Source organism: Pygocentrus nattereri, chromosome 7 (assembly GCF_015220715.1).
Source record: "Pygocentrus nattereri isolate fPygNat1 chromosome 7, fPygNat1.pri, whole genome shotgun sequence".
Classification (NCBI taxonomy): Eukaryota; Metazoa; Chordata; class Actinopteri; order Characiformes; family Serrasalmidae; genus Pygocentrus; species Pygocentrus nattereri.
The window spans coordinates 39,683,546-39,754,255 of NC_051217.1; the positions used below are offsets into that span (position 1 = coordinate 39,683,546).

General features: G+C 40.8%; 7 protein-coding genes and 1 pseudogene across 7 annotated transcripts in view; all 8 read right to left on the reverse strand.

Annotated features, from left to right (window-relative positions):
- Nucleotides 1–2,115: 2,115 nt before the first annotated feature.
- On the reverse strand, nt 2,116–6,169 carry LOC108434014 (extracellular calcium-sensing receptor-like). The gene is made up of 6 exons (XM_017708929.1): nt 6,081–6,169; nt 5,824–5,961; nt 4,944–5,658; nt 4,179–4,403; nt 3,142–3,265; nt 2,116–3,029 (listed from the first exon to the last, which is right to left on the reverse strand). Exons 1-6 carry the CDS (start codon nt 6,167–6,169, stop codon nt 2,116–2,118), a joined length of 2,205 nt encoding a protein of 734 aa, XP_017564418.1.
- An 8,132-nt stretch (nt 6,170–14,301) lies between these two features.
- On the reverse strand, nt 14,302–17,834 carry LOC108434015 (extracellular calcium-sensing receptor-like). The gene is made up of 5 exons (XM_017708930.1): nt 17,534–17,834; nt 16,596–17,372; nt 15,693–15,917; nt 15,331–15,454; nt 14,302–15,215 (listed from the first exon to the last, which is right to left on the reverse strand). The coding sequence occupies exons 1-5, from the start codon at nt 17,831–17,833 to the stop codon at nt 14,302–14,304; spliced, it is 2,340 nt and encodes a 779-aa protein (XP_017564419.1). The 5' UTR covers nt 17,834.
- A 3,308-nt stretch (nt 17,835–21,142) lies between these two features.
- LOC108434016 (extracellular calcium-sensing receptor-like) lies at nt 21,143–27,778 on the reverse strand. The gene is made up of 6 exons (XM_017708931.2): nt 27,576–27,778; nt 27,112–27,412; nt 26,201–26,977; nt 24,466–24,690; nt 23,954–24,077; nt 21,143–23,842 (listed from the first exon to the last, which is right to left on the reverse strand). Exons 1-6 carry the CDS (start codon nt 27,773–27,775, stop codon nt 22,929–22,931), a joined length of 2,541 nt encoding a protein of 846 aa, XP_017564420.2. The 5' UTR covers nt 27,776–27,778; the 3' UTR covers nt 21,143–22,928.
- A 3,690-nt stretch (nt 27,779–31,468) lies between these two features.
- Nucleotides 31,469–33,304, reverse strand: LOC119263683 (extracellular calcium-sensing receptor-like; the record flags this gene model as incomplete). Its single annotated transcript, XM_037539888.1, has 3 exons — nt 33,206–33,304; nt 32,266–32,389; nt 31,469–32,154 (listed from the first exon to the last, which is right to left on the reverse strand). Coding segments are annotated over exons 1-3 (909 nt in total), but the record flags the coding sequence as incomplete, so codon positions are not given.
- An 809-nt stretch (nt 33,305–34,113) lies between these two features.
- LOC119263684 (vomeronasal type-2 receptor 1-like) lies at nt 34,114–35,316 on the reverse strand. The gene is made up of 2 exons (XM_037539889.1): nt 35,017–35,316; nt 34,114–34,896 (listed from the first exon to the last, which is right to left on the reverse strand). Exons 1-2 carry the CDS (start codon nt 35,314–35,316, stop codon nt 34,114–34,116), a joined length of 1,083 nt encoding a protein of 360 aa, XP_037395786.1.
- A 10,209-nt stretch (nt 35,317–45,525) lies between these two features.
- On the reverse strand, nt 45,526–50,041 carry LOC108434018 (annotated as a pseudogene).
- Nucleotides 50,042–55,524: 5,483 nt separating this feature from the next.
- Nucleotides 55,525–59,561, reverse strand: LOC108434019 (extracellular calcium-sensing receptor-like). The gene is made up of 6 exons (XM_017708933.1): nt 59,515–59,561; nt 58,987–59,275; nt 58,064–58,840; nt 57,187–57,411; nt 56,572–56,695; nt 55,525–56,438 (listed from the first exon to the last, which is right to left on the reverse strand). The coding sequence occupies exons 1-6, from the start codon at nt 59,544–59,546 to the stop codon at nt 55,525–55,527; spliced, it is 2,361 nt and encodes a 786-aa protein (XP_017564422.1). The 5' UTR covers nt 59,547–59,561.
- Nucleotides 59,562–67,347: 7,786 nt separating this feature from the next.
- The window catches only part of LOC108434077 (extracellular calcium-sensing receptor-like), a 24,924-nt gene continuing 21,561 nt past the window's right edge, over nt 67,348–70,710 (reverse strand). The window contains exons 9-11 of the mRNA XM_037539890.1: nt 70,228–70,452; nt 68,373–68,496; nt 67,348–68,261 (exon numbers count right to left, since the gene is read on the reverse strand). Coding sequence (XP_037395787.1) covers nt 67,348–68,261; nt 68,373–68,496; nt 70,228–70,452 — 1,263 coding nt within the window. The remainder of the gene's footprint in view (nt 68,262–68,372; nt 68,497–70,227; nt 70,453–70,710) is intronic.

Genomic DNA, 70,710 nt, shown 5'->3' on the forward strand with positions numbered 1-70,710 from the left:
TGAGAGAATTGTACTCAAAACACCAAATTTAACAGCCCTGCTCCCCATTCACACCTGTAACCTTGTAATTCGAATTAGTCACATGACACTAGGGAGGGATAATAGTAAGTAAGTAAGAAGTATGTAAGAATTTATTTCACTCTAAACACAACCTGAGTTGACCAACATGCTGTACATAAAATCAATCCCCAGGACACACTGGGTTAAAAACAATAAAACAAATAAAATACGTAACGAAAGTAACATGTAAAAGAAAAAGCTTAGAAGAAAGAGAGAAAGAAAACTAGCAGCACCTCACATCACTACAGTCTCCTGCTATTCAAATGCAAGTTTATAAAAGTATGTTTTTAGACCTGATTTAAACACAGAGATAGAATATCGGGCGGAAGACTGTTCCAAAGTCCCGGAGCATAAATCGCAAATGCACGATCACCTTTAAGTTTCAGTCGAGTCCTGGGAACAGTCAGCAAGTTCTGAGAAGATAATCTAAGAAAACGTTGACAGGTTGAGGGTGTTAGCAGGTCTGTAATATAAGAGGGGGCAAGCTTATTTAGTGCCTTAAAAACAAATAACAGCATTTTAAACTGTATTCTGTGCTGGGCAGGTAGCCAATGTAGAGAAGCGAGCACTGGAGTGATGTGGTCTCTTTTCTTAGTACTAGTCAGTTACCTGGCAGCAGAATTCTGGACTAGTTGCAGACGTTGCAATAGAGACTGATTAATCCCTATATATAATGAATTTCAATAATCAAGTCTGGAAGAAATTAAGGCATGAATAACTTTCTCCAGGTCAGAGAAACAGAGAAAAGGCTTAAGCTTTGCAATGCTTCTGAGCTGGAAGAAACTACTCCTTACCACAAAGTTGATTTGTTTATCAAATCTGAGATCTGAGTCAAAAACAACACCAAGATTTCTCACAGAGGACTTGACACATACCGACAGATGACCCAGGTTATTAGAGACATTGTTAATGAGATGGGGAGCACCAAAAACAATGACCTCTGTCTTGCTTACATTCATCTGAAGGAAATTGACAGCCATCCATCTCTTAATGTCCTCAAGACAATTTGTGAGGAACATTAATGAGCCATGGGCCATAATGACGAAATTGGGGACAATTTGTACATGTTCACTGTTGTGTTGCCAGGTATTTTGACATGAATGGCCGCATTAATTTGAGAGGACAGTAAATCTATAGTTTCATTTATATAGTGTTGTCCCATAAAAAGATATATTAAAATATTGGCAGAAATTTGAAAGGTGTACTAAATTTTGCGAGATAAACTATATGTACAAATCCACATTGTGAATTTAGTATTCCAATATATAAGGAAAAAGTAAAAGGCTCCCTTGTTAATTCAGGAAAACATTTGCACATTTTCTGTTCTTTAGAAATGTAATGATTTGCACACATTTTACAGTAAAATATTTTATATGTATATACAATTCAGAACATACAATATTGTTTAAAATGTTTATTACTGAAGTTACTTTGTACATATAAACCTAATCATACACCTATCAGGCATAATATTATGACCACCTCCAATGCTGCTGGACTGAGAATATTCCGTTAGTCAAAAATATCCAGCCAACAGTATCCTGTGAGCAGCATCCTGTGACCACTGATGCAGGACTAGATGATGACAAACACAAACTGTGAGCAGCAGATGAGCTATCATCTCTGACTACACATCTACAAGGTGGATTGTGACAGTGAGTGGACACAGTATTTAAAAGCTCCAGCAGAACTGCTGTGCCTGATCCATTCTTACCACCACAACACACACTAACAAACCATCACCACATTGGTGTTACTGCAGTGCTGAAAATGATCCATCACCCAAAGAATGCATGATCTGTGAGGAGCCATGGGGTCCTAATCACTGAAGAACAGGGTAATAGGGGGCTAAAAAATAATGCAGAGGAACATATGGACTACAGTCGGTAACTGTACAACTACAAAATGCATCTATATAGTAAGTGGAGCTGATCAAATGGACAATGAGTGCAGAAACAAGGAGGTGGTCATAATGTCATGCCTGATTGGTGTAAATGATCATGTTTCATATAAGGTGCTAAATCGCAGTGTGGCATTTAAATTTGTGCAAAAGTCTCAAAGAGACTTGGAGGTTGCTTTACCCATAAGGTGTTTCTTTGTATTTTGCTCTGGCCTAAACATGATTATGAAACATTTGGGAGCAAAAATAGAAATAAACAGACCAAAGCTTGAGGCCAGAATAGCAAATATCTCTACAGCTACAGTGAACTTTCCAGGAGAGCTGACATAAGCTGGGATAAAGGTAACCCAGACTGCACAGAATATGAGCATGCTGAATGTGATGAACTTGGCTTCATTAAAGTTATCAGGCAGCTTCCGTGCTAGAAAAGCCAAAATAAAACACAAAAGCGCCAGAAATCCTATATAACCCAGCACAGCCCAGAAACCTATAGCTGAACCTAATGCACATTCCAGTATTATCCTTTCCTTGTATTGCTTTAGATTTTTGAAGGGGAGAGGAGGAGATATTGCCAACCAAAGAGTACAAATAAGGACCTGTATGAGAGTGAAGGTGAGAACACTGAGTCTCTGCTGTGGAGGCCCAAACCATTTCATGGCATTACTGCCTGGAAGTGTAGCTCTGAAGGCCATTAACACCACTATTGTTTTCCCCAGAACACAGGAGATGCAGAGGACGAAGGTGATCCCAAACGCTGTGTGACGCAGCATACAGGACCACTCAGAGGGCTGACCAATGAAAGTAAGTGAGCATAGGAAACACAGAGTCAGTGAGAAAAGGAGCAGGAAGCTCAGCTCTGAGTTGTTGGCTCGGACAATTGGTGAAGCTCTGTGTTTGTAGAAGACAGCAGCCACAGATACAGCAACGATGGCCCCAGCAATAGAGAACACTGTCAGGATGATGCTCAGAGTGTCGTCCCAGGACAGAAACTCCACAGGCTTCGGGAGGCAGATGTCTTGCTGAGTGTTGGGCCAGAACTCAGGAGGGCAGGGCATACAGTTCAAAGAGTCTTAAATATTAGAAAGACATACATAGATCTCTGTTTGAGAAAGAACAGCTAGAGAAGTATAGAACTAAAAACTAAATTAGGGCTGTTCCCAGCACTGCATGTGATACACAACCTGTCTTGTTGCTGATCTCTCCTTCTGCGCATGGTATACAGTCAAAGCAGCAGACTGGCTTTCCTTTCTGCACAGCCTTCCTGGTTCCTGCAGGACAGCTCTCACTGCACACAGATCTTGGCACCTGAAATACATTAGACAAATGTTATTGGAATTGTAAGTTTTAAAAAAATATATTTAATTTACAATGATTTGCACATCAAAATGTTTTTACTTTTCAATACTGTCAAACTCAGTTGTATTTTAAAAATAGATTGAATGAGAAATATTATATTAAACGATTTAAGTTAAATGCACACATATTACTTGCATGTATTTATTTCTTTCAATGCTTGTTTAAATTATAACAATTAATAATAATAATAATAATAATAATAATAATAATAATAATAATAATAATAATAATAATAATAATAATAATAATAATAATAACATTTTACGTTTCTTGGTTTCTGTTTATCTTTTCTATAGAACAACTGAAACAGATTTTCAATTATTGTCATTAAATAATATTAAATTGAAATATGTTATCTATAAGCTGAAATTTGAATGAGTTTTTCTTGTTTCTATCACAGGTTATTTATTACAGTACTCTTGATGGTTTTTTGTATTGCAGTTCATCAGTTCAGCCTGTATAATTACAATAAAGGCAAACAACTGACTGCAGCATCTAGTAAAGAGACACAAACACAAGAAAGCAATGAAATCTTCTGTGATACGCACTATTATGTAATCTACTGTATGTTATGTAAGGAGCAGCCTGGAATTCCTTCATGCCAGTGTCTGTGTAGTGCTGAAATTGGTTGCCTGAGTAGTATGAACATATTTTTAAAATGTTCACAACAAAATATTTGTGGAATGGCTTAAGAAAGTTTAAGTTGCTTTGTGTTAATAACATTTAAAGTTGTCTCACCTTAAAATACTGTCCATTTTTCTTCATATTTAAAGTATTAGGCAATAGTTCATACATTGATTTCCTTACTTATTTCAAATTCTGTAACAGGTTTATATAGTTTTTCATAAAGTAAAGGAAGTACCTGTGTTTGTCCTCCCACCCAGATGATAACACCGTTCAGACTCAACTCTTGGCCTCTTGGTCTGGATGAGTCGTAGTGGCCCACAGTCACAAAATTCAAATAACCATCTTTATTAACCTGCCAGTTTATGAGCTCATAAGCAGCCACAGGATCGCCATTGGCATCAAAGGAGACCTGATAGCCATTCTTTGTAGTGAAGTTCACTCTCTTGAGCTGGTCAAGTATCTGCAGTCGAACACATAATAAGAAAAATTGTGAACAGATCTGAGTCTCATGTATTTTTCAGTGCATTACGAAAAAAAACTTTTTTTTTTTTTTTTTGCAGGATACTGAAATGAGCTATTCACTTTTTTTTTTTTTTTTTGGGGGGGGGGGGGGGGGGGGGGGGGTAGGCTAAGACCACTGAGGCGTCTTGCAATATTGAAAACCTCATAAATTAACTCAACATAAAAATAAAGTCAACAAAAGAATCGCATATTTTTCATTCTATTGCTGAAGAGCCTGTAACAATTTATTGTTGACTCATTGTTAATTTCAGTGATTTTAATATCTTTGCAAGAATGTAGAATTATTTCTTATAATAAATCTTCTCTCATGAAATCTGCTTTCACATTTATAAAAACACAAATCGTAATGGTAGAGTTGCAAAAATATCCTGCTTATAGTATGAATCAATATATAAATCAATTTTTACAATAACATCACTCTCATTTAAATTATAACATACGTTGATAGACTGTTTTAATTTTGTTATGGGTTTTTTACCTGCCATGGTGTGAATTTAGCGCTCTTGTCGCACTGCGTGTCATTACAGATAACACCGTGGATGGCATGCGCTATGGCATACGTAGCTTTATACACCAGGTTTGACTCGCGAGGCTGCGACGTGTCTGTATACGTGTTCTGCAGCGCGCGGATATCCTCGCTGCCGTTACATTTCCGCGCGCCCCCTGAGGAGCCTGTTAGGCTACAGCTGAACGAGCTCTCCCAAAACTCCGTTAGCAGAGGAGATTTCAGTGCTTGCGCTGGAGAGAGATCCAGAAGAAACTCACGAAGACCTGGAATCACTGAGCGGGGAACTCCAAATCCTATCGGCCCACCGCAGCCGATACAACGGTTAATGTCTGATTGTATGATCCACCCTTCGCTGCCGATCCACTGAAGCGGAGGAAGAGGTTTTCTAAGCAGTTCCTGCCACAGGAACAGCACGTCCCATGAGTGAAGAAACGCTACTACTACCCGGGCTGTTGATCTCCGGATGACGTTCGCCACTCTCTCCAGTTTACTGCGCGGTTGTGTTCTGTAGTAGGACTCGGAGTACTCCACACAGATTCCCTCCTCCTGCGCAGCCTTTAGAAACGCCGCCATTCCATAATTTCCATAGTCCGTATCGCTGCGCACTGCCCCAATCCATGTCCAGCCGAAATACTTGACTAATTTTGCTAGTGCGGCGGCTTGGTGATGGTCACTTGGTATGGTCCTGAAGAAAGCAGGATACTGACGCTTATCACTCAGACATGCGCAAGTTGCGAAGTGACTCACCTGTTATTCGATATAGAAAATAGACAGAAACGGTATTTTAAATGCTTGCTTGAACATAATTCATGAAGTATGACACAATTTTACATCATTTTTGATATTTTACTGAACATTTACACATTTCTGCACCATGTAGTGCAGCTTACAATCACCTGTGGAATTCCAAAGAGACCCAGCATTCTCGTCATACTCATTGATGGTGTAGAAGCAGATTCTCCCACGAGAGCAGGAACAGCTGCTGCTGCTGATTTTGAACAGGAGTCAGTATCATTGAAAAATGCATCCATGCCGTTTGCAAACTGAAATGCAACTTTGACTGCCATCGGAACTTCAGAGCACGAATCGTGTATCTGGAATCCTAACGTAATTCCCGGCAGGAGATCCGTTCTGTTGTTGATCTCGTGAATGGCGAACTCCATGGCACGAGCATTTCGCAGCTCCCTGAAGCTCATACTGTTGAGAAAAATAAAACATACCAATTACACAAACATACATTTTTTTTCTATTTCCACATCCAGGCCACATTGACGGAAAAAGGAGCGCATTTTTGCACAATTCTTAACATGTTATTATTATAATTTCTCTCTTGTCCTTTGCAGCTGTACACGTCAAGCTCACAGACAGACCTCCCAGAACACTGTAGCTGGAGTGGCCGTCTGGTGTACGTCTTGTTTTCTGAACTTGCTTGAGAATGAAATGAAAAAATTCCTCCGATTAAAAAATCTCCATCCATAGAAAGAGCAGATATTTTCGGATCATCCCACCGCCTGCAGCTGACCAGGTCAGTTTCACCATCTGCCGGACTGAAACCAGTTATACACCACATTGATACAAACATCATTAATATTGAAGTGACCTGCATGGTCTGCTCGGTAGCTCTCAGCCCTCTGAAGACCCCAGTGACTCTTTTTAAATAGCCACATTGTGAAAATCCCCTGTGAGTGTGAGCTCAGACTCAGGAGGCGTGTTTATGACTTGAATATTAACGACAATAAATGACGTCACTTTTGTGCTTGCTTGTCTCTAGTGTTTTAAACTGTGAGTGAAGAAACCATTTAAGGTCATAAGGTTGAGGTTGCACAAAACAGTGCGTGTCACAGGGAAGCTACAGTGAATTTTCCATGACAGCTGACACATGCTGAGATGAAGGTACCCCAGAGAGGTCTGCCAGTTGAAATGTTTAACACAAAACAGATTAATACAAATCCTTGAAACATATCCTATTCATGTCGTATATTCTGTGATAATGAGCAAAATGACATTCAAAAATACAGAATATGAAAGAAAAATCACATTTAATCACCAAAAATCAGAATAAACATATTTTGCAGAGTTCTTATGTATGAATGTTTGAGGTTCAGGCTTATTTTTGTTGTTCTGAACAACAATTCTAAAAATGAACATGTCTGTCTCCCTGCTGTGCAGTGAGAGTGCTCCACCACCTAAATAATATCTGGTCAGCTAATGCTCTATGGTCCATTGATGGTTTTTAACAGCGGACGATTTTGGCAAGGCTGTCTGATAAAAGCGCTAAATTGCCAAAAATATGTGGACATCCTTCTTTGGTTGAGCCAAAACTGTATGACCACTCCCAGATGAAGAAAGTAAATGTTGAACTCATAACAATGCAAGTATTGTCTGTGATTTACTGGACAGCATGAAGACAGTTTTTATAGTTGGCTAGAGGAGGAATGTGTCACATTGTGATAAGCACACAATGCATCACGCCCTGCTGCATATGGGCCTGCATAGCCACACATTGTCAGAGTGCTCATGCTGACACTATTGAAAGCACCTGCACTGGATATATGGGCATCAGAACTGGATTTTGGAGCAAAGAGGGTCTCTTGGTCTGATCAGCATGATTGTCTTTTACACTGTGTAAAGTGTTGAATATATGTGTGGCGTTTACTTGGGGAAATGATGGCACTAGGATGCACTGTGGGAAGCGGACAAGACAGTAGAAAGACTGTGATGCTGTGGGCAATGTTCTGCTAAATGCCTACATGTGGACATTACTTTAAAATGTAATGAAACTTCACCCCTTCATCCATCCATCCATTTTCTAAGCCGCTTCTCCGTCAGGGTCGCGGGGGGATGCTGGAGCCTATCCCATATTGATAGTATTTCCTGATCACACTGTCCTCTTTCAGAAGATTTGCTGAAGTGGTCCCTTTGTCTTAAAATCTCTGCTGGAACAAGTGTGGTCCACAATGGCTTTATCTCATGATCTCTGACACTTTGGTAGTAGATAGATTTCCACTATTTGCAAATATTGGGTAGTACAGTTTATGAAGTAGAAGTTGAATTTATTCATTTTTTGTTTATGTATTTATTTATTTATTTATTATTTATTTATTTATTTATAATTTATGGTGCACTGACGAACAGGTATATTACTTATGCTTCTTTGTATTTATGAACCTAACCATAAAACAATATGTTTCATTTAAGATGCTAAATCATAGCACGACATCTAAAATTAGTTGTAACGCAGAACAAGGAGGCAGACACATACGCTGAGATAAGCGACATTTATCAGCGGCAAATCCAGGGTCATAGTCAAAACGGTGCAGGTTCACATAGCCAACACGGATAGATAGTGGTTCAGACATGACACAAGCCAGAATAGGACTAAGAACAAACAGTTCAACAAAGCAAACATCAAACAAAGACCAAAACACAGGGCTTAAATAAACAGGGAAATTGAGGGGCAGGTGAAAACAATCAGGGCGAAGTTACAAAACCAATACAAATGCACAATACAAATGCACAGAGTGGGAGGAGCCAATCGTGACATTTGTGCGATAGTTTCAAAGAGACTTGGAGAATACTTCACCCATAAGATGTTTCTTTGTATTCAGCTCTGGACTAAATGTGATTATAAAACACTTGGTAGCAAAAATATAAATAGTTAGTCCAAAGCTTGAGGCCAGAATAGTAAATATCTCTACAGCTACAGTGAACTTTCCAGGAGAGCTGACATAAGCTGGGATAAAGGTAACACTGCTCAGAATATGAGCATGCAGAATGTGATGAACTTGGCCTCTTTAAACTTCTCAGGCAGTTTCTGTGCTAGAAAAGCCAAAATAAAACACGAAAGAGCCAGAAATCCTATACAACCCAGCACAGCCCAGAAACCTATAGCCGAACCAGGTGCCATGGAGTTCACCATTCACAAGTTCAACAACAGAACACATCTCCTGCTGGGAATCACATTAGGCTACCTGCTACACGACTTCTGCATTGCCGTGCCAATGGCAGTTGCATTTCGGGTAACTAATGGCAATTAACTTTCAATGACACTGATTCCTGTTCAAAATCTGCAGCCACTGCTGTTTTTTTTATTTTGAAACCAGCCCCTGCCAGTGTGTGGCTGTACAGTCCGTACCTCAGAGATTAAGCTGCCCCAAGCTGCAGTAACCCTGAGAATGACTCTATGCTTTTGCAGCATGGTATGCAATTTACACTGTGAGCCCTGGCCGTCTCCTAAGACAGACAGGTGCTATTGTTGTTTGAGTGTCACTGTTGTTGCTTTGGTGGTAAGTATCTCTGCGTATTCCGAAATACTTGGTGCCAGCAGCCATATTTTGTTCTGTATAAAGAAGTGAAAGTCACTGTGAAGTGGTTTTCTATGGCCACCTGTGAGTTTGACTGTAGCCAGACCCTTTTTCTATTTCTTTGATAAAAGAACACATTTCAAAGAAATTATGACCTTAACTTAAATTATCCAGTTGCTATACCCAGAAAAAAAACAAAAAAAAACAAAAACAAAAGCAAAAAAACATATATTTGCATTTGAATTTGAATTACACTGACCAGGCACAACATTATGACCACCTCCTTGTTTCTATGCTCATTCTCCATTTTATCAGCTCCAGTTACAATATAGGTGCACTTTGTAGTTCTACAAGTACAGATTGTAGTCTATCTGTTTCTCTCATACTTTTTAGTTGCCTGCAGTAACACTGATGTAGAGGTGGTGTTAGTGTGTACTGTGCTGGTGTGAGTAGATCAGACAGTTTGTATTTGTAGAACTACAAAATGCACATATAATAAGTGGAGCTGAAAAAATGGACAATGAGCGTAGAAACAAGGAGGGGGCATTAATGTTTGCCTGATCAGTGTCCATAATGTTGCACATTCACATGGTAATTGCAATTATAAATTGACCATTTCATTAGCATTTTCAAATGTGTATTTAGATTTGCTGCCATATTTCGCCTTGCACAAATCAGGGCTGTATCTGAATGATTCAGACATTAAAAATAAACAGATAAACACATCTCTTGCGTGACATCCACACCCACAAAGAGGTGCATTTGTCCAGTACCATAATACTACATAATCCATCCATCCATCCATCCATCATCTTCCGCTTCTCCGGGGTTCGGGTCGCGGGGGCAGCATCCTGAGCAATGAAGCCCAGACCTCCCTTTCCCCAGCCACTTCCACTAGCTCCCTGGGAGGGATTCCGAGGCGCTCCCAGGCCAGCTGGGCGATATAGTCACGCCAGCGTGTCCTGGGTCTTCCCCGGGGTCTCCTCCCCGGTGGACTTGCCTGTGACACCTCCCAAGGGAGGCGTCCAGGAGGCATCCTAACAAGATGCCCGAACCACCTCAACTGGCTCCTCTCGACGTGAAGAAGCAGCGGCTCTACTCTGAGTCCCTCCCGGATGACCGAACTTCTCACCCTATCTCTAAGGGAGAGTCCAGCCACCCTGCGGAGGAAACTCATTTCGGCCGATTGTATTCGCGATCTCGTTCTTTCGGTCATTACCCAAAGCTCATGACCATAGGTGAGGGTGGGAACGTAGATCGACCAGTAAATCGAGAGCCTTGCTTTATGGCTCAGCTCTTTCTTTACCACAACAGACTGGTAAAGAGCCCACATCACTGCTGACCCAGCACCAATCCGCCTGTCAATTTCCCGCTCCCTTGTACCATCACTCGAGAACAAGACCCCGAGATACTTAAACTCCTCCACTTGAGGCAAGAGCTCATCCCCGACCCAGAGAGGGCTCTCCACCCTTTCCTGTGTGAGAACCATGGCCTCAGATTTGGAGGTACTGATCCTCATCCGGGCCGCTTCACACTCGGCTGCAAACCGATACAGTGAAAGCTGAAGTTCACGGCCTGATGTCCCCAATAGGACCACCTCATCTGCAAACAGCAGAGATGTGACCCTGAGGTCACCAAACCGGACACCCTCCATCCCCTGACTGCGCCTAGAAATTCTATCCATAAAAATTATGAATAGATTCGGTGACAAAGGGCAGCCCTGACGGAGTCCAACACTCACTGGGAAAAAGTCTGACTTACTGCCGGCCATGCGAACCAAACTCCTGCTTTGTTTGTACAGGGCCTGAATGGCTTGTAGCAAAGAGCCATGTACCCCGTACTCCCAAAGCACCTCCCACAGAATACCCCGGGGAACACAGTCGAATGCCTTCTCCAAATCCACAAAGCACATGTGGACTGGTTGGACAAACTCCCAGTTGGACTCTCTTCTCCAGTACCCTTGCATAGACCTTACCAGGGAGGCTGAGGAGTGTGATTCCCCTGTAGTTGGAACACACCCTCTGGTCCTCCTTTTTAAAAAGAGGCACCACCACCCCAGTCTGCCAATCCAGTGGCACCACCCCCGATGTCCACGCAATGTTGAAAAGGCGTGTCAGCCAAGACAGCCCCACAACATCCAGAGCCTTGAGGAACTCGGGACGGATCTCATCCACCCCTGCAGCCCTGCCGCCAAGGAGCTTTTTAACTACCTTAGCGACTTCGGCCTCAGTAATGGACAAGCCTATTCCCGTGTCCCCAGACTCTGCCTCCTCACTGGAGAACATGTTGGTGGGATTGAGAAGGTCCTCAAAGTATTCCTTCCACCGCCCAATGACGTCTTCAGTCAAAGTCAGCAGCACACCATCTCCACTATATACAGTGCTAGTGGCACACTGCTTTCCCCTTCTGAGTCGCCTGACGGTTTGCCAGAATCTTTTCGGAACCGACTTAAAGTCACTTTCAAAGGCCTCACCGAACTCTTCCTACACCCGGGTTTTTGCCTTGGCAACGACTGAAGCCGCAGATCGCTTGGCCTGTCGATACCTGCCAGCTGCCTCTGGTGTCCTACAGGCCAACCATGTCCAGTAGGACTCCTTCTTCAGCTTGACGGCATCTCTCACCTGGGGTGTCCACCACCGGGTTTGAGGATGCCTGCCCCGACAGGCACCAACTACCTTGCGACCACAGCTACAGTCAGCCGCTTCAACAATGGAGGAGCGGAACATAGCCCATTCTGAGTCAATGTCCCCCACCTCCCCCGATATCTGGTTGAAGTTCTGACGGAGGTGTGAGTTGAAGATCAATCTGACAGGTTCTTCTGCCAGACGTTCCCAGCAAACCCTCACTATACGTTTGGGTTTGCCTGGTCTGACTGGCATCTTCCCCCACCACCTGATCCAACTCACCACCAGGTGGTGATCAGTTGACAGCTCAGCTCCTCTCTTTACCCGAGTGTCCAGTACACATGGCCGCAAGTCCGCTGACATGACAACAAAGTCAATCATTGAACTGCGGCCTAGGGTGTCCTGGTGCCATGTGCACTTATGGACATCCTTGTGTTCAAACATGGTGTTCGTTATGGACAAACTGTGGTTTGCACAGAAGTCCAAAAACTGAACACCACTCGGGTTCAGATCAGAGAGGCCATTCCTCCCAATCACACCCCTCCAGGTCTTACTGTCGTTGCCCACATGAGCGTTAAAGTCCCCCAGTAGGACAATCGAGTCTCCAGGAGGAGCACTTTCAATCACCCCTTCCAAGGACTCTATGAAGGCTGGGTATTCTGAACTGCTGTTTGGTGCATAAGCACAGACAACAGTCAGGAGCCGTTCCCCAACCTGAAGGCGTAGGCAAGCTACCCTCTCGTCCACCGGGGAAAACCCCAACATACAGGTGCCGAGTCGAGGGGCTATGAGAAAGCCCACACCTGCCCGCCGCCTCTCACCATGGGCAACTCCAGAAAAGAAAAAAGTCCAGCCCCTCTCAAGGAGATTGGACCCAGAGCCCAAGCTGTGTGTTGAGGTGAGCCCGACTATATCTAGCCGGTATCTCTCAACCTCGCGCACCAACTCAGGCTCCTTCCCCGCCAGTGAGGTAACGTTCCAAGTTCCAAAAGCCAGTTTCAGCAACCGAGGATCAGAACGCCAAGGCCCACGCCTTCGGACACTGCCCGATCAACAATGCACCGCACCCCTACTACTGCCCCTCCCATCAGTGTTGGGTCGATGGGAGGGGGGACTCATGTAGCTCCTTCGGGCTGGGCCCGGCCGGGCACCATGAGTGAATGCCCGGCCACCAGACGCTCGCTGGCGAGCCCCTCCCCCAGGCCTGGCTCCAGGGTGGGGCCCCGGTAACCCTGATCCGGGCAGGGTACACAAGTCCTGCTTTGTTTCTGACTACATAATGTTAACAGTAATTTCAATTTTTGGTTATATTTAGGTTATGGGTTGATGTTAAGGTTAGGTTTACAATAAATTATGATAAATTAAACAAAACATTTGCAGAATGCTAGTTAAGAGCAAGACAAACAATGATATAAAGTATTTACTTTGGGATATCGAGATAAAGTGTAACCATAACTATGGTTACGTTGGTGCTGAAGATAGGATCAATTCATTGTTAATGTCCATGGATTTAGAATGAGATGTTCATCAAGCACATGCGAATCCAGTTTTTGTCCCCAGTTTGGTCATGGCCAGTTCCCACTATTCATTATTGAAGGTCTTGCTTTATTTGTCATCCAATAGCATCCAATAGATCATGCATAGATATTTAATTCATCAACAGGCTATGTATTGAAAGTTGTTTATACTTGTTATTAGAATGAGGGTTAGATTTTTTGCACAAGATGGGGTTTCAGTTAAGGTAAGGTCAATATTTATAAATGGATCATTTGTAGAATGTAATTCATATGGAAGATATGCATTTATAAAGCATTTGCACTGGGCTTTCAAAATTGATGTTTCCCTGAGTACCCCCTTTATCGCACATGCCAGGTCTTATCACTGACATGTGCTCAAACTCACAAATTGTTCTGTGAATGTAAAGACTGCAGCACGATCCTGGATGTTATATCAGAATAAAGGGGGTATGCAATTCCTTATGAAGGCATTTGATTATGTATAAGATGTTTAAAAAGCACATGTGGACGTTTGTACTATTATATGCAGGTTTTCTCTTCTCTTTCAGACAAATTTAAAGCAGTCTATTCTAATTTTCATCTAATGAAAAATCATTCCTCACTTCAACACACTTCAGGAAATCACAAACTGCCAATTCTTTATCTCAGCAAACAAATGCTGCATAGAAAAAAACATTGCAATTAGTAATATGGGGGGAGAGAGAGCCATTGGAGGGAAATCGCACTGTACTGGGGACTGAGAGAGGGTCATCTCCCTCATTCAATCGTGTAAAAGGTAAAAATGTATTGGTGAGACTGTTGGATGAATTTGACCTTAACCATGAATAAGCACATTTTATATAGGCTGCCAAACCAAAGTGTTACTTCGATAGGTGTGAGAGTCTCAAAGAGAATTGGAGGGTCCTTTACCCATAATGTGTTTCTTGGTATTCTGTTCTGGCCTAAATATGATTATGAAACACTTGGGAGCAAAAATACAAGAAATCAAACCAAAGCTTGAGGCCAGAATAGCAAATATCTCTACAGCTACAGTGAACTTTCCAGGAGAGCTGACATAAGCTGGGATAAAGGTAACCCACACTGCACAGAATATGAGCATGCTGAATGTGATGAACTTGGCTTCATTAAAGTTATCAGGCAGCTTCCGAGCTAGAAAAGCTAAAATAAAACACAAAATTGCCAGAAATCCTATATAACCCAGCACAGCCCAAAAACCTACAGCTGAACCTAATCCACATTCCATTATTATCCGTTCTTTATACTGCTGTAGATTCTTGAAAGGCAGAGGAGGAGACATTGTCAACCAAAGAACACAAATAAGGACCTGTATGAGAGTGAAGGTGAGAACACTGAGTCTCTGCTGTGGCGGCCCAAACCATTTCATGGCATTACTGCCTGGAAGTGTAGCTCTGAAGGCCATTAACACCACTATTGTTTTCCCCAGAACACAGGAGATGCAGAGGACGAAGGTGATCCCAAACGCTGTGTGACGCAGCATACAGGACCACTCAGAGGGCCGACCAATGAAAGTAAGAGAGCATAGGAAACACAGAGTCAGTGAGAAGAGCAGCAGGAAGCTCAGCTCTGAGTTGTTTGCTCGGACAATGGGAGAAGTTCTGTGTTTGTAGAAAACAGCAGCCACACATAAAGCTATGAAGGCCCCAGTGATGGAGAACACGGTCAGGATGATGCTCAGAGTGTCGTCCCAGGACAGAAATTCTACAGGCTTGGGGAGGCAGCTGTCTCGCTGGGTGTTGTGCCAGAACTCAGAAGGGCAGCCCACACAGTTCAAAGAATCTAAAAGATTAGAAAAATATTTTTAGAGCTTAGTGTTTAAAAGAAAACCAAAACAGAAAATAACTAATTTATGACTTTTCCTGTGAAAGTAGACCATTGTATTTTGAAACAAAACCTGTCTTGTTACTGATCTCTCCTTCTGCACATGGTATACAGTCATAGCAGCAGACTGGCTTTCCTTTCTGCACAGCCTTCCTAGTTCCTGGAGGACAGCTCTCACTGCACACAGATCTTGGCACCTGAAAGACCATAAAAAATATAAATCATTCATGGTTTGTTAAAAAAATGCTGAGTATGAGTACTTTTTTTTCTTTTTCATTTTTTTTGTAAAAATTTGCCTTTTGAAACCTTTGTAAAATCAAGTTTAGACAGCAGTTAATGTAACTCAGTGTGACTAACATAATTATTTTTTTTAAATGATTGTGTGTTATTCTTTCTGTGTTTATGTAAACATGTACTGGACATCTTCTTATGTACCTCATCCTGTCCTCCCATCCAGCTGATAGCTCTGCTCATACTGAACTCCTGGCCTCTTGGTCTGGATGAGTCATAGTGGCCCACTGTCACAAAACCCAAACCTCCATATTTATTAAACTGCCAGTTTATGAGCTCATAGACAGCCACAGGATCTCCGCTGGGATCAAATGAGACCTGAAAACCATTCTTTGTAGTGAAATTCACTCTTTTGAGCTGGTCCAGTATCTGCAGAGGCACATATGATTGGAAAAACTGTGTTCAACTTTTTTGAATGCATATCTTAAAATGCTCATTTATTATTCATGAAAATTGACTTAGTAAATTAATTGTGAATGATTATATGGGTCATTCTGTTACTGTGGTTACAAATGTCCCATGACACTGAAACCTTAAAATGAGCACAAAATGTTAAAATAGATTAAAAAAAACAAAACAAAACAAAACAATAACAAAAAAACAGTGATGTCTATGCATTCTATTTTCTGTTCACACATTAACTAGCAGGAATATCTAATAATAGCATTTTATTTATTTATTTATTTATTTATTTATTTATTTATTTATATTTCAATGATTTGCAGATTTTTTGGATGAAACACTAACTCTGAGAAGTCTAAATGCAGTGTATGCTATTTTTATATTTCTGAGAAATTTGGCTAAAACACTGAACACCTTCAAGTGTCTCAAAATAACTGTCACTTATTGTGTTACTTATGGAACAAAACGCGATTTTAAAGTTGAAATAAAATAACGACCTTCCCCTCCGCAATGGAAATACACAATACCGTGCTTGACACAGACAGATAAATTGTATACATACATTATACGTTTACAATGAACTCATGCTTATTCCAAATGAAGACCAAGCTAGTTGATGTTTTTAAATATGCCAGTTTTTTTTACCTGCCATGACGTGAATTTAGCGCTCTTGTCACACTGCGTGTCATTACAGATAACACCGTGGATGGCATGCGCTATGGCATACGTAGCTTTATACACCATGTTAGTGATGCGCAGCTGCGACGTGTCTGTATACGGGTTCTGCAGCGCGCGGATATCCTCACTGCCGTCACATTTCCGCGCGCCCTCTGAGGAGCCTTTTAGGCTACAGCTGAACGAGCTCTCCCAAAACTCCGTTAGCAGAGGAGATTTCAGTGCTTGTGCTGGAGAGAGATCCAGAAGAAACTCACGAAGACCTGGAATCACCGAGCGGGGGATCCCAAATCCTATCGCCCCAGCGCACATGTTAAAGCGCAGAAACTCTGGATCTATGATCCACGCCTCGCTGCCAATCCACTGAAGTGGAGGCGGCGGCTGTCTCGCCAGTTCCTCCAACAGAAACCTCATATCTCCTGAGTTAACAAACGCTACTATTACCCGGGCTGTTGATCTCCGGATGACGTTCGCCACTCTCTCCAGTTTACTGCGCGGTTGTGTTCTGTAGTAGGACTCGGAGTACTCCACACAGATTCCCTCCTCCTGCGCAGCCTTTAGAAACGACGCCATTCCGTTATTTCCATAGTCTGTGTCGCTGCGCACTGCCCCAATCCATTTCCAGCCAAAATGCTTAACTATTTTTGCCAGTGCGGCCGCTTGGTGATGGTCACTAGGCACTGTCCTGAAGAAGGCGGGATACTGACGCTTATCGCTTAGACATGCGCAGGTTGCGTAGTGGCTCACCTGTTAATCAGTTCATAGAATAAGGAAAAAAAAAAACATTATTGTCCAGTCTTAATGAGGTAATTTATGGGACACACATGTCTAAATTATTCATTTATTACTAACAAATAAAAGCATTTTGGATTTTTAATATTGCATCATTTTGCTTAACCTATAATCACCTGTGGAATTCCAAAAAGACTCAGCATTCTGGCCATGCTGAGAGTGGGGGTGGAAGTTGAATCTCCCACGAGAGCAGGAACAGCTGCGCTTGCAGATTTTGAACAAGAATCAGTATCACTGAAAAATGGTTCCATGCCGTTTGCAAACTGAAAGGCTATTTTAACAGCCATCGACACTGCACCGCATGAGTCGTATATCTGGTATCCTAACGTGATTCCCGGCAGGAGATCTGTTCTGTTGTTGATCTCGTGGATGGCGAACTCCATGGCACGAGCGAAGCGCAGCTCCCTGGAATTCATACTATTGAGAAACACAGGACGTAAAAATGTTCACAAATTGATTTTCTTTCTAAGCGAATACTTTTACACGCACCTATTTGAAATCTACAAAAAAGTGAAACTTTGACTGTTATAATTTGTCATTAATGCTATTTACAATTGTTCACTCCACACTCACAGACAGACCTCCCAGAGCACTGTGGCTGGAGTGGCGGTCTTGTGTAAGTGCTCTGCTCTGATCTTGATGAGAAATGAATAGAAAAAATCCCTCCAATTATAATATCTCCATTAATTGAAAAAACAGGCATCTGAGGCTCAGCCCACAGTGTGCATCTGACAGATTTACAAGGTGCTGGACAGAGTCCAGTTATCCACAAGAGTGATACGATTTCCATTAAAACTGATGCGAGCTGCATGGTGTGCTCGGTAGTTCTCCGTCTCTGAAGGCCGGGTGGCTGCCTTTAAAGAGACAGTTTATTATGTGATGCCTTGTGGGTGTGAGCTCAGACTCAGGGGGCGTGGTTATGTATTGAATAGTAATTGCAATGATGAATATAACTTTTGAATTTGAATGTCACGGGTGTACTGAATAATGGGGTTTTGAATTACACGATCAGTAATCTTATACGAGTTAATCGTGTACAGTGAGAACATATTTGTGAATGTCCACTTACAGGACGAGCTGTAATACGTCCAGTTCCACTGTTTTACGACTTCTTGTGACCTAGAAATGTCACTAAAACTTATTCCATACTGTGCTTATAATTAGTACTCTGCTTATTCTTAGGACATCATTTCTTTTTTTTTCTTGCAACTTCCGTACAACTTAACATTGTTAACTATCTATAAATAACCGATCTGTTAGTTTTATTCATGAGTTGTTAAATAATACATTAATGTTTAATTGCCGTGTTTGTAATATAGTAATAATAGTTTACCATTTTTTTAAATCATAAAACTGCTATTTGCCAGAAAAATTAGGCTATATGCAGCTTTCCAGTTGCATGATGAGCATAAAAAAAAAACACATTTTCATGTCATACATTAAAGAAACACGAACCTATTATTAAATTCATCAAATATTACAAACTATTCAAAACAAAACCACTACTTTAAAAAGGCCACCTTTAATCCTTTAAAGCCTAGGGCAATTTGGGGTAATTGTTTGGTATTTGGGTCCATGACAATTAGGTTTTTAGGTATTTACAAGAGACACTCAGACAGGTCACATGTTATTATTTTTATGAGGCCCTGCGCTACACAGCTATGCCATTGTTTGATATGTAATTGCTAACAGAGCTTTTTTTGCTTATTTTTTGCTTATTAGATCCTTAAAATAAGTAGCACTCTTGATACGGTTTCAGAAATAGTTAGTCTGGAGTGTCTGTTATCTGAAACTTCGAGAATTTTGGTGATTCATCCTATTGGTCAATACTGAGTAAAGATAAACTATTACTATAACAGACCCATGTTTTTCACTAATTTTCTGTCATTTGGGATTCATGCTGAGTGCTAAAACTCTGATCCACAGCAAGTAACTTTTGATTTTTTAAATTTTTATTACAAATTGAGTCTCATCCAATATTGCTTTTATTTAACTGTAAACATTTTGTGAAGGTAATTAAATTGTAATTAAATAGTTAATAAGAGAGGTGAACAAATAAACCAATACTTCACAACCGGGGTTGGGGGAGTAGCTAATTAGCACGCTACTTTTTTGTAGTTAGCTACAAATGTCAGTAGATAGTAGCTGTAGCTGCTACACATTTCTGTGTAGCTATAGCAAAAATTTTCACTTCAATTTTACTACAGGTGGTCGTGGCGACTGTGCAATCCTGTCCTCACGCGCTGATCACCACTTACTATAGGTTTAATTCAGGGGTCGCAACCAAAATGTTAAGAAGAGCCGTTTTGTCCTTTCAACAAAAAATAAACCATCTTGGGAGCCAAAATATTTTATGTCCATTTTATCATCTTGACTGTAAGTATGTCTCAGTATGTGCTGATGTTGTGATACAGGCTGAAAATATAAACGCAAAGCCAGACTTTGCTCTGCGTTAAACTTCAGCTCAGCTGTAGTTGCTTTCCTTGCTTCTCAGGAAACTTTTCTGTGACTTTCTTGCAAAATGTCTCTCAATATTTCACTTTTTATGAGGTTGAAGTCGCTTCTCATCCCCCAGCTTCTCGTTCGAATTGTCACGTTCCACTTTAAATAGCAGGAGAAAGAGAAGGTGACTTTTGTTTTGCGAGGTGCTGCAGATTAAAGGTTTCAGCTAGCCAGAGTGGTTTATATATGTAAATACATCCATTCATCTCCAAATTATCGATGTTCATTTTCTTTCTCTTTGTCCAGCAGTTTGTGCGGTTTCAGCGTCAACGGTTGGTGAATTAGCAGTTAACTCCACTGTTTATGATCATTTACTGTGAAAACTGTGTTGGAACTGTATTATCACGATTTTACAGCAAATGGGGATTATTATGTTATTTAACCCTCCTATCGTCCTTGGGGTCAATTTGGCCCCATTCAATGTTTATCATTCAAAAAATAGTAGTTAGCTTTTTTTCTTTTGCTTCATGTTCTGTGTACAGTAGTGCAGACTAACAGCTTTACTGTGGGCAAAAAGAACTGTTTCGTGTTTTGACTACTATCATGTTCACAATGTTTCGCAAATGGGTGGATTTTCATGTTGTTTTCTTGTTGTTTGTCTCTAAAGACTAAAAGGTTACTGTGGGCATAAAAGCATAAAAACCTATTCCATGTTTTCACTAGTATCTGACATTTTCTCATTATCCATTTTCTGTCTCACAAATGCCCCCTCCCCCACCCCCCACATACAAAAAAAAAACAACAAAACAAAAAAAACAAACAAACAAACAAAAAAAACTATAACTCTGCCACTGCCGGTCCCAAGCCCAGGTAACAAAAGAGGAGCGGTGAGCGAGATCTTAAAGTAACTAGACACAAATATATTACAAAAAAATAGTAAATAAAAATATGTAAATACAAAAAAATAAGTAAATAAATATGTTTATGAGAGGAAAGGGGGAGTCACCAACATTAATCAACATGGTCGTTCTGTGAGAGTCATGAATGTGCTCTCAACCTGAAAGTTTTTCTAATGGTGGCGCCTAAGGTCCTATCCATCATCATCAAAACAAGACTTGTGGTCATTAATGTTGAGAAGTAAATTTGAGAAGATTTGTATGAAAAATTCAAGATAAATTCATTCTAATTTAAAGGTTTGGCCTGATGGTGGCGCTAGAGGACAGGTCAACTTACTGATTTTCATGGGTTTATTTATGTATTCAACAAATAATCAAAGTGCCGGTCACACAAACGTGGTCAACAATATTCTGTAAATCATTTTCTGGAGGTAAATATCCCTGGGGTCAGATTGACCCCAAGGACCAAATTTGTTATTATATTTGATTCTGCTGTGGAGCCATATAGGAGCTCTGCAGCCATGGAGAGATTATTCAGGCCTGATTCTCACTTCAAACAGAGTCAATGATGAGGATTTTGAGGCTAAAGTTTTGCTGAAGTTTAATAAAGACCTTGAATGTTATGTCTGTTCATACGCCAGTCAGACATAGCATTATGAGCACCTAACAGTTTCTACTCTCATTGTCCATTTTATCAGCTCCACTTACTGTATAGCTGTACTTTGTAGTTGTACAATTACAGACTCTGCATTTGTTAGTCCCCTTTTACCCTATTCTTCAGTGGTCAAGACCCCCATGGTCGCTGGCGAGGCTGTCCCAAATCCTGGCCTCCTGGTGATTCCCTAGGTAGCAGGCGTTCCAGTGGATCTGTCCAGAGTCGCGGCAGCTCGGGTGGTTTTCCCCTGCTGGGGTTCCCGTTCGGGGGGGGTGGTCATCGTGGCAGTTCTCGTGCCCAAGCTGTCTCGGACTCTCTGGGGGGCGGGGTACTGTCAGCTTCCGGGTTCTCCTTCCTTGCCTAGCATGCTCCAGGACTCCATTTCCCATGAGCCCAATCCCAATGATGTCACCTTCTCCTCCAATCACACACATCGGCTTCATTCTCTGCCCCCTGAATTCTAATGCGATTCACCTGTGCCTGTTTGGTCTCAGAGCTTAAATAGTTGTTGGTTTGGGCTTTTCATTGCAAGGTACTTCCCTTCACTGGACTACTGAGTTATTCTTCTAATTGTCTCAACTTGTGTTTTGAACCAATGCCTGTTTTTTGGATCTTCTCTGGTTTTTGATTCTTGCCTGGTATTTGGATTCTGATTTTGGAGACTGTCTTTCTATCTGAGAAATCTCTCATTAAACAGACTTTTGTTTTTAAGATCTGCAAGCTTCTCCTTGTGCTTGTGCAACATTACAGTTTCCTAAACTGCATTTCATAAGAGGGGTCAAAATAGGTGTTATCTGAATTTAAGCATTTAAACATGCTTTAACACTCACACAAGAAGTTAAGACTTTTCTAACTGCTTTTAACACATTGTTCTTGTACAATTCAACACAATCAGAAGAGAGCACAAACTGCTAGTAAAGTTACATTACACAGTTTGAAATCACATCCTCCAGGAGACTTCTATATCCTTATCCTGGTCATTCTAAATGGGTGGAGGAAAAATGTTCAATTCCATAATAAGAAGTAAAGTATTAGAATAAGATGTTTAAAAAGCACAAAACTGGTCTACCTATTTTTTCCCATTATCTGAGACCTTTAAAGCTGCATGTTTTTTAACAGCTAATGACACAACATCATTGAGTAGATTGAGTAGACTGAATAGAATAGCTTAACGCTGAGTGATGGGGAGAGACAGGGGGGCATCCCACACACCAAGCCTTACTTAGATAGAAGCATTCAATTACTGTTTAGAATTCCATATGGAAAAAAAAAACATACATATTCCATATTCATATAAAAGTTTTGTCTAAAACTGCTGAAAGGCAGGAAAATTCCATTTGATTGGACATTATACGTCATTATTATCATTATTGTGGAGCGTGTGAATATCTTACATCTACATATTTATACATTACAACATAAAATACAGTTCTACTAAAAAGATGTATGAGCAAACATAAATCAAGACATAATAAGAAAGAGGTCACATCATAGACATGTTAAATATGAGCAAGAGCCTCAAAGTGCCTTGGAGGGCACTTTACCCATAAGGTGTTTCTTGGTATTCTGTTCTGGCCTAAACATGATTATGAAACACTTGGGAGCAAAAATGCAAATAATCAAGCCAAAGCTTGAGGCCAGAATAGCAAATATTTCTACAGCTACAGTGAACTTTCCAGGAGAGCTGACATAAGCTGGGATAAAAGTAACCCACACTGCACAGAATATGAGCATGCTGAATGTGATGAACTTGGCTTCATTAAAGTTATCAGGCAGCTTCCGAGCCAGAAAAGCCAAAATAAAACACAAAAGAGCCAGAAAACCTATATAACCCAGCACAGCCCAGAATCCTATAACTGAACCTAATCCACATTCCAGGATTATCCTTTCTTTATATTGATTTAGATTTTTGAAGGGGAGAGGAGGAGATATTGTCAACCAAAGAACACAAATTAGGACCTGTATGAGAGTGAAGGTGAGAACACTGAGTCTCTGCTGTGGAGGCCCAAACCATTTCATGGCATTACTTCCTGGAAGTGTAGCTCTGAAGGCCATTAACACCACTATTGTTTTCCCCAGAACACAGGAGATGCAGAGGACGAAGGTGATCCCAAACGTTGTGTGACGCAGCATACAGGACCACTCAGAGGGCTGGCCAATGAAAGTAAGTGAGCAGAGGAAACACAGAGTCAGTGAGAAGAGCAGCAGGAAGCTCAGCTCTGAGTTGTTGGCTCGAACTATTGGAGAGGTTCTGTGTTTGTAAAAGACAGCAGCTACAAATGCAGCCACGGTGGCCCCAACGATGGAGAACACTGTCAAGATGATGCTCAGAGTGTCGTCCCAGGACAGGAACTCCACAGGCTTGGGGAGGCAGCTGTCTCGCTGGGTGTTGGGCCAGAACTCAGAAGGGCAGCGCACACAGTTCAAAGAGTCTGAGAGATTAGAAAAACATATTTTGACCCGTATTTTAGAAAGAACTGTAAGGGATTGAAAAAAATAAAAGTAAATTAGGGCTGTTCCCAGCACTGTGCATAATACACAACCTGTCTTATTACTGATCTCTCCTTCTGCACATGGTATACAATCATAGCAGCAGACTGGCTTTCCTTTTTGTACAGCCTTCCTGGTCCCTGGAGGACAGCTCTCACTGCACACAGATCTTGGCACCTGAAAGACAGACAAATGAAAATCATTCATATTTTTGAAATAAATGTCTGATGCCTACCGTAATGTTAAGATTCTTTCATTTGTTTGAGTGACAGAAATGAAAATATATCCAACCATTACACAAAAGTGAACATATTGAATGTGTTTATCAATGCATTTATTTGTTATGAGAAACTGTTAACTTTTATTATATTTTATTATAGAGTGAATCTGGATTCTTTTAAATTCACAATAACTTGTTTTAATAGAGTGAGATTTGAATGCATTTTACATTTATTGTCACTAATATTTTTAGCTGGAACAATATCTGTCATTGATTGCCTTAATTAGTTTAAGTTCTAGTGTGTTTAAGTGCTCTAGGTGTGTGGTCAGAGAGTACTGGAAGTACCTCGGTCTGTCCTCCCACCCAGCTAATAGCTCTGCTCATACTGAACTCCTGGCCTCTTGGTCTGGATGAGTCATAGTGGCCCACCGTGACAAAACCCATATTGCCGTCCTTATTAATCTGCCAGTTTATGAGCTCGTAGACAGCCACAGGATCACCATTAGAATCAAACGAGACCTGAAAACCATTCTTTGTAGTGAAGTTCACTCTCTTCAGCTGGAAGAGTATCTGCAGTGGAACAAATAATTTAAAAAATCATTTTCAACAGAACGGGAATCCAATCAATTTTTCAATGTATTAATAAATCTACAATATTTTTTTATTGGTGAATATACACCGATCAGGCATAACATTATGACCACCTCCCTGTTTCCACACTCATTGTCCATTTTGTCAGCTCCAATTACTATATAGGTGAACTTTGTAGTTCTACAGTTACAGACAGTAGTCCATCTGTTTCTCTGCAAACTTTGCTAGCCCCCTTTTACCCTGTTCTTCAGTGGTCAGGACCCTCTTAGAGCAGGCACTATTTGGGTGGTGGATCATTCTCAGCACTGCAGTAACACTGATGTGGTGGTGGTGTGTTAGTGTGAGCTGCATTGGTCTGAATGGATCAGTCACAGCAGTGCTGCTGGAGTTTTTAAACACCTTTGCTGGGCTGAGAATAGTACACCAACCAAAAATATCCAGCCAACAGCGTCCTGTGGGCAGCGTCCTTTGACCATTGATGAAGGACTAGAGCATGACCAAGGCAAACTGTGCAGCAGCAGATGAGCAATCATCTCTGACTTTACATCTATGAGGTGGACTAACAAGGTAGGAGTGTCTAATAGAGTGGACAGTGAGTGGACACAGTGTTTTAAAACTCCAACAGTCTGTGTCTGATCCACTCATACCAGCACAACACACACTAACACATCACCACCATGTCAGTGTTACTGCAGTGCTGAGAGTGATCCAGCACCCAAATAATATGTGTTCTGTGAAGGTCCATGGGGGTCCTGATCACTGAAGAACAGGCTAAAAGGGGACTAACAAAGTATCAGAGAAACAGATGGACTACAATCTGTAAATATAGAACTACAAAGTGCACCTATATAGTAAGTGGAACTGATCAAATGGATATTGAGCATAGAAACAAGGAGGTGGTTATAATGTTATGCTTGATTGGTATAGATTAAATGGAAAGTTTTCATGTCACAGCAGTAACTGCACAGACACTGAAATACATTTTTTTAGGAGAAGACAGCATTTCGATGCATGTTTTTTGTTCTGTTGTACATCTTGAAATGCAAGAATGAATTGGATTCTAATATATATATATATATATATATATATATATATATATATATATATATATATATATATATATATATATATATATATATATAATTCTTAAATGTGCCTAAATATCTAAAATGACTCCTTACAACAAACTGTAGTATTTCTGCTAGTGGTGGAACAGAAATAGGAAATGTCATTAAGGAAGAAAAATAATCTTTTTTATATGACTTGTAGGAATATGTCGAAAAAGAAAGGCTAAATCTGAGAAATCTGTGGATACTGAAATCTGTTTTCATGTTTCTAATTTTGCTAAAACAGTGAAATCAAAACAGCAGCATGACACAAACAGCCTATTTATTACACATGGATCAATATGTACTTTTACAATCTATTCATGCTTATTTAAATTTCAGGGCAAGCTAGAGAAATGCTTTAAACGCAATATGTTTTTTACCTGCCATGGTGTGAATTTAGCGCTCTTGTCGCACTGCGTGTCATTACAGATAACACCGTGGATGGCATGCGCTATGGCATACGTAGCTTTATACACCAGGTTAGACTCGCGCAACTGCGACGTGTCTGTATACGGGTTCTGCAGCGCGTGGATATCCTCACTGCCATCACATTCCCGGGCGCCCTCTGATGAGCTTTTTAGGCTACAGCTGAACGAACTCTCCCAAAACTCCGTTAGCAGAGGAGATGTCAATGCTTGTGCTGGAGAGAGATCCAGAAGAAACTCACGAAAACCTGGAATCACCGAGCGGGGGATCCCAAATCCTATCGCCCCAGCGCACATGTTATAGGTCAGAAACTCTGATTGTATAATCCACGCCTCGCTGCCGATCCACTGAAGTGGAGGCGGCGGCTGTTTAGCCAGTTCTTGCAACAATAACCTCATATCTCCTGATTGAACAAACGCTACTATTACCCGGGCTGTTGATCTCCGGATGACGTTCGCCACTCTCTCCAGTTTACTGAGCGGTTGTGTTCTGTAGTAGGACTCGGAGTACTCCACACAGATTCCCTCCTCCTGCGCAGCCTTTAGAAACGACGCCATTCCATAATTTCCATAGTCTGAGTCGCTGCGCACTGCCCCAATCCATGTCCAGCCAAAGTGCTTGACGATTTTTGCTAGTGCGGCCGCTTGGTAATGGTCACTAGGCACGGTCCTGAGGAAGGCAGGATACTGACGCTTATCGCTCAGACATGCGCAGGTTGCAAAATGACTCACCTGTTATTCAGTGCAGAAAATAATACTTATTAAAAGAAACTGGGATGAATTCAAGAGTCATTTATAAGACAGTGTGTTTCTGCGTTATTTACAGCATTTAAACATTTTGTACCATTTGGTGCAGCTTAAATCACCTGTGGAATTCCAAAGAGACCCAGGATCCTAGTCATGCTGATAGAAAGAGTGGAAGTAGACTCTCCCACGAGAGCAGGAACAGCAGCAGCTGCAGATTTTGAACAGGAATCAGTATCACTGAAAAATGGTTCCATGCCGTTTGCAAACTGAAATGCAACTTTCACTGCCATCGACACTGCACCGCACGAGTCGTGTATCTGGTATCCTAACGTGATTCCCGGCAGGAGATCTGTTCTGTTGTTGATCTCGTGGATGGCGAACTCCATGGCACGGGCGATGCGCAGCTCCCGGAAACTCATACTGTTAAAAATGAGACATGAAACACTTAAAATTAGATTTTTTCCCGCATTATTTCAGACACAAACTGTATTAGGAACATATCATTGTAAAGGAATATAAATTTGATCATTTATATTTTCTGTCTTGTTCAGCTCATTTCAGCTTTTCACACTCACAGACAGACCTCCCAGAGCATTGCGGCAGACTTGGTTGTTTGTCGTAGGTGTTCTGCTCTGATATCATGTAGTAATGAAAAGAAAAGATCCCTCCAATTATGAAATCTCCATTCATAGAAAGGCAAGGCATTACAGGACTAGCCCACAGCCTGCAGCTGACGGGGTCAGCTATACACGCTGCTGGACTTAGCCCAGTTATCCACAGCATTGGCATACATATCGTTAAAGTTGAAATGCGCTGCATGGCATGCTCTGTAGCTCGCAGTTCTCCGAAGGCCATGGTGACTGCCTTACACAGACACTTTTTAATGGTGCCCTGTGGGTGGGAGCTCAGACTCAGGGGGCGTGGATATGTCTTGAATAGTAATTGCAATGACTGACATCACTGTATTGAACTGTGGAGCCCTGAAATAAGTAAACATGTGCCATCTTCATAATGGAACATGCACAGTGAGAAGATGATACTTAATGTATTTCATTTGTTCACGATTAAAACAATAGATTTAAGATGTCTGCAAGGAGCATGCACATACACTCTGTACATACTGTGTACAGTAGTGCAGACTAACAGCTTTACTGTGGGCATAAAGAACTGTTTCATGTTTTGACTACTATCATGTTCACAATGTTTCGCGAATGGTTGGATTTTCATGTTGTTTTCATGTTGTTTGTCTCTAAAGACTAAAAGTTTACTGTGGGCATAAAAACCTATTCCATGTTTTCACTAGTATCTGACATGTTCTCATTATCCATTTTCTGTCTCACAAATGCCCAAACTCTATAACTCTGCCACTGCCGGTCCCAAGCCCGGATACCAAAAGAGGAGCGGTGAGCGAGATCTTACAGTAACTAAACACAAATATATTACAAAAAATAGTAAATAAAAAAATGTGAATAAAAAATAAGTAAATACATATGTTTATGAGAGGAAGGGGGGAGTCACCAACATTAATCAACATGGTCATTCTGTGAGAGTCATGAATGTGCTCTCAACCTGAAAGTTTTTCTGATGGTGGTGCTACAGTAAAGGTCCTATCCATCATCACCAAAAGAAGACTTTCATTAATGTTAAGAACTAAATTTGAGAAGATTTGTATGAAAAATTCAAGATAAATTCATTCTAATTTAAAGGTTTGGCCTGATGGTGGCGCTAGAGGTCAGTTCAACTCACTGATTTTCAAGGGGTTATTTATGTGTTTAACAAATAAACAAAGTGCCTGTCACACAAACGTGGTCAACAATTTTCTGTAAATCATTTTCTGGGGGTAAATATCCCTGGGGTCAGATTGACCCCAAGGACCAAATTTGTTATTATATTTGAGGATGATAGGAGGGCTAATCATTGCCATTTTCACACATTTTCCTGAAACCACGTCTGTTCTGCTCATTGGACATTTCAGCGTGCTTGGAGGAAAACACTAACTGCCAATTCTGTTATGTCATTTGCTCTCCGTGGTGCTGAAGATGGGAACAATTTTCCCACTGTCTTGAAGGAGCTGCATCTGTGCATGTGATGGTCGGGTGTACCCCCGGCCTTATTATTCGAGGCCTACTCCAGTCCAATTTCTGCGGGCTCACTTTTTTGGAAAGCACTCATTAGACGATCTACAGATGCTTAATTAATGAATAAACTACCTTGTGGAAGTCATTTGTCTCACAACAGTGAATTTTAGTTTTATTACCATGTTTATATTTCAGACCTGAGCAAAGATTCAGTTGTCGGTCGAGGTTAGGGTTAAGGATAGGTCAATGTTGGTAAATTTAATAAATGATTATAAGCGGCAATAGGTGGGTCCAAGCACTAACAGCTCAAGGACGCATTATCCAGCTTTGGCCAGAGAGGCTTATTGCAGGGTGTGATTTAAAAAAAAAATGTGAGTAAGGGGGTATCAGGGTAATTTTCTGGCACAAATTTTGAACAGAAGTCTTTAAACAATACATAGGCAAAAATCATATATACTGGTTCTTTAAGCTTGGCAAACCTTCCTAAAGATTTTTAAAAAGAACGTCAAAACATATGACGAACAGGGCAATTTCTGACTTTAGCGTTTGCAAACCTCTTTACTTTTCATAAACTAACCATTTGATGTGTATACCATCCATGAGGGGCCTTTCTGGCAGAAAGGCGTTAAGTGAAAGGCAGTCTGAAATTGATGGAGGGTCTCCCTTAGTTGTGATTTTTTTTTTCCATCAGAGGCCTTTAACATATAGTTTTCTTGAGTTTTGCTCAGACCTTTTGAGAGAGACATAATAAGCTGTAGTCTTTGAATAAATAAGTCAAAATATCAGACACCTGGTCCAATTTTTGTCATAACACCTGAATTCAGTATTATTTGAAAGAAAACTGAATGACATGAGACTGACCATTCACCTGTAGACTCCATAATGTAATGCTAATAAGATTGTGACACATTTTGCCCCCTAAAGGTCAATCTCATTTACAAAATTTACAGACATCATTCGAACCTCAATGTATGTGTTTTTTTGTTTTGTTTTTTTTTGTTTTTTTTTTCAAATGTAGAGCAGATGAGATTAGTTTTGGGGTATCACAGTTTCTGTTACAGTTACAAATGCGAAGGTTGTAACATCTGATAGATTGAGACCATCATAAGTAAAACCCTTTGTTTTTTTTTTGTTTTTTTTGGATAAATCTTTACCTACAGAGTCCATTGAGTTGTTTCAGTCCAGTAGTCTGCTCAGCTACAACCGAATCTAATATAAAATTAACCACAGTGGAGTCCAATATAAAATGGCATTGATGGTTTTTAAAGCTTTGAATGGTCAGGCACCTGCATATGTTGAGGATATGCTTTGTATATGCGTGCCCTCAAGATCTTTAAGGTTAGTGTCTCAATCAATTTTAACTGTTCCTCTGTCTCATCTTAAAGAAAAAGGGGATTGTGTTTTTGCTGTTGCTGCACCAAGACTTTGGAATGGTCTTCCAAGTCACATCAGGCATGCTTCATTTTTGATTGCTTTTAAAACAGAGCTTAAAACATAATTTCAACTATTAGTATTCAGAAATCGTTGAACTGTGAACTGAGATCTATACACTGTTGTGTGAATGTATGGTAGTGATGTTCAGAAGGTAATAATTCATATTGTTTTATTGTAAAGAACTCTGGTTTTAAATGTGCTATATAAATAAAATGTACTTACTTACTTACTGGAAAGTTTACAAGCATGAACTGCCCATTTAATATCATGTCTCACAGCATCTCCATGGGATTCAAGTCAGGAATTGACTGGGCCACTCAAAAACCATAATTTTGTTCCTTTTAGGCCAGAATAGAATAGAATAGCATAATGCTGAGTGATGGGCAGAGAGAGAGGGCCATCCTGCACATCAAATCTCAATTAAATAGAAGGATAGAATTACTAACTTAAACAAATGATACTAAAAAATCCGTTATGATATGGAAGTATTATTTGAAACTGCTGAAAGGCAAGACTATTCAGTAAAATTTAGCATTATACAATATCATCTATTATCATTTAATTGGTGCATTTGAAAATAAAATACATATTTATACATTACATCAAATACTGTTTTACTAAAAAGGTTTATGAGGAAAAGCTGCAGACATATGTACACATATATTAAAGTATAAATACAAAGATTATATATAAGATTTTGTATTAAAGCATGACAATTAAATTTTGTAGAAGTGCATCAAAGAGACTTGGAGGGAATTTTACTCAAAAGATGTTTCTTGGTATTCTGCTCTGGCCTAAACATGATTATGAAACATTTGGGAGCAAAAATGCAAAAAAACAAACTAAAGCTTGAGGCCAGAATAGCAAATATCTCTACAGCTACAGTGAACTTTCCAGGAGAGCTGACATAAGCTGGGATAAAGGTAACCCAAACTGCACAGAATATGAGCATGCTGAATGTGATGAACTTGGCTTCATTAAAGTTATCAGGCAGCTTCCGTGCTAGAAAAGCCAAAATAAAACACAAAAGAGCCAGAAATCCTATATAACCCAGCACAGCCCAGAAACCTATAGCTGAACCTAATTCACATTCTAAAATAATCCTTTCCTTGTATTGTTTCAGATTTTTGAAGGGGAGAGGAGGAGATATTGTCAACCAAAGAACACAGATAAGGACCTGTATTAGAGTGAAGGTGAGAACACTGAGTCTCTGCTGTGGAGGCCCAAACCATTTCATGATATTACTGCCTGGAAGTGTAGCTCTGAAGGCCATTAACACCACTATAGTTTTCCCAAGAACACAGGAGATGCAGAGGACGAATGCAATTCCAAACGTTGTGTGCCGCAGCATGCAGGACCACTCAGAGGGCCGACCAATGAAAGTAAGTGAACAGAGGAAACAAAGAGTCAGTGAGAAGAGCAGCAGGAAGCTCAGCTCTGAGTTGTTGGCTCGGACGATGGGAGAAGTTCTGTGTTTGTAGAAAAAAGCAGCCACACATACAGCTATGAAGGCCCCAGTCACGGAAAGCACTGTCAGAATGATGCTCAGAGTGTCATCCCAGGACAGGAACTCCACAGGCTTGAGGAGGCAGCTGTTTCGCTGGGTGTTGGGCCAGAATTCAGAAGGGCAGCGAATGCAATTCAAAGAGTCTGAGAGATTAGAAAAACATATTTTGACCCGTATTTTAGAAAGAACTATAAGGGATTGAAAAAAATAATAATAAACTAGGGCTGTCCCCAGCACCGTGTGTGATACCCAACCTGTCTTGTTACTGATTTCTCCTTCTGGACATGGTATACAGTCATAGCAGCAGACTGGCTTTCCTTTCTGCACAGCCTTCCTGGTTCCTGGAGGACAGCTCTCACTGCACACAGATCTTGGCATCTGAAAGACATTAGACAAATGCAAATCATTCAAAGTTTGTCAAAACAATGTATGATACTACCAATGGTTTGCAAATGTTTTTTTGGTTACTACTTTCAAGCAAATGTTAAATTGTTTTTATTATTTATTGAATTCAGAGACAAAAAAATAAAATATATTCAACAAAATAGGCCAAAGTAATTCTTTAGAATATGTTTATTAATGTTTTTTTTGTTATGCAAAATTTCTAACTTTTTATCCATCCATCCATCCATCCATCCATCCATCCATCCATCCATCCATGTGGCAGATGGGTGCTGGAGCCTATCCCAGCAGTCTCCGGGCGGAAGGCAGGATACACCCTGGACAGGTCGCCAGTCCATCGCAGGGCAGACAGACACAGACAGTCACTCACACCTAGGGGCGATGTAGTATGTCCAATTGGCCTGACTGCATGTCTTTGGAATGTGGGAGGAAACCGACGCAGACACGGGGAGAACACGCAAACTCCACACAGAGAGGACCCTGGTCGCCCAGCCAAGTAAACAGTTGAAGTTATTGATGCTTAAATGACATTTCAATGATTTTTTATGTCTGATGTCAACTTAGTAGTCATTAGATAACTGTTTAATGCAAATAAACACTGTGTGTGTGTGTGTGTGTGTGTGTGTGTGTGTGTGTGTGTGTGTGTGTGTGTGTCTCAAAACCCAAAACATTTCTTTACACACTTTTAATTTTTGCTTGATGTTTTCTATCTAGTTTGGGCAACACTTAATGTCACCGACTTCTTCTTTGGGTTTGGGTTTACAATGTATGGTCAGAGAGTAACAGAAGTACCTCAGTCCATCCCCCCATCCAGCTGATAGCTCTGCTCAAACTGAACTCCTGACCGCTTGGTCTGGATGAGTCATAGTGGCCCACTGTGACGAAATCCATTGCGCCATTTTCATTAACCTGCCAGTTTATAAAATCGTAGACGGCCACAGGATCTCCACTGGAGTCAAACGACACCTGAAAACCATTCTTTGTAGTGAAGTTCACTCTCTTCAGCTTTTCCAGTATCTGCAGTGTAACAAATTATTTTTAAAATACGTTGACCACAACCAAATAAATCTGATGAATTCTTTCAATGCATTAATAAACATAAAACATTTTATTGATGAAAATTAATATTGTGATTCACAGTGAATTATTATTTGGGAAATTCTACAGTTGTGGAGGTAAATTGTCTATGAACATAAAAATGAACATGAATTGGCAGTTACGCACAGAAAAGTGGTGTATGTGTATCATTTGTTTTTGCTCAAAATTGAACAGTAAAAAAATATGGGAATTCATTTTTTTGTAAATTATTAACTTTCTTGAATTTTCTCCTGTTGTGTATGACAATTAAGTAACTTAAGAGATGCTGAAATATTTTTATTGTATTATTATGTTTTTCAATTTTACTTGAGAAATGTGGAAATTAGATTCTAATCTATCCGACGACAATCATAGCCTATCTTAAAATAAATCCTGCCCTAAAATTTTGTCAGCGGTCGAACAGAAATATAAAATATCATGAAGGGAAAGAAAAGTGTCTTTTTAACTAATTTCGTGTAGAAATATATCGAACGAAGAAAGACAAATTCTGATACTGAAAACTGTTTTCACATTTCTAATTTGTTGGAATCAAAATAGTAGAATGACCCAAACAGCAGCCTACTTAACATTTATGAATCAATACGTTTGTCAGTGTTCAGGTTTCATACCTGCCATGGTGTGAATTTAGCGCTCTTGTCGCACTGCGTGTCATTACAGATAACACCGTGGATGGCATGCGCTATGGCATACGTAGCTTTATACACCAGGTTAGACTCGCCAAGCTGCGACGTGTCTGTATACGGGTTCTGGAGCGCGCGGATATCCTCGCTGCCGTCACATTTCCGCGCGCCCCCTGAGGAGCCTATTAGACTACAGCTGAACGAGCTCTCCCAAAACTCCGTTAGCAGAGGAGATTTCAGTGCTTGTGCTGGAGAGAGATCCAGAAGAAACTCACGGAAACCTGGAATCACCGAGTTGGCGACACTAAATCCTATCGCCCCAGCGCACATGTTATAGGTCAGAAATTCTGATTGTATGATCCACGCTTCGCTGCCGATCCACTGAAGGGGAGGCGGCGGCTGTTTAGCCAGTTCTTGCAACAATAACCTCATGTCGCCTGATTGAACAAACGCTACTATTACCCTGGCTGTTGATCTCCGGATGACGTTCGCTACTCTCTCCAGTTTACTGCGCGGTTGTGTTCTGTAGTAGGACTCGGAGTACTCCACACAGATTCCCTCCTCCTGCGCAGCCTTTAGAAACGACGCCATTCCATAATTGCCATAGTCTGAGTCGCTGCGCACTGCCCCAATCCATGTCCAGCCAAAATGCTTGACTATTTTTGCTAGTGCGGCCGCTTGGTGGTGGTCACTAGGCACGGTCCTGAGGAAGGCAGGATACTGACGCTTATCACTCAGACATGCGCAGCTTGCGAAATGACTCACCTGTTATTCAATATAGAAAAGATGACTTGAGAACCCTGACCGAATTCAATAGTAATTCAGGGGACATTATATGTTTCTTCATTATTTACAACATTTGAACATTTTGCAGCTCACAATCACCTGTGGAATTCCAAAAAGACCCAGTATTCTGGCCATACTGATAGAGGGGGTGGAAGTAGACTCTCCCACGAGAGCAGGAACAGCTGCAGCTGCAGATTTTGAACAGGAATCAGTATCATTGTAAAATGGTTCCATGCCGTTTGCAAACTGAAATGCAACTTTAACAGCCATCGACACTGCACCGCAGGAATCGTGTATCTGGTATCCTAACGTGATTCCCGGCAATAGATCTGTTCTGTTGTTGATCTCGTGGACGGCGAACTCCATGGCTCGGGCGATACTCAGATCCCTGAAACTCATACTGTTAAAAATGAAACACACATAAAATCTGACCTTTTTGTATTGTCATATATTTTTACATATAAACTCAACTAGCAACACACGATTGCAAAGTAATGGAAATTTTGTCGTTAAAATTTCTCTCTCCTGCAGCTCATTTCATCTGTTCACACTCACAGACAGACCTCCCAGAGCACTGTGGATGCAGCGGCTGTTTCTTGTAGGTGTTCTGCTCTGAACTCGCGTAGAAATGTATAGAAAAAATCCCTCCTATAATAAAATCTCCGTTCATATGAAGACTAGGCATCTGAGCCTCAGCCCACTGTCTGCAGTTGACCACGTCAGCTATACACACTGGTGGGCTGAGCCCACTTATCCACAGAAATGACATACCTATCATTAAAATTGAACTGAGCTTCATGGCATGCTCTGTAGCTCTTAGTTCTCTGAATGCCAAGTTGGCTTACATAGCCACCTTTATATGATGCCCTTTGGGTGTGAGTACAGTCTCATGGGCGTGGTTATGACTTGAATAGTAATTGCAATGACTGACATCCCTGTTGTACTCGCGTGTCACTGTTGTAAGGAACTGTGGAGCTGGTTCATTCTACAGAAAAGTCCACTTTTCTATCTATCCCTAGGTGTCACTGGTGTCATTGGTGTTAAGAAAGGTAACAAGGAAATCATGAGCTAAATGAGAAAATGTCTGATAACTGAAATGACACAGTGGACTTACCATGTACTTTTCTTCATACATCTTCAGAAAATAGGTAAAAGGAAGTGAAATAATGTCATCAGTGTGATTTTCATTTCAAAATAAGTTTTTTTTTTTTTCTTATGCGGTAACTCAAATTACATGGTTCCGGGGACCACACCTTTCATTATATATCTTATAATATTTATTAGGCAATTGTTTTCTTTGTCATTTATTTTATATATCCCATAGTCATGTATACATTATTGTAGTTAATATTGTTTCCCACTCGTAACAATGCAACACACACTAACACACCACCAGCCCATCAGTGTTTCTGTGGAGTGCACACTGGGTTGGGTTTTTTTTCTTGTCTTTTGGTGCAGTGATTATTGTTGGAATTTGAATGTATTGTCATTTTTCTGGTGGGCTGCTGTGCAGGGTGTTTTGTGTGATTTGAGCATGATTGGTGTTAGGTGTATTGTGTGACTTCCAACCAAATATTTAGCCAATCAAATCGGACCTTGCATTAATGACAGACGAATGAGGAAAGAAAGAGATGCGACGAAAGTGGAGACCTTTATTTGTAAAGGGGACCTGGGAGAATGTGAAATACCAGTTGTTGGGATAGCGATTGTCAAATAGAGCACCACGGCGACAAGAGTTGTGGCGTGGAGAGCATGTGAATGACGTTGAGAGACAGAGAAGCCCGGTTACAGCGAGAGAGAGAGAAAGTGGTTGAACACGGCGCCCGAGAGCCTCGACTAAAGCAGCGGTGACAGCAGCAGTAATGAAAGAGGAAAGCAGCTGAACGTGGTACTGCGAGAGGCTGGATGAAAGCCCCAGCGAATAGAAGGCCGAGGAACAGGTCACATACCACTGGAGAGTTGCTGTAGGCTCTGCGTGTCCGTTGCGATAGCTACCTGGACAGGTGTGAGTATGTGCAGCCTTTTCTACAGTCTCTGAATGTAGTAGTTTGTAATAAGTGAGCACACGACGACAGGTCATTTTATTATTATTATTATTATTATTAGTGTGTGTGTGTGTGTGTGTGTGTGTGTGTGTGTGTGTGATGACACACCATCTTGTGCTCATTCGTGAGTTCATGTTGCCACGTGCATATGTCTTTTGGCCCAGCGCTAACTACAGTAATGTTCTTTCTGGAAGTTAGGGAAACAGTCTTGTGACTGGAAGTTCGCCGGTTCGATCCCCAGAGCTGACAGCACATGAGTCAGGTGTCCTTGAGCAAGACACCTAACCCCCAACTGCTCACCGGGCGCTGCGGTATCAAATTCAAAATGAGTGAATGTTTGCAAAAAAAGAATACATTTTATCTGTTTGAACATTAAAAATCTTGTCTTTGTAGTGTATTCAGTTGAATATAGGTTGAAAAAGATTTGCAAATCATCATATTCTGTTTTATTTATGTTTTACACAATGTCCCAACTTCAATGGAATTGGGGTTGTACTTGTGCGGCACTAACTTCCAGCCCATGACTGCCCTGAAGTGTTAAGGATATGGTTTCTCACTACTTCAAAATCATGAAAAGAAGCTCAAAATAGTAATACACCAAAGAAAAAAAATGTCTGATTTTTATTCTTCTGCTAAATTCATGATAATTATTCAGATTATGTTCTGCCCAAAAAAACATTGCCTCTGTTTAAGAGAAGGCACAATGTCAATATTTGATTTTCAGTGTCTTTTGTATACATGTTATGTTTAACATTGTTTATGTTTCTGACATATTTAACAAAAACATTGAGACTTAAGTGTCAAAATATTTGTATAAATCATGAAAAAATGTGATTAAGTGGAAACAAAATTACAACCCACCTCTATTGCCACTGTAGTGGTAGAATGGCCCATTACGCTTACATGACTTGAATGTAATAATATATACAGTTTTAAATATAAAATTATTCTTATTCCACCTTATTCCACGAGTGACTGTTTTTAAAAGTAACAGTTTATATTTGCCATGGAGCAAAATTAGTGCTCTTGTTGCATTGTGTGTAATTACACAACGTATATGGTATAGCTTTGTACATCATGTTAGTGATGCACAGGGTTGCTAAACAAGAGTTCTGCAGAGTACAGATATCTGTTACATTCTCTTGATCCCTCTGAGGAGCCTTTCAGAACTTTGTTAGCAGAAGCGATTTCAGTGCTTGTGCTGGAAAGAGGTCAAGAAGAAATCCAAAGAGACCTGAAATTACTGAGCAGGGGATGCCAAATTGTCTCAGTACAATCTAACAGCCAGAAATTGTGGATTTATTATCCATGCTTCACTTCTACAAAAAATCCAGCTTTCTGAACATGCTAACTGATGTGTTGGAATTTAACTCTATTAAAAGACCAGATACAGTGATGGCTGCAGATGTTAAACAGCAATCATTATCATTGAGAAATGGTCTATGATGAACTTTGGGAGGCTGTGAGGAGTGAGGACACTGAGGAGGCTGTCACAATTGACCCCTCACAGTCTCCCCATGTGCCTTTCGTTTACTTTTGAACTTCCATGTGCGTATGTTCTGGTTATCAGTCAGTCCCTGATTTGCTTCATCTGTTTCCCACCTGTCCCTAATCATCTTTGTGATTATTTACGCCCTGTGTTTGCCCCTAATTTTCGCTGGTCTTTGTTTGGGATGTTGTTTGATATATGTGCTGTTGGATTTTTTGGTGTGTTTCTCATTATGTCTGTTCCCCGATCTCTTCATCTTGGCTATTTGAACCTGGACCGTTCTAACCACAATCCTGGATTTGCCCTTAATTAAAGTCGCCTATCTCCGCATATGGGTCCGCCCCCTTGCTCCTTGTTACAGAAAGACCAGCCTATAGAGGACGCAGCGTGTATGCGACAAACTGAGACGTGGCTGTTCTGGTGGGATGAAACTCCGGCTGTTTCCATGCAACCTGAGTTAGCCGTGTCCCAATGCCGCCAAGCCAGTGACCGCAAATCCCCTGGCAATGAGGGTACACGAGCATCTTGTCAGTCCCGTAAGAAGGAAAAGACCCATCTCGTCTTTGATTTGGACGATGAGACCTCAGGTAAGCGTCTTGGGTCTGCCCGTCTTAAGCAATGCTGCAGGGAGGAGCGCCCTGCAGCGCAAGACGTGGTCAGGTGGAAGGAACATTCAGAAAACCCTTTAGATGGTACTCGGCTTGTTCACAAGCGCCACTGCGAGCTGCCTATATTTCGAGTAAGCCTTGGGAGCAAGTGGGTTCTGTTTCTGCCTGTTCCTCCATGTTGGTGCAGCTGTTCCCAGCCCGAGTTCCTGATCCCGTGGCCGCACCCCGCAGCAAGCCTGATCCAGTGGCCACAACCCGCGGCACTCCCGCACCTCCAGACCCGCCGCCAGTCACCGTGCCTCTGGGCCCGCCGCCCTGGACACAGATTTTTTTTTTTATTCTCATAACACAAGTCACTTAGTACAGGGATTTTTTTTGCCCTTCCTTTTTTCCTGCCCCCTACAGAGAACAGACATGGCTAGAAGCAGGCTGGCAGAAACACTGGTGAATCTTATCAGCTACTCAGCCCACAGGTTTGGCTTGACGGTATTCCCGCCTTGCATGTGATGCTTGACCAAACCCCTTCCTCCACATAGCTTCATGGCCAAATTCAGGCCAGCAGTCCTCTAACCAGCAGCCCACTGATAGCTTCTGACTTGTACAGCACAGGGCAATCCTACGTCTCCACCACCTGGCACAAACACTGCCCCTAACCCCTCTGTATGAGCTATCAATCTCCAAGACAAAAGGGAGCATAAGTCAGAAGAATGCAGCAGCAAGTTAAAAGCCTGTTGGAGCTGCTCTGTCCACTGGACTGGATCTGACGTTTAATTTTTAGTGAGATCATTCAGTGGGTTAGTGATATCCAAACAATTAGATGCGAACCTATGCTAATAGCCAGCCAGCCATAGCAACTGTCTCACTTCCTTTTTGGTCTTGGGCCTCAGACATGGATGAAATTTGGGGACACACTTTTCTGGAAGCCCAGGTATTGTACCTCTACCCATCCAATCCAAAAACAAGGAGGTAGTCCACATAGAACTGAACAGTCCCAACAGGCTGTCCTCATCATGGACTGCTCCAGTCACCATTAGACTCTACAATTGCCCCTATGTCAAGTATATTCTTGAACCAGAAAACTCCATTTGCAAGTTGGCAACATCTGCTTTCTAGGATGGGTAGAGCTGGTCACCACAAGGGATCAGGGTATGATTGAGTTTTTTGGGGACTTTCAGCCGTAACTCAACTCTCTCAGGGACTACCATTACTACAGAAACAGAGACTGCCTCCATCCAGGGTTTTAGGAGATTGAAGTTGTATTTCTGAAATGTTCTGCCTCTGTCTGACCTCAACTCATAGTCAACTTCTCTTACTCGCTATATGACCTTGAAGGGTCCTTGACACTTGTCGAGCAATTTAGAGCTCAATGTAGTACTTGTAAACAAGTACTTTGTTGTAGGTGTGACTCTGGTTTTATTAAGCCTGTAGCAAATTATCCTGTATTAAGTGCTTTAGTGCTTGGGGTTTTGCCCTTTTTCGTCAAGAACATACTTGATTTTGTTTTTACTTGTTGAAGGCTTCTCCCAATATTCTCTAATCACATTTAGGATGACCACTTCCACTGCAAACAACAAGGGTTCTAGCCATTTCATCTAATTAGTTGTTGTGAGCCAACTTCCAAATCATATTTTTGAGGGTTTAATTAAACCATTTAACCAATCCATTCATTTGGGGGTGGTAAACACTGGTACAAATCAATTAAATGGCCAACCATAAGTATAACGTGCATAATATGCACAACATAAACATAGTACCTTGATCAGGCAGGCTGTCTTGCGAAGAATCCTGACTCAGGAGATCACTTTGAAAAGTACCTCTGTGATCATATGTGCTGATATGTTGCAAAAAGGCACCATTTCCAGAAAATGTATTGCATAATCTACTAAGACCAACACAAAGCGATGCCCATGTGTGCTTCTATTGAATGGCCCAATGAGGTCGATGCAAATCCTTTCTAAGGAAACCTCTTAATGGAACTGGGCACAATTCCACTCTTGGGATGGCTCATGAGCTTACGTTTGTGGCATACCTCCTGTGTACATCCTCGTAACTGCTGGGCCCTGTACCGTTGGATGAGTGTCTTTTCCTGCCCTAAATCCCCTGCAATAGGATTATTATGAGCCACATAGATAACATTTCCCTATGGATTTTTGGTACCAACAGCTGGGTTAAAGCTTCTGACAGTGAGGTTTGTGGTGACACTGGTCCTGGAAAGGCTTGGGCTTCCCACAATACCAAACCTTTCCCTATCACTTATGAGCTCAGCTGCCCCCACTTTTGCAGAGAGAGAAGGGAGACCATGAGTAGTCATGTGGAGGCTGTGAGTGGCAAACACATGAGGTTTGGAGTTATGGGGAGGGTAAGTGTGAGGGAAAGGTTTAGGGGCTAAAGCTCCATTTTTTTCCTGGAATCTTGAGTAGGGAGAGTAAGAGGGAGGTTTGCTGAGTGGGGGTTCCTGCCCCCAAATACACTGCCATTTGTGTCTCTGCCAGCTTGGTGACCTTGTCCAATGAGCTGGCAGAAAGGCGAGGCCTGAATATCAAGTGGCCACAAACATCGGCCAGGATGGCAGGGAGAGAGCCGCGAGAGGGTGGGGGACGGAGCGCAACGCCCGAGCTCTGAGTGACGCAAGTAACAGCGGAAGGTGGAGGACAACGACTAGAAGTGAGTCCCAAGCTCCGTTGCCCAGGCCCCACCCCCTGTTACACAGTGAGGCTGTTTCACTACACTTTTCACATTCCACCTGGATGGCCGTGCTGCCTGCTGGGGGCGGTGATGGGGAGGCAGAGCAGAGAGCCCTCATTCCCTTGCAGTGCAGGTGCTCATGCCGATCTGGCTGGCGGCTGCTCAGACCGGGTTCCCGGCCCAAGTTGGGTGGTGGAGGTATGTGGCATGTGCCTGCCCTGAACATAAAGTGGTGGCAAACATTGGCGAGGATGGCAGGGAGAGAGCTGTGAGTGGGTTCCCTCTTGGCTCGGGTGCTCATACAGCCCTTAATGAGAGCCAGCTTATGCTGATCTGGCTGGCAGTTTGAGTGCCTTTTAAAAAGAGCTGAGAGGGAACAGCAAGAGAGGGGTGAGAAGCAGATACAAAGACTGCAGAAGAGCTGAAAAGCTTGAAAAAGGACTGAAAAGTCTAGCTCTTTGAAACTACTGAAAAGTGACAAGTTTAGCATAGCATTGGTTGGTTGTGTTTGAGTTGTATTGATTTGGGTAAATAAAAAATATGGCTGCTGCAACACAGAATCCTGCCTCCAGCGTCCTCCTTAAGCTTCCTTAGCACAGGACATGCTACAGTGGCCCTGGACCCACACTATCTCCTCAAATTGAGCACTTCCTCGAAATCGGACAACAGCCACTTCCTAAAGAAATTGTGGAGCTGTTGATCCAACATGGAGGGCTGGTCAAATTCCTGTAGTGTAACCACATACAATGTTGCTCAGGAGTCTGACAAACCCTCTGAAGGCTGGCTTTCAGCATGTCGTAGTCCAGCTTTCAATGAGCAGGGCACTGATGGGCGGCAAGTTGGGCTTCACCCGTGAGCAGGGAAAGTAGTGGGACTGTTCAATTCTTCTTTGACCACCTCCAGTCCACAAACACTTTTGGGATGCCCTGTGAAATAGAAATGGTGGCTGGAGTACTGGTTGCCGTCACCAAGCTCCACATAAGCTTCTTGTTTGTTACTTGGACCTAAGCCATGGTGCAGGAGTGGGCCAGGTTTTCCCATTGGATGTTGGGTCTGCTGCAGGAGGGAGAGCACTGTAATAATCTCTCCAAGCGGTGAGGTCTCCATGGTAATATTTGTCTGCATGTTCTCGGTTTTGGGACCACTGTGATGATTTATTGGAGGCTGTGAGGAGTGAGAACACAGAAAAACATAGGGAGAAACAAGGCTTTCTTTTAATTCTCACAACACAAATAACCATCAGATTCATAAATCCTTCCTGCATCAGGGTCTTGGTGTGGCAGAAGGGCTTGAGTGGTCTAGAGATCTTCAAAGCTGTCATCTGTAGTAATATGCTCCTGATGGGGTCTCCTAATGCAAACAGGTTTAGACACAGACTAACACATTCCAAAATGTCCTATTAAAAACAGACACAATATATCATGGTAATATTTGTCTGCAAGTCCTGGGTTTTGGGACCATTGTGATGATTTATGGGAGGCTGTGAGGAGTGAGAACACCAGGAGCATGTGGAGAATTTTTATTAAGACAACAACACAAATAACCACCAGCATACAAACTTAAAGAGCACATTGGCAGAGACTTTTCAATGTTTTTTTTTTTGCTTGTTTGTTTATTTTGTTTTCCCTTTTGTATCTCAATTAATCTGATTTTATCCCTGGGCTTTGCCACCCACTGAGAAAATACATATATAAGCAGGCTGGCAGAAACAACACTCAGGTGAATCTTATCAGTTACTCAGCCCACTAGTTTGGCATGACTGGATGTCTGCCCCCCGCCACCCTGATGGAGAAGCGGCTTAGAAAATGGATGGATGGATGGCTGTCTGCCTTGCATGTGATGCTCAACTGTGCCTTCTCTTTCATGTGATTCCATGCGCTTAGCAGACTGAAATGCAACTTTGTTTGCTATCGACAAGGGAACTGTATGCAGGGAAAAGATGATTCTGAGGGCCTGAGACTAACTGGTGCCCTAAAAAATATCATAACACAAAGTACAATTTTCAATATTAAATTAAAAACTTAATTGTCATTGATATATTTTATTTGCAAGTTTTGGGTGATATTGTGTTTGTAAATTAGTAAAAATAAATAATTAGCACCAGTCAGCCACGGTTTTTTATTTTTTTATTTTTTACTTATCTGTGGAACATTTTTACCATTTGTTTTTAACATTTTAAATCAACTAAAATTGAAAGACAGAGCTAAAAATGATAAAATTGAGAATAAAATGTATAATAGTTATTATAATTATTTTATCTGCTAATATATGTATTAGTTCCTGTCTCCTTTCATTTTAAAGGTAATAATATTTCAAATGTTCAGGATCCAGGATTTTGCTGTACATATGCTTGCTGAAAGCTGGTTAGCTAATGGCAGCCAGAAATTTGGATTTTTGTGGATGCTTAGAAACTAATGATGTGCCAAATCAAAATACTGCCCTACACTGTAAAAGATTGCTGTAAATTAACAGCTGATTTTCAACAGTATTATCCTGTTATACATAAAACACAGCTCTTTACCGTAAAATAAATTGTGGCTGTATATTAACGGCCAGTTTTGACAGTATTATCCGGTTATTTCTTAAAACAGCAGTTACCTGTAAAACTAAAGTATTTCAGAATATGATATGTAAGCTTGCAAAGTTTATTGTTTTTTGCTAAAGCAATCTTATGGATTTCTTGCTTATTCATGATACAAAATAAGCATATATGAAGCATTTACAGCAATCCAAATATCACTTACTCTTGGTTTCCCCGACCTCCAAGTGCTTGAAAGAGACATGAAGCCATTTTTTTTTTAAATGTTCCTAAAGAAATGTCGTTGGACAGTTCAATAACAGATTCAGTCACATCATACACTCTGAATTTACATTCTCCAGAAAACAGCCTTACACTGTTTGCTAGGATGTAGAAATGTATTCACAGTTCACTGACTGTACACTGTTTGGTCTCAATGAAGAGAGAGGTAAGATCTTTCTCTATTTCAGTATGAAAGTATTGAAAAAGCATATATGGATGTAATGTTTGCATGTATCCAGTTTTTTTCCTCCAATATTCGCGACATAAAAATGCATACATTTTGACATCATTGGACAGTGCAATGCATGATTATATTATCTCTGCTAGCAGATGCAATATAGAGTAACATCATGCTTAGTGACATAGAGAAAGAGAAGGCAAGCTTGTCCACAAAGACTTGTTTAGATATAAAACTACCATTACTTGTTGAATGTTACATTTCATTAGGAATACTTTCAGAAAGCCATCAAAATAATTCCATTTTGATGTCGAATTACTGTCTAAAACTTCTAAAAGGTAGGTTAATTGAAAATCAATTTTAATTTGGTATTATATGCTATATAGTATCTTTTAAGAAATGCATATGCAAATCTTTTTTATATGTTAAAACATGAAATCAGGTTTAGTTACTATGCATATGTGAAGCAGCTATGTATGTACAAATAAACCTAACAATAAATCAGCATGTTTTATGCTAAACCATCATAATATTATTAAAATTTGTGTGAATCTTAAAGCGACTTGGAGGAAACTTTACCCATAAGATGTTTTTTGGTGTTCTGCTCTGGCCTAAACATGATTATGAAACATTTGGGAGCAAAAATACAAATAATCAAACCAAAGCTTGAGGCCAGAATAGCAAATATCTCTACAGCTACAGTGAACTTTCCAGGAGAGCTGACATAAGCTGGGATAAAAGCAACCCAAACTGCACAGAATATGAGCATGCTGAATGTGATGAACTTGGCTTCATTAAAGTTATCAGGCAGCTTCCGTGCTAGAAAAGCCAAAATAAAACACAAAAGCGCCAGAAATCCTATATAAACCAGCACAGCCCAGAATCCAATTGCTGAACCCAATCCACATTCCAATATTATTCTTTCTTTATATTGATTTAGATTTTTGAAGGGGAGAGGTGGTGATATTGTCAACCAAAGAACACAAATAAGGACCTGTATGAGAGTGAAAGCAAGAACACTGAGTCTCTGCTGTGGAGGCCCAAACCATTTCATGGCATTACTGCCTGGAAGTGTAGCTCTGAAGGCCATTAATACCACTATTGTTTTCCCAAGAACACAGGAGATGCAGAGGACGAAGGTGATCCCAAACGTTGTGTGACGCAACATACAGGACCACTGAGAGGGCTGACCAATGAAAGTCAGAGAGCAGAGGAAACACAGAGTCAGTGAGAAGAGCAGCAGGAAGCTCAGCTCTGAGTTGTTGGCTCGGACGATGGGAGAAGTTCTGTGTTTGTAGAAAACAGCAGCCACACATACAGCTATGAAGGCCCCAGTGATGGAGAACGCTGTCAGGATGATGCTCAGAGTGTCGTTCCAGGACAGGAACTCCACAGGCTTGGGGAGGCACTCGTCTCGCTGGGTGTTGGGCCAGAATTCAGGAGGGCAGCGTACACAGTTCAAAGAGTCTGAGACAAAACATATTCAGAATCTAATATCGGAAACAACTGCAAGAGAATTAAATTGACTCAACCTTGACTGTGTCAAGCAAAAATTCCCACCATATTGTGATACACAACCTGTGTTGTTACTGATCTCTCCTTCTGCACATGGTATACAGTCATAGCAGCAGACTGGCTTTCCTTTCTGCACAGCCTTCCTGGTTCCTGGAGGACAGCTCTCACTGCACACAGATCTCGGCACCTAAAAGACATTAGACAAACGCATAACAAACATTTATTGTCTTATGTTCACAGTTCTATGTACAAAGTAATATTGCTCCAATTGTTAACGCTCATTAATTTAACTGAATGTCAGAACTGTAAAATGTATTCCATGACTTTTACATGTTTTCTTTATATATTGAAATATTGCTCATTTTGATGACCTAGAATGGCATATGAAGTAAAAAGAACTGTCCATGAAAGAATCATTTACACTTGAATGAAATTTGAATTAATGTTTCATCTGATGTCCTATAAATACATAGAAAGTATTTTTTAGCAGTATGCTAGTTTCTGATAGTTATATTGTTTAAAAGTTTTCTCAATTTTTCATTAAATTATTAAGAAAATAATTTGTAGATATAAAAGGTTATCTTCATAGTAAAATCTCAGAATCAACATATATTACATGTTTTTATTATATGAACAGTGATTTGTGCTTTTTCTTGCTACTTTCTAGTCCACTGTATCTTTCTACTATAAACAACTGGGTTTTTCATGTATTTAGAAAGGCAATTATCAGACAATCGCAATTAAACCCTCAGGATTGCTCAGATCATATAAGGCTGTCTTTTTCCACCACACAATTCCATAATCATTTATGTTACACTTATGGCACTTACTATTTTGAATATTTCTTTACTTTAAAGAAGAAATACAGGAGCGAGCATTTTAAGATTCACCACTTGTATGTGTACAACAATGCTGTATTTTTTTTTTCCACAGTTTAACTTGATTTTATTAACTGTAATTTGCTTTCACTTATTACTTTTATGCAAGTTGCCTCTAAAAAGCATTTTAAAGTGAGTGTACACAACAGTTTTTGGAAATGAATGCTTATTTTGTGTACTGCTCCCTGATGTGGTTGTACAAACCATGGGATACTGGAAGTAATGTACTGTACCTCTGTTTGTCCCCCCACCCAGCTGATAGCTCTGCTTATACTGAACTCCTGGCCTCTCGGTCTGGATGAGTCATACTGGCCCACAGTCATGAAATCCAAACCACCATCTTTTTTAACCTGCCAGTTTATGAGCTCGTAGACGGCCACAGGATCACCATTGGAATCAAAGGAGACCTGATAGCCGTTCTTAGTAGTGAAGTTCACTCTCTTGAGCTGATTAAGTATCTGCAGTGGAACATTAACAAACTGTGAACAAAACTTTGATATTCTCATTTGTGCAAAACGTGTTTCAAATCATTTCATTATTAACAACCCACATTTTCTGAATATGGAAATGAAGGTTTATCATGAATGATTGTTTAGGGCACTTCAGACTTTGTGGTGACAAATGGTATCTCAATTTATAAACCAAGAAACAACATGGAAAAAAGATCTACTTTTTTTTTTTACTTTTTGTTGCACTGCTAAATTGTCCAAAATTGACAAAATTATTAAAATATTTCCTATGATAAATCTAATTTTTAGTGTTTACATTACATAATTATATCATTTTTTTCATCAAACATAATATGATGTCTCAGCAGTGGCTTCACTGATGCTCTTTTTTTCCAGTGCTTGCACAGTTTCAACGCATAGATGATTTCTACTTTGTATTGCAAAAATCATAGGTTAAAATTATTGTGAAGATGTAATTTCTTATGATATATATTCTCTCAGTGTAATTTTCAGTGTGAAACAAAGTAAAATATCGTTAATAGAAACAGGAAGATATTCTATATTGACTTATTGTAGTGATGTTTCGAAGAAAAAAAAAAAATAATTGTAAGAAGTTTGCGGGGAGAGATTTATTTTTATTATGATTTCTAGTCAAATTGGCTAAAACACTGAGATATTCATGAGTTTTGAAAAAAGAAACGAGTCATTGTTCTTACCCATGAAACAATAAATGATTTTAAAATTGAAATAAATTAACACTTCAATGCTAAAAGGGCTCCTAGAAACGACTTGATTTTAAAGAGAAAAAAAAATTAAAAGTATATATATATATATATATGCTTACTCCACTGTATATAATGTATGAGTTACTCACCTGCCGTGATGTGAATTTAGCGCTCTTGTCGCACTGCGTGTCATTACAGATAACACCGTGGATGGCATGCGCTATGGCATACGTAGCTTTATACACCAGGTTAGTGATGCGCAGCTGCGACGTGTCTGTATACGCGTTCTGCAGCGCGCGGATTTCCTCACTGCCGTCACATTCCCGCGCGCCCTCTGAGGAGCCTTTCAGGCTACAGCTGAACGAGCTCTCCCAAAACTCCGTTAGCAGAGGAGATTTCAGTGCTTGTGCTGGAGAGAGATCCAGAAGAAACTCACGAAGACCTGGAATCACCGAGCGGGGGATCCCAAATCCTATCGCCCCAGCGCACATGTTAAACCGCAGAAAAGATGGATCCATGATCCACGCCTCGCTGCCGATCCACTGAAGTGGAGGCGGCGGCTGTTTTACCAGCTCCTCCAACAGAAGCCTCAATTCGCTGTCGTGAACAAAAGCTACTATTACCCGGGCTGTTGATCTCCGGATGACGTTCGCCACTCTCTCCACTTTACTGCGCGGCTGTGTTCTGTAAAACACCTCGGAGTACTCCACACAGATTCCCAAGTCTTGAGCAGCCTTCAGAAATGACGCCATTCCGTAATTTCCATAGTCTGTATCGCTGCGCACTGCCCCAATCCATGTCCAGCCAAAACGTTTGACTATTGTTGCGAGGGCAGCCGCTTGATGGTGGTCACTTGGTATGGCCCTGAAGAAGTTAGGAAACTGATATTTATTGCTCAGACATGCGCAGGTTGCTTTATGACTCACCTGTTATTCAGTATAGAAAAGGAAAAAGAAGCGTTAGTTGAAAAGCCTGGTTTATTTCAAGCGCTAATGTATGGAACATGATATTGTTCTTCAATGGTAAATTAGCCTGAATATTTAATTTTGCACCATTTGGTGCAGCCTAAATTCACCTGTGGAATTCCAAAAAGACCTAGTACTCTGGACATACTCATTGAGAGCGTAGAAGAAGTTTCTCCCACGAGAGCAGGAACAGCTGCGGCCGCAGATTTGGAACAGGATTCAGTATCATTGAAAATCAGTTCCATGCCGTTAGCATACTGGAATGCCACTTTCATAGCCATCAGCACTTCAAAGCATGTGTCGTGTATCTGGTATCCTAACGTGATTCCCGGCAGGAGATCTGTTCTGTTGTTGATCTCGTGGATGGTGAACTCCATGGCACGAGCGAAGCGCAGCTCCCTGAAATTCATACTGTTTAGAAACACATAATGTATAAAACAAACAAACAAAAAATACACAAGCAGATAGTTTCAGATATCATTAACTCAATAAGCATTGCATACGTACAAAAGCGTGGTAATTTGATTATAACAATATAAATTGATATAATGTATAATACATTGTTTATTCCACACTCACAGACAGACCTCCCAGAGCAGTGTGGCAGGTGTGGCTGTCTGGTGTAGCTGTTCTGCTGTGATGTCATGTAGGAATGAATGGCGAAATTTCCCCCAATCACAAAATCTCCGTTCATATAAAGACCAGGAATCTGAGGCTCAGTCCACAGCCTGCAGCTGACCAGGTCAGATTCACATGCTGCTGGATTAAATGCAGTTGAAATAAACATTATTAAAATTGAAGTGAGCTCCATGGTTTCCTCGGCAGTTCTAAGCCCTTTGAAGACGGCGGTGGCTGCCTTTAAAATGACACCTTGTTATGATCATCTGTGGGTGTGAGCTCACACTCAGGAGGCGTGGTCATGTCTTGAATAGTAATTGCAGTGATGCGCATCTCTTTTGCATTTGTTTGTCCGTGATGTATTGAATTGTTTTATATATGTATATACATTTGTATACGTATTACATATACATATTAATATACATAGTAATGTTATATTCTCATACACACATATTCAACGTGTGTATTGAGAATATGACATTATGTCTGCACACAATTTGCGCTCAGTTCCGCACGTAAAACTGAATTAGCACAAAACAGAGGCGTATCTCAGTTGTCCGGATAATTCAGATAATTCACACTAGTTTCAGGCTAGTGTTCAGTTCATCTTGATCGGAAGAGAACACTGCGAATTCTGTTATGCCATATGTTATCTATGGTGCTAGATATGGTGATATATAACCAGATTTTCTCCATTTTGATCGTGGCCAATTCCTAGCCCATATGTATTTAATTAATAAACCATCTTTCGAAAGTCTGATTTTTCTCAATAATTAAAGGTGATATTTAGGATTAGGTTCAGGTTTGTGAATTTAATAGAAGATACGTGGTACAATGTGAGTCAAATGCAAAAAAAGAGTATTTATTAAGCCTTTGTTGTGGGTTATCCAAATGACTGTAGGCCTGGCCTGTGCTTTTAAAGAGACACATCAGCTACCGCTTTACTAACTGCTTCAAACGAAACTACTCTGCTCCAACCTAAACATGATTATGAGACACTTGGGGGCAAAAAAATACAAGTGATCAACAGCTAATGTGGACTTTCCAGGCAAGCTGACATAAACTGGGATAAAAGTAAACCAAACTGAATGAGTGTAGCTCCGAAAGGCCATTAACATCAGAATTGTTTCCCCCTAAACACAGGAGATGCAGAGAAAAACTAAGAATTGAACTAAGCTTTGGTGAATTGTTTCAATTCATTACTAATATGCAAATTTATTACTGATCAATATTGTCATGGGGACTCCATGTGGATGATTATATGGGCATTCCATTATTGTTGTTATGAACTGTGTGTCACATCTTTGATCATAAAATGAGATCAAAATAAAACATTTACAGAACCCTGATGTTCATTCATTCTTCCTTCTACAACCCTGTTTATTTATTTATTTTTTGCCCACAACATGTTTCAAAAAAGTTGGGACACTGACAGATTACTACAGCGTTGCATCACTTCTGTAAGCATTTGAGAATCTGAAGAAACCAGTTGCTGTAGCTTCAAAATTAAATGTTTACCATTTTTGTTTGATCTATGATTTCATCTGCTCAAACAGTTTGGAGTCTTCTTTGTCATACACTTTTCTTTCATAATGCATCAAATATTTTCTATAGGTGATGAGTGTGGACTGTAGACAGGTCAGATTATCCCTCAGACTTTTTGACTCTTATGCGATGCTGTTGTAATATGTGCAATGTGGTATGACATTGTTTACTAAAATAAGCAAGGCTTTCCCTGAAAAAGAGGTCATCTGAAAGGCAGCATATGTTGCTCCAACATCTGTATATATGGTTCAGCATTAATGGTGCTTTCACATATGTGTAGCTCACCCATGCCATGTGCATTACAGCATCCCCATACCATCACATATGCTGGCTTTTCAACTGTGCACTGATAACAAGCCAGCTGGTCCCTCTACTCTTGGATACAGTGTCCATATTTTCCTAAATTAATTTTTAATTTATTTATCAGACCACAGGACAATTTTCTACTTGTCCACTTTTCTACTTAACCTCGATCTTAATTATGCTGGTACAATTTGTCTCTAAACTCTGCAAATAGCTGGTCATGCCTGCAAGTTCAACTTTCCATGTGTAGTACTCAAGTCTGATGCTGCATTCATGTTTGTGGTAAATGGATGATGACAAGATGTTCCATTATTTTCCATGGAAAATTCTGCCACTGCAAGCAGCAATGGTCCACAAACCTCAGGCAGGAGTGGAATTTTCTGTGAAGATTTTTGCAAATTTTGACTAGTTGACTGCAGTGGTGGAATAAATTGGATGTTGATTTATTGGGAGCCAAGGATGTCAAACATGTTGTGGTTAAAATACAGACAAACCCAGCATTATAAATTAAAACAAAAGGCTACAGAATATTCTCCTCACTTTCTGATTTTATTTTGTTCTTGCGTTGCAAATTGTTAAATCCTTAACTCCTTTTTGATCAAATTTGAAGCCAGCATTGCATTCAACTAAAAGTGTGTACAACCAAAAATAATAATTAAGTGAAAGTTAGAGACTCTGTTGCAGAAATATATATATATATATATATATATATATATATATAAGTTATTTAGAGCAACAACAGTCCCAAACAATTAAAGGAACTAAGAAGCAAGTCCAGTCAATACAAACACAAGTCTTTTAGGTCCACACGCAGATGAACCTAGTGACAGGATGAGTCTAGAATGCAAGGGGTAGGTCGGGTGATAGGTATAGGGGGGCAGTATAGGAGACACAGTAAGTGAGCCTTGAGGCTTTTGGCAGGCAGTGTTTGGTGGGGTGCATTTCAAGGGATTGGGAAAAGGAGGCTCTGTAACTTCTGTCTCTCAGTGGGTTAGAATATATTTGGCAGCTAATCTGTGGGCTCCAGGGACAAAGTGTTTAAGGTGATTGTAATGAAGAACTCTGGGCTTATTCATGCCCAGTCAAATACCTAAAACAGGTAAGGGCAAAGGCAATCTTATTTTGGTGGTGGCCTGGGTCAGCTACCAAAAACAAGTCACCAGGTGCATATCGTCTATAAATGTGATGGTGATAGTATTTTTGCTGGCGTTCTTGGGCTTCAAACCTAAAAGCCTTCGCAACTTGAGAGAGAAGATCATCAAGCTTGTGAATTAATAACAGATCACAAAGATGCTTTATGAGATGTGAATTTATCAGGTTATCACAAGGTGAAATGAGCTGTTCTCCACTGAATGGTAATCCAGGCACCTAGGAGAATTCCTGCCCAGGATCTTTGGTAGCTGTCTGAATTGCAGTCATAGCCATGAGGGGCTTGTGAGGTATGGAAGGAGCATGAACATCAAATGAGATTTTGTGATGGCAGTGGAACACAGCACTCTCATTGTAGTGTACAGTACCATCATGGTGCACAATGGTCCAGTTGTGGAGGTCAGGTTTGGCAGCCAAACATGCATGTCTTCCATTGGGATCGTTTTGAGACCGACTAATGAGTTGTGGTCTCTGATGATGGTAAATGAATGAAACGTCAGGTATTGACCGAAACGGCAAATAGACTAGACAGCAGTGTACAGCTCAGAATCAGTATACAGCAAAGATAGAGCTGATAGATTCGGTAGATGGGTAGTGAAGTCAAGGCCTCACTGGCATCTGGAGACCATTCATAGGACACTGCTTCATGAGTGAGGTGATGCAGAGGTTCAGCAATGTGAAAGAACTGCTTTCATATAATAAGAGCAGAAACTTAAGAAGGCTCTCACTTCTGTAGCTGACAAGGCACAGGCCATGATCTAACTTTTTCAGTGTTAGAGGGGTCAGGCTGAATATCCTCATTGGAGACCAGCAGCATGAAAATGATGAAAAACCTTTTTCATGTGCTGGAGATGTTGGGGGAAATCAGCACTATATGTCATCGAGATAAGTTAAACCTTCCAGTCAAGCCCAAGAGGAAGCAATTTTATCAAGTGCTAGAAGCTTGAACGGGCATTGAAAATGCCCTCTGGCATCATCTGGAATTGGAGGAGCCTAGCACTAGTAGATAATGCTATTTTTTTCTTTGTTATGAGGGTGAAGAGAGATCTGTCAGTATCCAGCAGTGAGATCAGTGATGATGAACACACAGGCACCAGCCACCCTATCTAAAGTGTCATCCACATGAGGGAGTGGGTGTGAATCCTTAATTGTAATGGCATTAAGTTAGTGATAATCTAAACAAAATTGGTACATGTCATCTTTTTTTGTTTACCACCAGAGCTGACCAAGGACAATGTGATCAAACTGTAATATCATCCTCCATAAGCTTCTCTGCATCCTGCAGTAACAAGACCTGTGTGGCTTATAAGGGGTGGGAGCTGAAAACATGGACCAAGGCTTTCATCAAAAGGTTCTCAATCTGTGGTACTTCACTTGAGGTCTGACGCATGTCAGAAAAATCATAATTTTTCAGCAACATGTTGTAGGGATGTGTCAGAGGAAGAATTACCATCTCTGAGAAGCCTACAGTTACTTTTTATATTTCAGATAAATCAGGCTAAGAACATTTACATGTTCATGTGTTGTTAAAGACTATCATTGGTATTATCCATAACACAGTAAGTGATTTAAAAATTGAAACAAAATAGCAGTATACAATGTATAGCATACAAGTATAGCATACTACATATTGATTGACAATTGTACCAGTTTAATGTCAAATTGGAACTGGCATTACTGTCCCAGGTATAAAAGATTTTGCCTGTTACACCAAAGACCATTAAGCCACCAATGGCAGCAGAAACAGATTATTTTAAGGCCTAATAAAATGATTATTAATGAAAAATGCTCTCATTTACCCACTTTTTTGACACAATATAATCAGCATTTTTTGTTAATTAAACTTGATTTTTTTTAATGTAATTTCCCTAAATGGCCTAAACATATGCTAAGTAAACCACTACTGTGGTCAATGGTGCATTGACCACAGTATTGGTTTAATTAGCTTTGGTATGCAGTGGCATAGAGTTACGTTACAAGTACAGAAGAAATTGTGTTAATTGTATGTTTTACCAGATTTCATTTTAACAGCTGCAATGATTACATTTCATGTCTTTTTCTAGTTATTCATAACAGAGGTTTCTGTAGCCATTGACTTGTAGGTAAGTGTAAGTGTAGGTTTGTTTCATTTGTTGTTGACACATAATGTGCATGTTTGTCAAAGCAGACCTGGATATTTATTGCATTAAAAATTCTTTTTTTTTGAAAGTTGATTTAAAAAATCAAATCAGTTGACTTCATTAAAATGACTAGGTTAATGTAGGTAATGTAGAAAAGCAAAAACAATTCCATACTAATGTCCATACATTTAGAATAAATGTTAAAAAAAAAAAACACACACATTTTTCCTTTTATACTTTATACCAGACATGCAAAACTTTTCTTATTGCAAATAAGGCAACATTCGAGAGAGAGAGAGAGAGAGAGAGAGAGAGAGATTCTAACAGCAAATCTTGATTAGCAAGACTACCATTACATGATAAATAAGTAATACATTCTCAAACTGGTCATAAAGATTCCATATTGATACAGAAGTATTGCCAAAAGGTGCTGAAAAGTGGGATAATTTGGGTTAATTTAGCATCATGCATCATTATTATCATTTAAAAGGTGCAGGTGAAAATTTATACTGCAGCCTAAAATGGTATGAGAGTCTCAAAGAGACATAGAGGGCATTTTACCCATAAGGTGTTTCTTGGTATTCTGCTCTGGTCTAAACAAAATTATGAAACACTTGGGAACAAAAATACAAATACTTAATCCAAAGCTTGAAGCCAGAATAGCAAATATCTCTACAGCTACAGTGAACTTTCCAGGAGAGCTGACATAAGCTGGGATAAAGCTGATCCAAACTGCACAGAATATGAGCATGCTGAATGTGATGAACTTGGCTTCATTAAAGTTATCAGGCAGCTTCCGTGCTAGAAAAGCTAAAATAAAACACAAAAGAGCCAGAAATCCTATATAACCCAGAACAGCCCAGAATCCTATAGCTGAACCTAACTTACATTCCAAGATAATTCTGTCCTTATACTGGTTTAGATGTTTGAAGGGGAGAGGAGGAGATATTGTCAACCAAATAAGACAAATTAGGACCTGTATGAGAGTAAAAGCAAGAACACTGAGTCTCTGCTGTGGAGGCCCAAACCATTTCATGACATTACTACCTGGAAGTGTAGCTCTGAAGGCCATTAACACCACTATTGTTTTCCCCAGAACACAGGAGATGCAGAGGACGAAGGTGATCCCAAACGCTGTGTAACGCAGCACACAGGACCACTCAGAGGGTCGACCAATGAAAGTAAGTGAACAGAGGAAGCACAGAGTCAGTGAGAAGAGCAGCAGGAAGCTCAGCTCTGAGTTGTTTGCTCGGACGATGGGAGAAGTTCTGTGTTTGTAGAAAACAGCAGCCACAGATACAGCTATGAAGGCCCCAGTGATGGAGAACACTGTCAGGATGATGCTCAGAGTGTCGTCCCAGGACAGGAACTCCACAGGCTTTGGGAGGCAGCTGTCTCTCTGGGCATTGGGCCAAAACTCAGGAGGGCAGTGCACACAGTTCAAAGAGTCTATGAGATTTGACAGGCATGTTCAGAAACATATATTATAAAGAAGAACTATGCCATACAAAACTTGATCTTGGCTGTCCCCAACAAATGTGTATTGTACTGTAAAAAAGTGTACTGTATTATGATATCCAACCTGTCTTGTTGCTGATCTCTCCTTCTGCACATGGTATACAGTCATAGCAGCAGACTGGCTTTCCTTTCTGCACAGCCTTCCTGGTCCCTGGAGGACAGCTCTCACTGCACACAGATCTTGGCACCTGAAAAATAAATAAATAAAAAAATAAAAGCTTTTTTTTTTTCAAAATATTTGTCTGAAGTTCACAGTGCTATGAACTAAACAATACATTTTCTTGCTGTACATTGTTAACTGAAATGTTGAAGGTCATTTATTTTGTTTAGTAAAGAATTCATGAAATATATTAAAACTTTCAACAAATTCCAACCAAATCACTCACTGACTTTTATTCATAACCTTTGCAAGTCACATGTGTTGATTAATTAGCAAATCATTTTAGAGTTTGAAGTAAAGTGAACCAAATGAAAGACAAGTCTACACTATAATATTTTTTTCATGTATAATTTTTGTTTAATGTTGCATTTTAGTTTGGTTTGGTTTCTGTAATTTAGCTCTTATTTTTCACAATTTGTCATTATTTCCGTTTTATACATTTGGGGTAATTTTCACATTAATCGTAGCGGTGCGTTTTTTTTGCAGTTCATTAGTCAAGGAACGTTAGTGTACCCATACCTCGCTTTGTCCATCCACCCAGCTGATAACCTTGCTTATGCTGAACTCCTGCCCTTTTGGTCTGGATGAGTCGTAGTGACCCACTGTCACAAAGTCCAAACTACCATCTTTATTAACCTGCCAGTTTATGAGCTCGTAGACGGCCACAGGATCACCGCTGGAGTCAAACAACACTTGGAAACCATTCTTGGTAGTGAAGTTCACTCTCTTGAGCTGGTCGAGTATCTGCAGTTGAACACAAACTCTGAATGGAACTGTAAACTTTGATCATTTTTTTTTCAAAGCGTTATTAAAAACTACCTGATAGCGCATTTTATATGAGGTGCTAAACATTGTGTTACATGCACAACTTGTTAAGGAGACGATTAACCCTTAAGGTTCTTCTTGTTTTTTTGCTTCCATACCCATAAGGTACTTCTACTATTGGCTTCGCGGATGCTGAAGTATTGATTTATGAGACGTAACAATTAAATAACAATTATTTTCAGAATGTTTTGCAATATATGCATTTTGTAAATGTGTAAAACTATTTTTCGATTTTTTAGCCCCAAATTATTATAAATTGTTTAAAAGAAATAAGATATTGTTCAGGAAAAACAAACAATAATGTCTTCTTCAATTATTTGTTTATTTTTTTATAAATTTGGTTAAAACATCTTTACCTGTGTACGTTTTCAATGACTTCCTCATTGATTTTACTCGGAAATCATTAAAAAAAATAATAATAAATAAATAAATAAATAAAAAGACCCCGTTTACCACTACGATGGTAAACTGAATCCGGTAATCTACAAAAATGTATGAAGACAGATATTTTTCAAACAAAAACATGTACATTACAAATATAATTCAAGGCTGTTCTGTATCAGTTTTTTACCTGCCATGGTGTGAATTTAGCGCTCTTGTCGCACTGCGTGTCATTACAGATAACACCGTGGATGGCATGCGCTATGGCATACGTAGCTTTATACACCAGGTTAGTCACGCGTAGCTGCGACGTGTCTGTATACGGGTTCTGCAGCGCGCGGATATCCTCACTGCCGTTACATTCCCGCGCGCCCTCTGACGAGCCTTTCAGGCTACAGCTGAACGAGCTCTCCCAAAACTCCGTCAGCAGAGGAGATTTCAGTGCTTGTGCTGGAGAGAGATCCAGAAGGAACTCACGGAGACCTGGAATCACCGAGCGGGGGATCCCAAATCCTATCGCCCCAGCGCACATGTTAAAGCGCAGAATACCTGGATCTGTAATCCACGCCTCACTGCCGATCCACTGAAGTGGAGGCAGCGGCTGTCTCGCCAGTTCCTCCAACAGAAACCTCATATCTCCTGAGTGAAGAAACGCTACTATTACCCGGGCTGTTGATCTCCGGATGACGTTCGCCACTCTCTCCAGTTTACTGCGCGGTTGTGTTCTGTAGTAGGACTCGGAGTACTCCACACAGATTCCCTCCTCCTGCGCAGCCTTTAGAAACGACGCTATTCCATAATTTCCATAGTCTGTGTCGCTGCGCACTGCCCCAATCCATGTCCAGCCAAAATGCTTGACTAATTTTGCTAGTGCCGCCGCTTGGTGATGGTCACTTGGTATGGTCCTGAAGAAGGCAGGATACTGACGCTTATCGCTCAGACATGCGCAGGTTGCGTAGTGACTCACCTGAAATTTAGTATAGATAATGAAAGAAAAAATAAAATAAAATAAAAACCTGATTTAATTCTAGCGCTCATTTGTAGGACATTGTATTGTTTCTTATTAATTATAAAACAAAAATGTGTTCACCATTCCGTGCAAGCTACACTCACCTGTGGAATTCCAAACAGACCCAGCATTCTGGTTATGCTAATTGACGGGGTGGAAGGAGAATCTCCTACGACAGCAGGAACAGCGGCTGCTACAGATTTTGAACAGGAATCAGTATCATTGAAAAATGGTTCCATGCCGTTTGCAAACTGGAATGCAGCTTTAACAGCCATCGGCACTTCAGAGCACGAGTCGTGTATCTGGTATCCTAACGTGATTCCCGGCAGGAGATCTGTTCTGTTGTTGATCTCGTGTATGGTGAATTCCATGGCACGGTAGAAGCGTAACTGCCTAAAATTCATACTGTTTAGAAACATAACATAACATAACATAAGATATATATATATATAAACACATTTACAAGACATACATTTTAAATACTTCGTTACATTGTTTTATGAAATCCAGCACCCCTTGTTGACTGTGATTTAACCATAGTATTTCACATTGAAATTAGTCTTGTCAGATGGTAGTAACACAGAAAGTGACAATAAATATGTAATAATAATTGACAGCAAAGAACTGTTGACCTCCCAGAGCAACGTAGTTGTTGTGGTTGCATGGTGTAGGTGTTCTGCTCTGAATTCGTGTAGAAATGAATAGAAAAGATCCCTCCTATTATAAAATCTCCATTCATTGAAAGACTTGGCTGCTGAGGTTCAGCCCACAGCCTGCAGCTGACCGGGTCAACTCTGCAAGCTGCTGGACTGAATGCAGTTATCCACAGCATTGAGGCAAATATAGTCAGACTTGAAGAGAGCTGCATGGCATATTGAGGCTCTAAAGGCTTGGGTGACTGCTGAAATAACCATCTATTTATTGTGCCCTGTGGGAGTGGCCTTGGAATGAGGAGGTGTGGTTACGTTTTAAGTAGTCATTGTAATGACATACTTCACCTTTTTATTATTTGTGTCTCTTTGATATTGAATGGTGACACACACACACACACACACACACACACACACACACACACACACACACACACACACACACACACACACACAGAGCTAAAGAGGATGACATTAGGTTATATTAAAATATTAAAATATTTAAGGAAATATCCAAAAGTTTTAAGAATCATTTTATTTCAGGACAGCATAGTTCATTTACAATAATGTATACAAATATATGTAATTGCCCACAGTATTCACTCACACATTCAAATAATTGAATTCAGGTGATCCAGTTAATTCCGTGGCCACAGGTGTATAAAACCAAGCACTTAGGCATACAGACTGCTTCAACAAACACATGTGAAAGAATGGGTCGCTCTCAGGAGCTCAGTGAATTCCAGCATGGTAGCGTGATAGGATGTCACCTGTGGAACAAGTCCAGTCATGAAATTTTCTCACTACTAAATATTCCACAGTCAACTGTCAGTGGTATTATAACAAAGTGGAAGCAATTCTAAACAGCAGCAACTCAGCAATGAAGCAAACACGTAAAATGACCAGAGCAGGGTCAGCGGATGTTGAGGCGCATAGTGCGCAGAGGTCGCTAACTTTCTGCAGAATCAATCGATACAGACCTCCAAATGGGTTTCCATGGCCGAGCAGCTACATCCAAGCCTTACATCACTAAGCGCAATGCAAAGCATTGAATGCAGTGGTGTAAAGCACCATCACTGGACTCTGTTCTCTGGAGTGATAAATCACGCTTCTCCGTCTGGCAATCTGATGGACGGGATTGGCAGTTGCCAGGAGAACAGTACATGTTTGCCTGCATTGTGCCAAGTGTAAAGTTTGGTGGAGGCAGGATTATGGTGTGGAGTTGTTTTTAGGTAGTTGGGCTCAGTCCCTTAGTTCCAGTGAAAGGAAGTCTTAATGCTTCAGCACCAAGAGATTTTGGACAATTTCATGCTCCCAACTCTGTGGGAACAGTTTGGGAATGGTCATTTCCTGTTCCAACATGACTGTGCACCATTGCACAACGCAAGGTCAATAAAGACTTAAATGAGCAAGTTGACAATAGGAATGCAGTACACAGATCCCCAAGCAGAAAGCAACATTCAATGACCCAGTCAGATAGCAGGATACTGGCAGCCAGTCAGAAAGCAAGATACTGATTACCCAGCAGAATTCTGGCCTTCCATCTTATTTTCATAGTCTGACGCACTGTGAAATAAAATTGTTGCTCTCCATAAAGATGGCCTAGACTACAAGGAGATTGCTCAAACCCTGAACCTAAGCTATAGCACATGGATAAAGTCGCACAGCAGTTTTCCAGGACAGGTTCCACTCAGAACAGGCATCTCCAGAGTCGATCAAAGAAATTGAGTCCACGTGATCAGCTTCATATCCAGATGATGGCTTAAAAAAAATAAACGCATTAGTGCTGCCAGCATTGCTGCAGAGGTTGAAGAAGTGGGAGGTCAGTCTTTCAGTGCTCAAATCATATGATGCGCAATGCATCAAATCGGTCTGCATGGCTGAAATCACAGAAGGAAGCCTCTTCTGAAGCTGATGCACAGGAAAGCATGCAAACAGTTTGCTGATAATGAGCAGCCAAAAATATGGATTACTGGAACGTTGTCCTGTGGTCTGACAAGACTAAGATACATTTGTTTCACTCAGATGATGTCCAGCATTTGTGGTGGCACCCTGTTGAGGAGTACTAAGACAACTGTCTCTTTCCTACAGTCAAGCATGGTGGTGGTAGCATCATGGTCTGGAGCTTTATGAGTGCTGGCAGCACTGGGGAGCTGAAGTTTATTGAGGAAAACATGAATTCCAACATGTTCTGTGGCATTCTTAGGCAGAGCATGATCCCCTCCCTTTGGAAAGTGAAAAAGGAAAAAGTATGAAAAATCCAAACCACCAACTTTATTAAACTGCCAGTTTATGAGCTTGTAGACGACCACAGGATCTCCACTGAAATCAAATGATACCTGAGAGCCATACTCTGTAGTGAAATTCACTCTATTGAGCTGGTCGAGAATCTGCTGTGGAACACATACTTTGCAAAACTATGAACAGATCTGTAACTTTGAACTGTGCACTCAAACATCACTTGTTTTAGTGCATTACTAAAATTCCAAATTTACTATTGATGAATATTGAATTTCAGGGTAATTTTGAATGATTTGAGCAATTCAATCATTTTGGTATGTCACCATTTTAAAACTATTAAATAACCTCAAGATTAAAATAAGCCTGTTTTAATGTTTACTGTAGAAACATCTGTCACAGTTTGCATGAAAAAAGCATGTCACAGCAGTGGTTTCACAAATGCTGAAGTATAATTTTTATGAGAAGCAGCAATAACAGGGCTAGATTTTTAGTTTCTTTCGTATAAACATAAGTTCTTTTTGATATAAACATGGAAAATTATTCCATGTAATAAATCTGTTCAATTACTGTAATTTGTAAAACAGTATCCAAAAAGACGTTAAAAAAAAACATTTTTTAAAAATGGGTTTGTTTTTTTTTAACCGGAGGCGGTCGTATTTAACCTCTCCATGATGGAGAGAAGGAAGGTAGATATTCTGTGTGTCCAGGAGACCAGATGGAAAGGAAGCAAGGCCAGGAACATTGGAGGTGGATTCAAACTGTTCTATCATGGTGTCGATAAGAAGAGAAATGGAGTAGGGATAATCCTAAAGGAACAGCTTGGGAAAAGTGTTCTGGATGTAAAGAAAGTGTCAGACAGGATCATGAGCCTGAAGTTTGAGGTTGATGGTGTAATTTTGAATGTGGTCAGTTCATATGCACCACAGGTTGGTTGTCAGTTAGAGGAGAAAGAGGAATTTTGGAGTAAGATGGATGAAGTGGTAGATGGTGTCCCTAGAGAGGAGAGATTGGTGATTGGTGCAGACTTCAATGGACATGTTGGTGAAGGGAACAGAGGGGATGAAGAGGTGCTGGGTATGTATGGTGTGAAAGACAGAAATGCGGAAGGTCAGATGGTTGTAGATTTTGCAAAGAGAATGGAAATGGCTGTGATGAACACGTATTTTCAAAAGAGGGAAGAACACAGGGTGAAATACAAGAGTGGAGGGAGGTGCACACAGGTAGATTATATCCTTAGCAGGAGATGCCACCCAAAGGAGATTGGAGATTGTAAAGTGGTACCAGGGGAAAGTGTAGCAAGGCAGCATAGGGTGGTTGTCTCTAGAATGAGATTAGAAAGAAAGAAGAGGAAGAGAGTGAAGACAGAGCCAAAGATGATGGAAGCTGAAGGAGGAGGATGGTTGCAGGCAGTTCAGGGAAAAATTGCAACAGGCCCTTCGGGGCAGTGAGGAGCTACCTGAGGACTGGGAAACTACAGCTAAGGTGGTGAGAGAAACTGGCAAAAATATGTTGGGTGTTTAGCCTGGTCAGAGGAAAGAAGACAAGGAAAGTTGGTGGTGGAATGAGGAAGTCCAGGAGAGTATTCAGAAGAAGAAGCCAGCTAAGAAAATGTGGGATAACCAGAGAGATGAAGGAAGTAGGCAGGAGTACTGTGAGGCTAGTCGCATAGCAAAAAGAATGGTGGCAAAGGCAAAGGCTCAGGCCTATGATGAGCTGTATGAGAGGATGGAGAGTAAAAAAGGAGTAAATGACTTGTATCACTAGGCTAAACAAAGAGATAGAGCTGGAAATGATGTACAGCAGGTTAAGCTGATAAAGGATAGAGAGGGAAATATACTAGTGAGTGAAGAGACAGTGTAGACAGTGTTGAGTAGATAGAAGGAGTACTTTGAAGAAATAATAAATGAGGAAAACGAGAGAGAGAGGAGGACAACGGGGGGAGAGATAGTGGATCAGGAAGTGCAGAGAATTAGTAAGGTGGAAGTGAGGGCAGCTTTAAAAAGGATGAAGAATGGAAAGGCAGTTGGTCCAGATGACATACCTGTGGAGGTATGGAGATGTTTAGGAGAGAAGGCAGTGGACTTTTTAACCAGGTTGTTTAACAAAATCCTGGAGAGTGAGAGGATGCCTGATGAGTGGAGAAGCAGTGTACTGGTCCCCATTTTTAAGAACATGGGTGATGTGCAGAGCTGCAGTAACAGAGGTACAAAGTTGATGAGCCACACCATGAAGATATGGGAAAGAGTTGTTGAAGCAAGGCTAATGCGAGAGGTCCAGATCAGTGAGCAGCAGTTTGGTTTCATGCCCAGAAAGAGTACCACAGATGCAATTTTTGCATTGCGAGTGTTGGTATAGAAGTACAGAAAAAGTCAGAAGGAGCTACATTGTGTCTTTGTGGATCTAGAGTAGGCATATGATAGGGTGCCAAGAGAAGAACTGTGGTACTGTATGAGGAAGTCAGGTGTAGCTGAAAAGTATGTCAGGATGGTGCAAGACATGAGGATAGTGAGACAGTGGTGAGGTGTGCAGTTGGAGTGATAAATGGTTTCAAGTTGAAGGTAGGGTTACATCAGAGATCAGCTTTGACCCCCTTCTTGTTTGCAATGGTGATGGACAGGTGGACAGATGAGGTCAGACAGGAGGCTCCATGGACCATGATGTTTGCAGATGACATTGTAATCTGTGGTTAGAGTAGAGAGCAGGTGGAAGAGAGTAGAGAGAGGTGGAGGTTTGCACTGGAGAAGAGAGGAATGAAGGTCAGTAGAGACAAGACGGAATACATGTGTGTGAATGAGAGGGAGGCAGGTGGAAAGGTGAAGATGCAAGGAGTAGAGGTCGTAAAGATGGTTGACTTCAAATATCTTGGGTCAACCATCCAAAGCAATGGACAGTGTAGAAAAGAGGTGAAGAAGAGGGTGCAGGCAGGATGGAGTGGGTGGAGACGGATGTCAGGGCTGATGTGTGACAGAAGGATAGCAGCAAGAGTGAAAGGGAAGGTTTACAAGACAGTAGTGCATCCTGCTATGATGTATGGTTTGGAGACTGTGGCTCTGTCTAAAAGACAGGAGGCTGAGCTGGAGGTGGCGGAGATGAAGATGCTGAGATTTTCATTGGGAGTGACAAGGATGGACAAGGTTAGAAATTAGCAGATCGGAGGGACAGTGAAGGTGGAGCAGTTTGGAGAAAAAGCGGCCAGGTTGAGATGGTTTGGACATATGTTGAGGAGGAATAGTGGATATATTGGTCAAAGAATGTTGGAGATGGAGCTGCCGGGTAGAAGGAGAAGAGGTAGACCTCAGAGAAGGCTTATGGATGTAGTGAAGGTGGACATAGAGATGGTTGGTGTGAAAGTAGAGGAGGCTATGGCTAGGGCAAGATGGAGGCAGATAATCCGCTGTGGCGACCCCTAAAGGAAGCAGACGAAAGAAGAAGAAGAAGATTAAGGTTAGAATAAGGGTGAGTTGAGCTCATTCTGAAAAGCAAATAGTAAAATCTAAGTGCAAGATCTCTGAAGCATTTTAATATAGACCATCAATATAAATGACATTCTAGGTACCCCACGACCCCCTGTCCCCAGATTTGTTTCCTCTGATACATTTTAACCCTCCTATCGTCCTTAAATATGATAACAAATTTGGTCCTTGTGGTCAATCTGACCCCAGGGATAGTTACCTCCAGAAAATGATTCACAGAATATTGTTGACCACGTTTGTGTGACAGGCACTTTGTTTATTTGTTGAATACATAAATAACCCCTTGAAAATCAGTGAGTTGACGTGTCCTCTAGTGCCACCATCAGGCCAAACCTTTAAATTAGAACCTTTAAATTTATCTTGAATTTTTCATACAAATCTTTTCAAATTTACTTCTCAACATTAATGACCACAAGTCTTGTTTTGGTGATGATGGATAGGACCTTTACTGTAGCGCCACCATCAGAAAAACTTTCAGGTTGAGAGCACATTCATGACTCTCACAGAATGACCATGTTGATTAATATTGTTGACCCCCTCTTTCCTCTCATAAACATATTTATTTACTATTTTTTGTAATATATTTGTGTCTAGTTACTTTAAGATCTCACCCCTTCCCTTTGTTATCCGGGCTTGGGCCCGGCAGTGGCAGAGTTATAAAGTTTTTTTTGTTGTTGTTGTTTTTTTTTTTTGGGGGGGGGGACACCATTTGTGAGACAGAAAATGGATAATGAGAACATGTCAGATACTAGTAAAAACATGGAATAGGTTTTTATGCCCAAAGTAACCTTTTAGTCTTTAGAGATAAACAACATGAAAACAACATGAAAATCCACCCATTTGCGAAACATTGTGAACATGATAGTAGTCAAAACATGAAACAGTTCTTTATGCCCACAGTAAAGCTGTTAGTCTGCACTACTGTACACAGGATGTGCAGAGTGTATATGCATGCTCCTTGCAGACATATTTTTTGTATTTTGAACAGGTGATGCTGGTCTTACAATCGTTTTGGGTCAGACAGACCTGACACCTGCCACGTTTCATGATATACACTGTTCAAAAAAATAAAGGGAACACTCAAATAACACATCCTAGATCTGAATTAATGAAATATTCTTATTGAATACTTTGTTCTGTGCAAAGTTGAATGTGCTGACTACAAAATCACACAAAAATCATCAATGGAAATCAAATTTATTAACCAATGGAGGCCTGGATTTGGAGTCACACACAAAATTAAAGTGGAAAAACACACTACAGGCTGATCCAACTTTGATGTATTGTCCTTAAAACAAGTCAAAATGAGGCTCAGTATTGTGTGTGGCCTTCACTTGCCTGTATGACCTCCCTACAATGCCTGGGCATGCTGTTGTGCAAATGGAATAGAAAACAGATGGAAATCATTAGCAATTAGCAAGACAAACTCAATAAAGGAGTGGTTCTGCAGGTGGGGACCACAGACCACTTCTCACTACCTATGCTTTCTGGCTGATGTTTTGGTCACCTTTGAATGTTGGTGGTGCTTTCACACTCGTGGTAGCATGAGACAGACTCTACAACCCACACAAGTGGCTCAGGTAGTACAGCTCATCCAGGATGGCACATCAATGCGAGCTGTGGCAGGAAGGTTTGCTGTGTCTGTCAGCGTAGTATCCAGAGGCTGGAGGCGCTACCAGGAGACAGGCCAGTACACCAGGAGATGTGAAGGAGGCCATAGGAGGGCAAAAACCCAGCAGCTACCTCCACCTTTGTGCAAGGAGGAACAGGAGGAGCCCTGCCAGAGCCCTGCGAAATGACCTCCAGCAGGCCACAAATGTGCATGTCTGCACCAATGATTAGAAACTGACTCCATGTGGATGGTACGAGGGCCAGACGTGCACAGATGGGGGTTGTGCTCACATTTTTATGCTCGTATTTTATGTGGTATGTGAAAGCATTACTTATATGAATTTACTCATCACAACATGAAATACAGTTTAGTTTTGAATTCATTAATGAAGCAGCAAAGGACACATAAAACGAATCAGAAATCTGAATGTTTTATTGAAGCTGATAAACCATCGAGCTACATGTATTTTGTACCATTTGTGTGCAAGTCTCAAAGAGACTTGGAGGGCACTTTGCTCATAAGATGTTTCTTGGTATTCTGTTCTGGTCTAAACAAAATTACGAAACATTTAGGAGCAAATATACAAAGAATCAAACTAAAACTTGAGGAAAGAATTGCAAATATCTCTACAGCTACCGTGAACTTTCCAGGAGAGCTGACATAAGCTGGGATAAAGGTGACCCACACTGCACAGAATATGAGCATGCTGAATGTGATGAACTTGGCTTCATTAAAGTTGTCAGGCAGCTTCCGAGCTAGAAAAGCCAAAATAAAACACAAAAGAGCCAGAAACCCTATATAACCCAGCACAGCCCAGAAACCTATAGCTGAACCTAATCCACATTCCAGAATTATCCTTTCCTTGTATTGTTTCAGATTTTTCAAGGGGAGAGGAGGAGATGTTGTCAACCAAAGAACACAAATTAGGACCTGTATTAGAGTGAACATGAGAACACTGAGTCTCTGCTGTGGAGGCCCAAACCATTTCATGGCATTACTGCCTGGAAGTGTAGCTCTGAAGGCCATTAACACCACTATGGTTTTCCCCAGAACACAGGAGATGCAGAGGACAAAGGTGATCCCAAATGCTGTGTGGCGCAGCATACAGGACCACTCAGAGGGCTGGCCAATGAAAGTAAGTGAGCAGAGGAAACACAGAGTCAGTGAGAAGAGCAGCAGGAAGCTCAGCTCTGAGTTGTTGGCTCGGACAATTGGAGAAGCTCTGTGTTTGTAGAAAACAACAATTACACATACAGCTATGAAGGCCCCAGAGATGGAGAACACTGTTAGAACGATGCTCAGATTATCGTCCCAGGACAGGAACTCCACAGGCTTTGGGAGGCAGCTGTCTCTCTGGGCATTGGGCCAAAACTCAGGAGGGCAGCGTAGGCAGTTCAAAGAGTCTATGAGATTAGAAAATTGTATATTCAACTGTACTTTCGAAAGAAACAAATTGAACTGAATAAAATAAAAATAAATTAGGGCTGTCACCAGAAATGTGTGCGAGATACAACCTGTCTTATTACTGATCTCTCCTTCTGCACATGGTATACAGTCATAGCAGCAGACTGGCTTTCCTTTCTGCACAGCCTTCCTGGTTCCTGGAGGACAGCTCTCACTGCACACAGATCTTGGCACCTGAAAAACATTCGACAAATGCAAATCATTTATTTTTTGTCAAACAATAATCAACTGCTGTTTGGAAATATATGCATATTTAAAAATATTTTTTAAGAAATCTAAATCGTTTACCACCAAATATGTGTAGTTACTATTGTAGCTTTATGATGTAATCACTGTCAAAATGTACTACTAATAATAATTAAACTAAAAAATAATTTGAAAAGTTAGTAGTTTATTTGTATATATATATATATATATATCACAAAAGTGAGTTCACCCCTCACATATCTGCAAATATGTTTTTATATCTTTTCATGGGACAATATTATAGAAATGAAACTTAGATATAAATTAAAGTAGTCCATGTACAGCTTGTGTAGCAGTATAGATTTACTGCCTTCTGAAAATAACTTAACACACAAACATTAATGTGTAAATAGCTGGCAACACACGTGAGTACAACTCATAGTGAACATAATGTGCCCAATTGTGTCGCTGTCTCTGTCTGGCATCATGTATCTCATTAGTTACAATGTTCCAGGTGTGAATGGGGAGCAGGGCTTTTAAATTTGATGTTTTGGCTGCAATTCGCTTATACTGGTGCCTGCATATTTCTCATGGCAACGAACTCTCTGAGGATGTAAGAAATAGAATTGTTGCTTTCCACAAAGATGGCCTAGACTATAAGAAGACTGCTAACACTCTGAAAATGAGCTATAGCACATGGCCAAGGGCAGACAGCAGTTTTCCTGGGTAGGTTTCACTTGGAACAGGCCTCACAAGGGTCGACCAGAGAAAGTGAGTCCACATGTTCAGTGTCATATCTACTGGGTGGCTAAAAAAATAGACGCATGAGTGCCACCAGCATTGTTGCAGATATTGAAGAAGTGGGAGGTCAGCCTCCCGCATGATGCATCAACTCAGTCTGCATGGCTGACATCACAGAATGAAGCCTCTTCTGATGCTGAAGCACAAGAAAGCCCGCAAACAGTTTGCTGAAGACAAGCAGTCCAAGAATAAGGATTACTGGAACCATGTCCTGTGGTCTGACGAGACCAAGATAAACTTGTTTGTCTCAGACAATGGGTGGTGGTGCCCTGGTGAGGAGTACTAAGACAACTGTCTCTTCCCTACAGTCAAGCATGGTGGTGGTAGCATCATGGTCTGGAACTGCATTAATGGTGCCGACATAGGGGAGCTGTGGTTCATTGAGGGAAACATGAATTCCAGCATGTACTGTGACATTCTGAAGCAGAACATGATCCCCTCCCTTCGGAAACTGCGCCACATAGCAGTTTTCAAACTTGATAACAACCTCAAACACACCTCCATGATGACAACTGCCCTGCTGAAGGTAAAAGTGATGGACTGGCCAAGTATGTCTCTAAACCTACACCCAATAAAGCACCTGTGGGGCATCCTCAAGTGGATGGAGGAGGAACCCAATGTGTATAACATCCACTAGCTCTGTGATGTCATCATGAAAGAGTGGAAGAGGATTCCAGTAGCAACTTGTACAGCTCTGGTGAATACCATGCCCAAGAGGGTTAAGGCAGTGCTAGATAATAATGGTGTATGTTATTATTAAACTGAATCTGCTTTTATGCAAATTGCGCTTGAAATAAATCAAATAAATAAAATGTCAGTTTAGACAACATTTTGTGCTACTGAACACGTTACTTCTTTTGAGCTCTACTAACTCACCTAAGTGTACAGTAAAATACTACTGGAAGTGTTGTACTGTACCTCAGTCTGTCCCCCCATCCAGCTGATAGCTCTGCTCATACTGAATTCCTGGCCTCTTGGTCTGGATGAGTCATAGTGTCCCACAGTCACGAAATCCAGACCACCATCTTTACTAAACTGCCAGTTTATAAGCTCATACATGGCCACAGGATCTCCACTGGAATCAAACGATACCTGATAGCCATTCTTTGTAGTGAAGTTCACTCTCTTGAGCTGGTCGAGTATCTGCAGTGGAACATCCAATTTTATTATTGATGAATACTGAATTTGATTCATTTTGAATGATTTGAGCAATTCAATCATTTTGGTATTTGGTATCACCACTTTACAACTATTAAAATAACCTCAAAAAATATGCCTCAAAAAATTAATATCTATTTATATTTGGTGTCATTTTAAATTAGCAAGAAACATTTTTAAATGTTCACTGTAGAAACTTCTGTCATGGTTTGCATGAAAAAATACCATGTCACAGCAGCGGCT

What these genes read in the sequence shown, in the direction of transcription:
- LOC108434015 (XM_017708930.1), bottom strand. Translation starts at nt 17,833, where the DNA reads ATGAATTCCAGGGAGCTGCGCTTCGCTCGTGCCATGGAGTTCGCCATC. An exon ending in GGATGGGAGGACAGGATGAG is followed by an intron (nt 15,455 to 15,692) that starts GTACATAAGAAG and finishes ATGGTCTTTCAG; the next exon opens with GTGCCAAGATCTGTGTGCAG. An exon ending in AGAGATCAGTAACAAGACAG is followed by an intron (nt 15,216 to 15,330) that starts GTTTTGTTTCAA and finishes CTAATCTTTTAG; the next exon opens with ATTCTTTGAACTGTGTGGGC.
- LOC119263684 (XM_037539889.1), bottom strand. Translation starts at nt 35,316, where the DNA reads ATGAGTTTCAGGGATCTGAGTATCGCCCGAGCCATGGAGTTCGCCGTC. An exon ending in GTCTTTTTGGAATTCCACAG is followed by an intron (nt 34,897 to 35,016) that starts GTGATTGTGAGC and finishes ATTGAATAACAG; the next exon opens with GTGAGTCATTTCGCAAGCTG.
- LOC108434016 (XM_017708931.2), bottom strand. Translation starts at nt 27,775, where the DNA reads ATGCTGTGGATAACTGGGCTAAGTCCAGCAGCGTGTATAGCTGACCCC. An exon ending in CTGCCGCAATGCTCTGGGAG is followed by an intron (nt 27,413 to 27,575) that starts GTCTGTCTGTGA and finishes CATTTTTAACAG; the next exon opens with TATGAGTTTCCGGGAGCTGC. An exon ending in GGGTGGGAGGACAGACCGAG is followed by an intron (nt 24,078 to 24,465) that starts GTACTTCCAGTA and finishes TCTGTCTTTCAG; the next exon opens with GTGCCAAGATCTGTGTGCAG.
- LOC108434019 (XM_017708933.1), bottom strand. Translation starts at nt 59,546, where the DNA reads ATGCAACCACAACAACTACGTTGCTCTGGGAG. An exon ending in GTCTGTTTGGAATTCCACAG is followed by an intron (nt 58,841 to 58,986) that starts GTGAGTGTAGCT and finishes ACTAAATTTCAG; the next exon opens with GTGAGTCACTACGCAACCTG. An exon ending in GGGTGGATGGACAAAGCGAG is followed by an intron (nt 56,696 to 57,186) that starts GTATGGGTACAC and finishes TTTATTTTTCAG; the next exon opens with GTGCCAAGATCTGTGTGCAG.
- LOC108434014 (XM_017708929.1), bottom strand. Translation starts at nt 6,169, where the DNA reads ATGAGCTTCAGGGAGCTGCGAAATGCTCGTGCCATGGAGTTCGCCATT. An exon ending in CAGAAATGTGTAAATGTTCA is followed by an intron (nt 5,659 to 5,823) that starts GTAAAATATCAA and finishes TGCTTTCTTCAG; the next exon opens with GACCATACCAAGTGACCATC. An exon ending in GGGTGGGAGGACAAACACAG is followed by an intron (nt 3,266 to 4,178) that starts GTACTTCCTTTA and finishes AATGTATTTCAG; the next exon opens with GTGCCAAGATCTGTGTGCAG.